The sequence below is a fragment of the Miscanthus floridulus genome, chromosome 17, assembly GCF_019320115.1.
Source record: "Miscanthus floridulus cultivar M001 chromosome 17, ASM1932011v1, whole genome shotgun sequence".
Taxonomy (NCBI): Eukaryota; Viridiplantae; Streptophyta; class Magnoliopsida; order Poales; family Poaceae; genus Miscanthus; species Miscanthus floridulus.
The window spans coordinates 32,409,178-32,481,266 of NC_089596.1; the positions used below are offsets into that span (position 1 = coordinate 32,409,178).

Here is a 72,089-nt window from a genome sequence, read left to right on the forward strand (position 1 = left end):
GCTAGCAGACACCATGACAGAGAGTGCCTAACAACACTCCTAGGAAGACCAGTGCCCCTAGCACTCCCAACAAGTGTTTCCACTGTGGTAAAGAGGGTAACATGTCTTATAATTGCCCTGAGAAGCCAAACCAGCAGACCCCATAGAGGCAGAATAACTATCAGAAGCCAACACCCAACACAGGAAAGGTGAATCATGTGTCTATAGAGATGGCGCTTGTGGAACTAGAAGGCATGCTCGGTACGTTTGATGTCAATTCCACTCCTGCCACTGTTCTTTTTTATTCTGGTGCTTCGCATTCTTTCATATCACAAGCATTTGTTAGAAAGCATAGCATACCCTTATGTGCCATGCAAAATCCCATATTAGTAAACTCACCAGGAGGTAGTATGCAAGCTTCTTATCGTTGTCTTCCGACTAGTCTATCTTTAAGGGGGGTAGAGTTCAAAATGAGCCCTATTGTGTTGAGAACATCTGGCATTGATGTGATTCTGTGTATGGACTGGATGAAGCAAAACTAGGTAGTCATTCAGTGTTAAGAGAAGGTTGTTGTTGTGACCGCACCGAATGGGGAAAGAATCAGTGTCGATGTTGTAGTACAAGCACAGCCGATAGCCATAGTGAACCAGCTTGATGATCGCATCGACAAGGAGGACCTAGTAGTGGATAAGTTTCCAGATGTGTTCTTCGATGACTTGCTAGGTATGCCACTTGACCGTGACATTGAGTTTATTATTGAATTATTACCTGAAACTGCACCTATAGCTAAGCATCCATATAGAATGGGGGTTAATGAACTAGAAGAACTTAAGAAACAAATAAAGGAGTTGCAGGAGAAAGGTTTCATTTGTCCTAGTTCGTCACCTTGAGAAGCACCGGTTATATTTGTTGACAAGAAGGATGGTATCCAGAGGATGTGTGTTGATTATCGGTCACTAAATGAGGTTACTATGAAGAACAAGTACCCGCTACCTAGAATTGATGACTTGTTTGATTAGTTGAGAGGTGCTTGTGTTTTCTCTAAGATTGATCTTCATTCTGGTTATCATCAGTTGAAGATTCGTGCAACTAACATACCTAAGACAACCTTTACTACGAGGTATGGGTTATACGAGTATACCGTTATGTCTTTTGGTTTGACCAATGCACCTGCATACTTTATGTACTTGATGAATAAGGTGTTCATGGAGTTTTTGGATAAATTTGTGATGGTATTTATCGATGATATATTGGTATTCTCCAAAACAGAAGAAGAGCACGCTGAATATTTAAGGTTGGTCTTGCAAAAGCTCAGAGAACACAAGTTGTATATTAAGCGAAGCAAGTGTGAGTTTTGGTTGAAGAAAGTTTCTTTCCTAGGCCATATTGTCTCTAATGGTGGAATAGCAGTAGATCCAAGCAAGGTGAAAGATGTGTTGAATTGGAAACCACCAACCGATGTGGGAGAAATTCGTAGTTTCTTAGGATTGGCTGGATACTACAGGAGGTTCATAGAGGGGTTTTATAAACTTGCTAAGCCTAAGACAGCTCTGTTGGAGAAAAATGCTAAGTTTGTGTGGTCCGAGAAGTGCCAAGTTAACTTTGAGGAATTGAAGAAGAGGTTAACTACAACCCTAGTATTGGTTTTGCCAGATTTGAGCAAGAATTTTTCTATCTATTGTGATGCATCTCATCAAGGTCTCGGATGTGTTCTTATATAAGAAGGAAGAGTAGTGGCCTATGCATCTCGATAGTTGAGAAAGCATAAGCTAAACTATCCTACTCATGATTTGGAGTTAGCAGCATTGGTTCATGCTCTAAAAATATGGAGGCACTATCTTATCGGACATAAGAGTGACATCTATACTGATCACAAGAGTCTAAAGTACATTTTCACTCAGACAGATCTAAATATGAGACAACGTCGATGGTTGGAGTTGATTAAGGATTATGATCTGGAAGTACACTATCATCTTGGAAAGACGAACGTTGTTGCCGATGCTCTTAGCAGGAAGAGTTATGCCAATGAGGTGCAAGTGACACCTATGTCAAGTGAGTTGTGTGCTGAATTTGAGCAACTAAACATGGGTTTCATCACTAATGCAGTAGAGTTGGTGATAGAGCCTACATTAGAGCAAGAAATACATAAGGGCCAGTTACAGGATGCGAAGTTGAAAGAGATAGCGGAGAACATAGTGATTGGCAAGGCACCAGGATTCCATATGGATGATAATAGAACTCTATGGTTTGGGAAAAGACTATGTGTGCCTGAGAATAAGGCTGTACGGGATGCAATTCTTCGTTAGGCACATGAGTCTGCTTACTCTATTCACCCTAGGAGTACCAAGATGTATTTGGATCTGAAAGAGAAGTATTGGTGGTACGGACTAAAGAGAGATGTTGCTGAGTGTGTTGCTATATGTGATACTTGTCAAAGAGACAAAGCAGAACATTAAAAACCTACAGGATTATTACAACCAATGAAGATACCTGAGTGGAAGTGGGAAGAAGTTGGTATGGATTTTATTGTTGGGTTACCACGCACTCAGGGAGGTTATGATTCAATATGGGTGATAGTGGATCGATTAACTAAAGTTGCTCACTTATACCGGTCAAGACTACTTATAATGGACCGAGGTTAGCCCAATTATATATGGAAAAGATAGTGTGTCTACATGGAGTTCCCAAGAAAATTATGTCTGATCGGGGTACTCAATTTACGTCTCATTTTTTGCAGCAAGTACATAGTTCGTTGGGAACAAAGTTGAATTTTAGTACAACATATCATCCTCAGACAGATGGACAAACTGAGAGGATTAATCAGATATTAGAGGACATGTTGAGAGCCTATGCATTGCAGTATGGTACAAGTTGGGACAAGAGTTTACCTTATGCAGAGTTCTCGTATAACAACAGTTATCAGAAGAGTCTCAAGATGGCACCTTTCGAAGCTTTGTATGGATGAAGGTGTAGAACCCCATTGTTTTGGAATCAAATGGGAAAAACTCAAGTGTTTGGACTGGATGTTTTAAGAGACGCAGAAGAGCAAGTAAGGATGATTAGAGATAACTTGAGAGTGGCACAATCTAGACAGAAGAGTTATGCTGACACTCGAAGAAGAGAATTGGTTTTCAAAATAGGAGATTATGTTTACCTAAAAGTGTCACCAATGAGAAGTGTGAGAAGGTTTAACATGAAAGGAAAGTTAGCACCAAAGTATATTGGGCCTTTTAAGATTTTAGAGAGACGTGGAGAAGTAGCTTATCAGTTGGAATTGCCTAAGAGTTTGTCAGGTGTATATGATGTGTTCCATGTGTCTCCATTAAAGAAGTGTTTGCGTGTACCAGAGAAGTAGATACCGTTAGAAGAGCTTACAGTTAAGGAAGATCTCACTTATGAGGAATTTCTGGTAAAGATTTTGGAGACGGCATAAAGGGTTACAAGGAGCCGTGTTATAAAGATGTGTAAGGTTCAGTGGAATCGGTATACAGAAGATGAGGCTACTTGGGAAAGAGAAGAGGATCTAAGGAAATTATATCCACAGTTTTTTGAGTAAGCATCGTCCGAATCTCGAGGACGAGATTCATTTTAAGGGGGTACAATTGTAACACCCTAAAATTTGCATAGTTTTAAAATAGGAGAAAATGATTTCATTATGTATTTTGTGAGCATTGAAATTTAGAAAAATAATAACTTTGTTAAAATTAAAATCAAATATAGGTCTACATACATGTCTATGCATTCATGCTGTTGCATAATATTTTTGAATTATCTGGTTTGAATTCAAACTTCAAATTGATTCAAATTTGTATTTCAAAATTGGTTTGGAAAATTAGAAAAGAAAAAAGAGAAATGATTTTTCTCCCTCCCTTGCTTTCGGCCTGTTGGCCTAGCTCCCTCTCTCCCGTGGCCCAGCAGCAAGTCAGCGCAGCCCCGCTTTCCTTTCCACCACAGCCTAGCAAGACCGTAGGCCCACTCCCTCTCGGCCCAGCGTCGCCCGCCGCTCCCGTCTCCTCTCTCTCTGCCAGGCTAGGCCCACGCGTCAGCACCTTCTTCCTGAGCCGGCTTCATCTAGCTCCATGCGTATCCACGCCGGAGTCCACTGCGAGACTCTGCTCCGTCCCCGTCTCGGTCCTTGCCGTGTTCCTCAATCCACCCGCCCCCTTAAATACCGAGCAGCGCCATACCCCGCCGCCTCCATCCTAAGCCTTGGAGCTATTCATCGCCTTCACCCAAGCCACTGCAGCCCTAGCTGCATCTCGCTGTCGACGCCGTTCGTACCGTCGCATCCCGCACCACCTCCGTCCTCTTCACGTCGCCGAAAAGTGCCTAGGTGATATTACCATCATCTCCACACTCGTCTAGTGTTTTTGCTTCGTGCTATCGTGAACCGTAGGTCATTTTCCAAGAACACCGATGAGCTCGGTCGCCGCCGGCCATGTCGACCGCCGTCTCCTCTTCCTGTTCCTGTGCGGCTATGCTTTCTCTCTCACCGATTTGTTTCTGGCCGTCCAAATCCAGATCAACGGCTCGGATTAGAAGATATCCCTTCGCATGTCGTTTTGCAAAAAGGCCCTTATAATTATTTGGATCTCCACCCACCGTCCCTGCAATTTTGTTAAAGAGCCCCTGTATTTCTTTGTTTTCATGGCCGCAGTCCCTGGCTCAGTTTAAAATCTTATTTTATTTATTTAAATTTGAAAATTAAGTTTCATCTATTTACAGAACTACTACTACCTTCTGTAGGCCATAAAATCTTCGTTTTAACTCCGATTTGATCCGTTCAACTTGCGTTAGGTTCGTAATTCCATAATCTACATGTTCATACTACTATTAGGTATGATTTCAACTTTTAAAATTCGAGGTTAGATTTAATCTATGATTTTCTTAAAGGAAATCTTGTTTAATTCGTAACTTCTTCGTTTTAGCTCCGATTTTTATGATCTTCGCGTCTGTGTGTTCGTAGCGAGATGTAGATTCATTTTACAAACTTTTCATCTTGATTTTATGCTATTGGTGTACTATTCTAATCTATAGCTTTTGTTTGCTATACATAATTGCTTCTGGATGCTTGTATGTTGCTATGATTATCGAGTATAGACAATGAGCAATTCGTGGGTGATCAAGAGTACTACTTTGACGAGCAGGATTAGCAGGAGCACTTTGTTCAAGGCAAGTATAGTATGGGATTATCCTTATTTCCTATCAACTTTAATACATTTAATTCATGATTGCATGTGTCACCTTCTTAGGGATTTCATATAAATTGAACTTATACCTTGTCTCCTACGGGATATGCAATGAGTAGCTTTGCTAGTGCTCACTTAAACCATGATCTTATAACTTGACTAATGGTATATACAACAGACATTAAAATATGACTTTTTAGCAACTTGAAAACAAGGGGCTAAAGTGTTTAGCTACTTTCTAAATGCTTCAGATTACTCTTCCTAAGGACTTATCTGTAAATGATCACACAGGACTTACAGTACAGCTGTGAGAGCTACATGGATCTAGCTTTAGCTCAGTATGAGGATCTTTTCTAGCTTGTTAGTGGTTACCTTTATTGGCGTAAGAATGGCTTGCCGAATCGGGTATAGTGTGGCCTCTGTCCCCATATGTATAGGCTACGCGTTAATGTGCCATCGAGAAGGGGTGCTCTACATCTGCTTGCCTAGTGAATCTAATGACCCTAACTTGTTAGACAAATCTTTGAAAGACTTCATAGTGAACCCTGCCTGCTTATTTTGGAAGTGTTTTGGGAGTAATTAACCCGGGCATATGGGTATCCCGACTCACAGTGAAAGTTTATAATCTCTGCAGAGTATAAAACTAGTATATCAGCCGTGCTCATGGTCACAAGCGGCCTTAGAACCCTTATGTAATAGATGATCACTAAGAATTATCCATTTATGCTATTCATTATTCATGTTTACATTGATCATGTGTTTTACTTTGGGATTGAAACAACTTGTTGCTACTCTTATGCTAAAATGGTGACAACTAAAAGCTGAACGATGTTAACCCTGTGTCAAGCCCTTTGAGCCTCATGGATCCCTTGTTACACTTGTTGATTACAACACGCACTTACGCTTGTTTATTTTTATTATTTGGATAAAAATCCCGAATGAGTAACAGATGGCTATGGTAATGACTTTCCTGAGGATTACTAGACTTATGGTCAACCAGTTGACGTCCCTGTGATATGGAGCTTCCGCGAGAGATTTTTCTTTATACTTCCGCTACATCTATGTGAAGACTATGTCTCAATATCCGTGATGTAATAAACACTTGTGATGATACTATTTATAGTTTGTCGGCTTATGTGTATGACTGATCTTTGGGCGCACATAAGATTATGCATCCCATTTTATCTTTAAAATCGGGTGTGACAGATTGCTCTGGGCGCACATAAGATTATGCATCCCATTTTATCCTTAAAATCGGGTGTGACACTTGTGGAATATTTTACGTGAGCATAATAAATACCAACAACTCCCAATCAAGATTTTTTGGCAAAATTAAAAAAAAACTGCTCTTCAGCAACTCCCTATCTCGACTCCTAATCTTCCCACACTTGGGAAAACAATCTAATCGTGCGGGTAAACACGCACACGTATCCATCCGTCAAACTGAAGGTGAAAGGATGCAGTGAAGAATAAAATGTAGGATAAGGTTCGTGATGCAAATATATAAGAGAGAAAGAAAATATAAAATTGGTTACGATGATTTAGAAATAGTCTAAGATTCCTGATGTAAAATTACCTTCTATATTTTAAGACCGAGATTTTAGAAACTATTGGAGAAATCCAATAAATATGTTCATAACTTTTTTTTAGCCACTTGCAAGACTCATTGATTTACCACGTGCCTTTTTGATACTATTGGAGATACTTGTCGATAGATATACCGCATCATCCCTAGCGTTTCCCACTTATTTTCATCGTTATGCTAAATAGCTGATGCTGGCCAGAATCCTACTCTCGTCGCTACGTTGGCCTTGCAAGTGAGATCGATGGCATCCTTGAATAGTAACGCACCTGCTAGAGAGGCTTAAAACGGACTTCTTTCATTCGCTAATTGATTTCTGTCATTATTGACATGATATTGCTAAAAGATGCTACCGAACCTTGTTCCATGTAGCCGTCGGTCACCGCCGGGGAGTGCTGTCATTGATGTTCGACCAAAGGACATCAAGATGCTCGAAATGAATTCTCTAGGTTCATGATTGAAAGTGCATCTAGCCCTTTAGTGAGTTTTGGATGATTGAATGACAACACGATTAAAGGACTAACATGTTTGCTAAGTGTTAGTCAGGGAATTGATTATCTCATAGATACTTGATGAAATTGTATAAAGCCAAAATGATGTATTGTTGTATAAACAATCTAGTTCAAGCACAAGACAACAATGCAAATGGAATTCATGCAAAGGCTTATTTATTGTGGGATTTCAATGATCTATGTGAAAGCAAGCTAGTAAGAATTAATTAATGAGACATGAGGGATTGCATATGGAATGGTCTCATATTTGAAGCTTGCTAAATTGAAATGAAAAAGACAACAATACAAATGAATGGATGATTCAACACAAGATGTGACTTGATGGCTTGAGATGGTGAAGATAGCAAGGAAAGGCTTCGAGGTACTAAGCAAGGGTGAAGGGCAAGCGACGGCTTGGCGGCCGAAGAACCTAGCTAGGGTGAAGAAGGAAGTACTTGCATTTAGTTGAGGTACTAATCAAGCTACGACGGTCATATTGTTGTGGAGGATCAAACCTATATTGGACAAAGCATTGGAAGTGACTTGATGCATTTAGAGTTATTCATATTTGATGAATGGAATCAAGTCACGTGCTCAAGATGGCTATGCTCAAGTGAAAAGATCAATATCAACATGATTGGCACCCTCACTTGATGAAGATTGGAAAACACGGCTTCGGTTCAAAGAGATCAACTCAAAAGGTTTAATTTCCTTATACTTTAAATTTGAGTTAATAGGAATGCCGTACTATTAAGAGGGATGCAAGTTTAGGTGGTCTGAGGAAGATAGAGTGCTCAAGCATATTAATTAAATCAAAAGAGAGACACTCTAGCACTTCACGAGCACATAGAATAATTTTCTGTGACTGTCGGTGTCGGAAGTCCCGACGTAAGCCGGAACTCCCGACAGTCGGAAGTCATGACTCTTGCCGGAAGTGCTGACTCTCAGTCATAGCCTGCGCGGTGACTGTGGATGTCGGAAGTCCCAACGTGTGTCGGAACTCCCGATAGTCGGAAGTCCCGACGTGTGTCGGAAGTCCCGACAGTCAGAAGTCCCGACCCATGCCAGCAGTCCCAGCATCGATGGTTCTTCTGACTGCTCGCTGTCTGTGCACGTCGGAAGTCCCGACGTTCGCCGGGAGTTCCGACACTGACCTGACCCAAGCCGGGAGTCCCGGCCTCAGCGGTGTTGGCTGTTTGATTAACTGTGCCCGTCGGAAGTCCCGACGTACGTCGGAAGTGATGACCGTCGGAAGTCCCGACGTTTGTCAGAAGTTCCGACACTGACTTGCACTCACGGACTTCTGACCTATTGTGAACAGTGTTTTCTTCATACGTCGGAAGTCCCGGGATCTGCGTCGGAACTTCCGACGTAGATCTGAACGGTTCGATTTTCACTTGGGGTATAAATACCCCTCTCCTCACTTCTAACCGTTGCCCACTCATTTCATTGCGACAAACACTCGGCCAAACAGCCCCCAAGCATACTAGGCTCCCCTCTCTTCACTCCCTTACTTCTAACTTCGATTCCCAAAGAGTTTGAGTGATTGGAGAGTGGATTGAGTGAGAAAAACACTTGGAGCAAGCTTGAGCACTTGATTTCTTCGTCAAGCCGGTTTGATTTGCATTTGTTACTCTTGGGGATTTTCCCCTAGCCGACTAGGCGTCGCCCAAGAGCTTCCATCTTGTGGAAGAGCCTTGGGAAGTTTGTATTACCCTTGTTTTCTAGTGAAGAAACTCAAGTGACCTTTGTGGTATCCTTGAGTGAGGCAAGGAGGTGGAAGAGACTCCGACCTAAGTGGTCACCTCAACAACGAGGACGTAGGAGCTCCTTTGTGGGGCTACCGAACCTCGGGATAAATTCTTGTCTCCCGCGTGCTTGTTGTTGTTGTGATTTGCTCGAAATTACTTGTATTTGGTTGTCTCCCTCTCTCTAGCTATTTCTTAGGGTTTGGGACTCGATCTACGGAGTGGTGGCTTATCAACGTCAAGAGAGTGACCCAACACCTTACCTTACCACTAGGAATTGGGTTTGTAAGTTATCGGCATCACAAAGTTCATTTTAGCACTTGTAGTTCATTTCCCGTAGGGGTCGCAAGTGCTGACTGTTTGCGTCGGAAGTTCTGACCCAAACGTCGGGACTTCTGACACGTCGGAACTTCCGACACAAACGTCGGGACTTCCGACATTAACTGACGAGTGCATTTTGATTCAACTCTTTGGTTGCAGCTGTTTGGCTCCCTAGGTTTATCTAGTATATTTTATATACTTTGTGGCTAACTTGTGAGGGGTGGTATTACTTTGATTTGGAGTTTCCATTTTGGAAACTCCTATTACTAATCGTTTCCGCTTTTAAAGGTGTTGATTTTTCAGAAACGCCTATTCACCCCCCTCTAGGCGACATCCTAGATCCTTTCAATTGGTATCAAAGCGAGGTTCTCACCTAAAGCTTCACCGCCGTGAGAAAAGGATGTCGACGCCTATCGAGTTGGAGCCAGTGCTTCTCCAAAATGATGGTTCAAACTTTCTACCTTGGTCAATTCATGTACTCAATGCTTTTAGAGATATTAGTCCTCTTGTTGAGCATATTGTGTTTGCAAGCATACCTCTTCCTATAGTTGATTGGAGCAACTATAAGAATTTATCAAAAGAGGAAGAGATATGCGTGCAACTAAATGCTCAAGCTATTAATATCATTTTGAGTACATTGAGTGCAGAGGTTCAAGATGAGGCAATATTCAATGGACAACCACCTCCGGAGAGTGCTCATCTCATTTGGACCAAACTCATTGAGTTATATGGAAAATCCAAATGCGATGATGCACTTGAGGTCGAGTCAATGGAAAATATGTCCATTATGTCTTCATGCAGCGAAGAAGCCTCACAAGATCTCAAGAGCGCTGAGCCGGAGCAAGAGGTGCAAGCCGAGGTGACTGCGCTGTCTATAAGCGCATGCCGGACGTGTCCGGTATCCCTACCAGACGCGTTCGGTATGGCCGAGGTAGTCGAACAGCAGACAGTCCGTGTTGATGAGGCTCAAGCCCAGTGGCGGTCAAGTGATGAGTCAACCTCAGTATCTCATGATACTCATCACTTGTGTCTCATGGCCAAGAAAAGCAGGAAGAAGGCTAGCAAGAAAGATCAAGCCAAGGAGATAGCACGAGTAGATGATCAAGAAGAGAGTGATGTTGAAATTGAAGATAGCTACACTCTTGATCATCTAAGCAACAAAGACAAGCTCATTCTCATGAAGCTAGTTGAGAAGAATGATGAGCTAGAGGAAGAGAATGAGAAACAAGAGCAATCACTTCAAAATCAAGAAAAGTTTCTCATCTCCAAATTACAAGAGCTAAAGGCCATAAATGAGAGGTATGAAAAATTATCAATTGAGCATGCTTTAGTTACTAACTCCTCTTCTAGTGTTTCACAACTAGAGAAGGAAAACTTTGAGCTCAAGGCAAAATTAGATGAACTCTCAAGCAAATATAATGTGCTACAAGCAAACTATGTTCATCTCAAGTGCTCTCATGAAGAATTAGTAGAATCAAGCATCATGCTTGAGGTGGCTCATGAGGTTGTGATTACAACGGTAAAATCATCTCAACCTCTCACTCACACACTCACTTGTACACAATCTCAATTGAATATTTCTTGTGCTAATGAGTGTGCTTCTCAAGCAAGCCAATCTTCGATTGAGCAAAAATTTATAGAAAATGTAGAGCTTAAGGAAGAAGTGGAAAGGCTAAGAAATGATGTGATTCGATTGAAGGGTAAGGAGAGAGCACAACCTTCTCAAGATAACCGTGTTAACATGGTGAAGAAGCTTGAGAAGGGTTCAAACCTTGCTTCCTCCAAATCCCAACAAAAGAATCACATTTCAAGCAAGGCCAACACAACCAAGAGCAAGAAACATGGAAAAAGACTATGCTATGGTTGTGGAGTGAATGGACATGAGATTACCATGTGTCCACACAAGAGTTGGGCCGACAAGTGTGAAGTGGCCGATCAAACGGCCTCAAACAAGTTGGCCAACCAAAGGAAAAGTGATGGACAAAGCACTTATCTCATGTGCAAGAAGTTGGGACATCCAACCAAGAAATGCCCAATGTACAAGGAGGCAAGAAAGAAAGCCCAAGTTGCACCAACAAGATGCTATGGATGCAATGAGATGGGCCACAAGGTTGATGGATGTCCATACAAGCAAAACAAGCATAGAGCAAACAAAGGTCGCATATGCTATGCTTGTGGAAGAAAGGGGCATCTAAGCTATGATTGCCCAAATGGTAACATCCCTAAGCCAAACACATTTGTTTATGATAATATGCTTAGGAAGACCACAAATGGAGTTAGCACTAGCAAGGTGATGTGTTCACCACAAACTAGTACTAAGGCCATTTGGGTGCCTAAGTACTTGTTGACTAACCCAAAAGGACCCAACAAGAGTTGGGTACCAAAATGTGCTTAGGTTGATAATGTAGGTACTTGGTGGTGAGATGAAAGCTTCGGGGTGGTTGAGCAAGCAAATTGAAAATATTCACTCAATCTATCAATCAATTCTTATCATAATCTCATATATGGTTGACCCGAAGATAAATCAATGACCATATCATTTACTTCATCTCTACCATTGGTAACAAGTACCTAAAAACCTTATAGGATAGCCACTTTGTGTTTAGTGCTCAATGGCTCACAAATAAGCATATTTGTGAAATAATTGGAAGTGGCTAATTAGTTTCATTTAAATAATTATTATGTTTGCCATGTGATGCTTTTAATGGCTCTCTAGTAGAGCAATGCATTTGTTCAGATGCAGGCATACAAGAAGTACTAGAGCTAAAACGAAGAATCACAAGCATCACTTCAATTGTTTCTGTCCTGCACCTACCGGGCGTGTCCGGTATGCCTACCGGACGTGTCCAGTATGGCCAAGGCAGAAAGGAAAAGTGTTTATGTTCTTCACATGCCGGACGTGTCCGGTATGTCTATCGGACGTGTCCGGTATGGTAGGAACCAGAGCACTAATTGGGATGCAATTGAGGTTTGATCCATTTGATTTCATATATCCTTAATTTGCTCAGAAGCTTGTGATCTATCAAACCTAAGTGGGTTGTGAGTATGTCTCAACGAAATTTAAATATGGCAAATTACTTTGTGTTGGTCAAAATAGAAAATTGACTCCCAAATTCTTAAAAGAATAAAGTGCTTGTTGAAAGTCATTCAAATTACTTGTGGTACTTATTTAGGGGGAGCTCAGTTTCTATTTTGCACCATTGTGGACTAACAAATTTATCTAGCATTATTTGTAGTCCTTTGGATGAAAATTGATTTCATATATGGTATGATTATTTGACAAGTGAGGTCAACATGATGTTGTCATGCCATGTATTATCTCAGTGGTGATATTGTGGGCTCAAGGCAAAGGTATGTATTTACATACATGCATTGCAAGTGCATCTAAGGCCCTTTATATGCTAGTGTGTGCATTAGTGTGATATAGGACAGATGTTTTTCAAAATCCCTAACTAGCATGTGTAGGTGGTGTGGTTTTTGAAAATCATGTGATTTTTGGGTCTTTGTGACCTAGTCATGTCATATTGTGATTATTGCTACCCTTGGTTGATTATTTGCCTAATCACATGTGACATGGTTCTCTCAAGTCCATAAAAATCCCTATGTCCGTCTAAAATCTCTCTCAAGTTTTTGAAAATCATAAATTTGCCAAATATTCAAAAAGAGAAAATCAATTCTTGGCTAATTCATGTCCCCTAAGTGAGAATCCTAAGCCTATTTCAATTGATGCAAATATTATGCCTAGGAAGGTTTGTTATTGTACCTTATTGGTTAGTATTGCAAAAAAAATCCGCTATTCATACTAAGGCTATGCCTAAGTATGTTGCATCTAACATGAGAGGACCCAAACTAGTTTGGGGTACCATCGAAAAGTGGATGATCGTTTGTAGGTACCATGGCATTGGAGACTTGATTTAATGGAATTATTATTGTTCATCTTATGTTGAGTCAAATATTGAAGCCTAGTGCAATTCTATCCCAATGCCAAGTCAAAATTGAGTAAAGTCCATATGCTATCAACATACAAGTGTCATATTCAAGTTGTGGGAATTTATTGATATATTTGAAGGCATGCAAATAAGTGGAGTTGAAGCTTGCAAAGATGATCATAAGCTATCAAGGTATATCTCTTGTTGATCAAAGTTTATTTGGGTACATATGAGTTAATTGAATTGGATATATATGCATATGTTGCTTGCTATGAGATGTTTGAATGGATTAAATGCTTAAGTAATCAAGTTTGAAGTTGGTTTGATTGGATATGTTCATAAGATTTCTTCTAGTAAGTGGTTTGAATGGACATATGTCTTGTGAGAGTATTCAAACAAGTTGATTTCAAGTTTGGTTCAATTTAAAGAAAAATAGCTCAATTATTGAAATCTGTCAAATATTGAAAATCTGAGCTAGCAGTGATCATAGACATGTTTGAGTAATCAAATCTATTTGTATTGGCTTGAAATTTGGACTGCATGCTCTACACTTATGGTATTAGTTGCTGTGCAAATTTCATGAGATTTGGATAAGTGATACTTCGGATTTGGAGTAGATCTTGTCAGCTATAGTGCAACAGTTTTCAGCATGTAGCGGTGTGGAAAGATGTAAAATCTGATAGCAATATATAAGTCAAAAGAAGCTCAAATTTTTACAGCTACTATAAGACTTAGTGTGTCACATCTTCACCAAATTTCATGGTTTTTGGATATGTACTTTGGGAGATATGATTTATTCTTTGAAGAGTACAGAATCTGCCAGGAAAGTGATAATTATTGGATTGATCAAAAGTCACTTAGATTCAAAGGTCCTCAAATTAGAATCATATCTATAAGTGATTGAGGTACCTATGTTTTGGTTTTGGTTTGAAAAAGAAGCATGACAAATGATGAGTATAAGACAATTTGTTTAAAGAGTGTATCTGGTACACATTTGGTACTCAAGCTAGATATTAAGACCAAGATCAAGATGAAGATGGAGTTTAAGTTCTAGTGATAATTGGAGATCTTTTGATAGAAAGAAAAGGACTTAAACAAGTAGAAAGAAAAGGACTTAAACAAGTAGAAAGAAAAGGACTTAAATAAGGATTCAAAGTTATTCATCAAATTAAGTCCAACAATATGGATCAATCAAACAAAATCTTTCAAGTGGATCAAGTGATTTTCTTTTTAAGTTTTTTTTAAATGAGTATCAAGGATGGTTCTTTGGAGAGAGGTCACTTCGCTCTAGGCTTGGATGGCTAAAATCGAAGTGGTAATCTAAAGGGACAATTGAGGTACTTGGTTGAAGAAAATCAAGAGATTGGTCTAGAAAGCAAGCAACACCCAAAAGAGAACAAGTCATGAAATTTCAAGCGGTATCATGAAATTTCAAGTGGTATTACAAGTGGTGCATCTTTTAGTTCTCTCAAGCAAGCAATGATCAAAGAAGAAGCAAGCCAACCACAACAAGAAGAGTGCACTTGATCATTAGTGATTCTCAATTCACATGGGTGAAGAATAGGAATTCAAAGAATTGGTATCTATTGGTCTTCACCAAGCTTATAATTGGACTTCATGGTGCTATTGGAGAAATGAATTGAAATCTATATGACTATCTTCCTCTCCAACATAGCAAAGGTATCATTGTATTGTGCATGATCATTTTTCATCCCTTACTAGTATGCGGTTAATGCATATAGTACATGCTTATAGGATCATGCATTACAAATGAAAATTTTTAGATTCATAGACTACCACTATTGCTTGAATGATTATATGATCTAGTGGTTAGTGTATGAGTTTGTTCATGAGCTAGTGAACCCATGTACTTGATCTATTTTGAATTGCAAACAAGTGACAAGTACAACCTCTTTAAGATGACAAAGGGGGAGTGACAAGTAATATGACCCACGCCATGACAAAGGGGGAGAGTTTAATACTAAGGGGGAGAGATTAGTACAAAGTTTGAACCTTAAGCACCCTTTGTGCTTTGTGTGACTCTTTTTGGCGATAGATGACAAAGGGGGAGAGATATGATTAAAGCTTAAGGAGGAAAGAGATGAAAGCTTAAGGGGGAGAGAATGTTTAAAGCTTTAGGAGTGCAACCTTGTGTCTAGCTATGAAAGGGGGAGAGTAGCTATGACAAGGGGAGAGATATGACTTGAGAAATCTTTGTGATGAGTGCTATGTGTGTGATATATATGATGTATTTACTTTCATAAGGACCATGCATGTTTTAGAGTGACTTTGTATGGTGTGATGCTTTATATTTATTCTTGTGTGATATATCCCGTCATATGCATCACAATTCTACTTTGTCACATACACATGCACCCCACGGATGCAATGATTTAGGGGGAGTCTCCTATATGTTTTAGTATGTGCAATTGATAAATTGAGGTCCTTTTGTGAATTCCAATCACAAGCACATATTAAGGGGGAGCCTCTCATAAATCATTGAACCCAAAAGCTTAAATGTTTATATTCTGTTGTAAGCTTTAATCGGGTTGTCATCAATCACCAAAAAGGGGGAGATTGAAAGTGCATCTAGCCCTTTAGTGAGTTTTGGATGATTGAATGACAACACGATTAAAGGACTAACATGTTTGCTAAGTGTTAGTCAGGGAATTGATTATCTCATAGATACTTGATGAAATTGTATAAAGCCAAAATGATGTATTGTTGTATAAACAATCTAGTTCAAGCACAAGACAACAATGCAAATGGAATTCATGCAAAGGCTTATTTATTGTGGGATTTCAATGATCTATGTGAAAGCAAGCTAGTAAGAATTAATTAATGAGACATGAGGGATTGCATATGGAATGGTCTCATATTTGAAGCTTGCTAAATTGAAATGAAAAAGACAACAATACAAATGAATGGATGATTCAACACAAGATGTGACTTGATGGCTTGAGATGGTGAAGATAGCAAGGAAAGGCTTCGAGGTACTAAGCAAGGGTGAAGGGCAAGCGACGGCTTGGCGGCCGAAGAACCTAGCTAGGGTGAAGAAGGAAGTACTTGCATTTAGTTGAGGTACTAATCAAGCTACGACGGTCATATTGTTGTGGAGGATCAAACCTATATTGGACAAAGCATTGGAAGTGACTTGATGCATTTAGAGTTATTCATATTTGATGAATGGAATCAAGTCACGTGCTCAAGATGTCTATGCTCAAGTGAAAAGATCAATATCAACATGATTGGCACCCTCACTTGATGAAGATTGGAAAACACGGCTTCGGTTCAAAGAGATCAACTCAAAAGGTTTAATTTCCTTATACTTTAAATTTGAGTTAATAGGAATGCCGTACTATTAAGAGGGATGCAAGTTTAGGTGGTCTGAGGAAGATAGAGTGCTCAAGCATATTAATTAAATCAAAAGAGAGACACTCTAGCACTTCACGAGCACATAGAATAATTTTCTGTGACTGTCGGTGTCGGAAGTCCCGACGTAAGCCGGAACTCCCGATAGTCGGAAGTCATGACTCTTGCCGGAAGTGCTGACTCTCAGTCATAGCCTGCGCGGTGACTGTGGACGTCGGAAGTCCCAACGTGTGTCGGAACTCCCGACAGTCGGAAGTCCCGATGTGTGTCGGAAGTCCCGACAGTCAGAAGTCCCGACCCATGCTAGCAGTCCCAGCATCGATGGTTCTTCTGACTGCTCGCTGTCTGTGCACGTCGGAAGTCCCGACGTTCGCCGGGAGTTCCGACACTGACCTGACCCAAGCCGGGAGTCCCGGCCTCAGCGGTGTTGGCTGTTTGATTAACTGTGCCCGTCGGAAGTCCCGACGTACGTCGGAAGTGATGACCGTCGGAAGTCCCGACGTTTGTCAGAAGTTCCGACACTGACTTGCACTCACGGACTTCTGACCTATTGTGAACAGTGTTTTCTTCATACGTCGGAAGTCTCGGGATCTGTGTCGGAACTTCCGACGTAGATCTGAACGGTTCGATTTTCACTTGGGGTATAAATACCCCTCTCCTCACTTCTAACCGTTGCCCACTCATTTCATTGCGACAAACACTCGGCCAAACAGCCCCCAAGCATACTAGGCTCCCCTCTCTTCACTCCCTTACTTCTAACTTCGATTCCCAAAGAGTTTGAGTGATTGGAGAGTGGATTGAGTGAGAAAAACACTTGGAGCAAGCTTGAGCACTTGATTTCTTCGTCAAGCCGGTTTGATTTGCATTTGTTACTCTTGGGGATTTTCCCCTAGCCGGCTAGGCGTCGCCCAAGAGCTTCCATCTTGTGGAAGAGCCTTGGAAAGTTTGTATTACCCTTGTTTTCTAGTGAAGAAACTCAAGTGACCTTTGTGGTATCCTTGAGTGAGGCAAGGAGGTGGAAGAGACTCCGACCTAAGTGGTCACCTCAACAACGAGGATGTAGGAGCTCCTTTGTGGGGCTACCGAACCTCGGGATAAATTCTTGTCTCCCGCGTGCTTGTTGTTGTTGTGATTTGCTCGAAATTACTTGTATTTGGTTGTCTCCCTCTCTCTAGCTATTTCTTAGGGTTTGGGACTCGATCTACGGAGTGGTGGCTTATCAACGTCAAGAGAGTGACCCAACACCTTACCTTACCACTAGGAAGTGGGTTTGTAAGTTATCGGCATCACAAAGTTCATTTTAGCACTTGTAGTTCATTTCCCGTAGGGGTCGCAAGTGCTGACTGTTTGCGTCGGAAGTTCTGACCCAAACGTCGGGACTTCTGACACGTCGGAACTTCCGACACAAACGTCGGGACTTCCGACATTAACTGACGAGTGCATTTTGATTCAACTCTTTGGTTGCAGCTGTTTGGCTCCCTAGGTTTATCTAGTATATTTTATATACTTTGTGGCTAACTTGTGAGGGGTGGTATTACTTTGATTTGGAGTTTCCATTTTGGAAACTCCTATTACTAATCGTTTCCGCTTTTAAAGGTATTGATTTTTCAGAAACGCCTATTCACCCCCCTCTAGGCGACATCCTAGATCCTTTCAATGATATTCCATTATCCTGGCTGATTTCACCATAAGCTGTGGCATTGGCTGATTTCAAAGCTGATATTATTCGCATATAACTGGTGAAAGGGTTCATTAAACTTTTTATATAAATATTAATCTAGACCTAGAGCTAGAGCTAAAAAATCTAAAAACTTGTACAGTCATAGAAAAATTTAGTTTAATATTTTTTTAGAGAACAGAAGGGATCAGAGGGCTGATCCCTACTGGTGCATATATGAAGTAACAAGAAACGAAAGGAGAAATTTAGTTTAATATTGACAAAGTATAACTATACAAAATAACTAGAGTTGATGTGAGCCAAGTAAGTTGGGCAAAAAAATTAGTCTAAATTGCTAACAAAAATGAAAAATTATGAAACAACATGCCTCTCTAGATATAGATCTATATGACAAAAAAATTTATGAGGGAAATGTAAGGTAAACTTTGAAAAGATTTTAGGGATGGCATAAACTCACTTCTCAAACTCAACTCCTTTATTTAAAGGTTCAAAGGGCAAATCCCCCTCCCCTCTTTTTTTTCTGCAATTTCTCGTGTCCAGGTGAACTCAACCCGAATAGCTACAGTCACGCATGACCAACTACAGTCGTGAGGAGGAAGAAGAGTGTTTGTAGGGAGTTTTCCTAGGGCTGATTGACTAAGAGGACCGCCCTAGTTAATCATTTCTAGGAATGGTTCTCTTAATATAACCGTCCCTGTTAATTTGGTTTATTTATAGATGATTCGCCAAAGACGCCTGTCCTGGAAATGCTATTTTTAGGGGGTGGTTCTATTATGGAAACCGACCCTGAAATGGATCTGTCTCTAGGTGTAGTTTCCTTAACAGAATCGCCCTAATAATTGATTTCCACAATCGGTTCTTGAGCTACATTGCTCCCCGCCATAGTTACAGGCGGTTTTTTTTTATGTCATCCATTTCTTTAAAAATGCGTTCTTCTTTCTATACTCATGCGTCTAATTGCCGTGAGATCATGATTGTCGGGTTGCCATTTGCAAAAGCATTCGTCGTCTTTCGCACATGTCTATACAATCTTGATCCACTAGCAACAGTTATATTTCTTGTAGTACTAGTTGGATTAGATTTACAGTTCATTTGTTACCATATAGATGTACTACATCGGTTACTTTTTATCTGTTGTTATGGTACTTTTGCTGGTCAAACTTTTTTTAAGTTTGACTAGGTTTGTAAAAAATATTAGCAACATTTGTCTCTTCGAATAAGTTTATTATTAAAATAGAGTCAACAATCTATATAATGATATCAACTATGTACAATAAATACTATATTTTCGATATATATTTGGTCAAAATTAAGTATGTTTGACTTCTCGAGAAGCGAGAACGACATAAAAAAAGAGATGGAGGAGTATATGTGGACCAACTGGCCAAGTTTATCTAATTGTCAATTCATACGTACTCTTTGATTTGTTCTACATAGTTAGACAATTATAAAATCCAATTGGGCATATTCTTTTCTTTCTGATTAATCTCATAATTTCTAGCCCTCTCAACGAATATGGAGTTCCTTTTAGCATTTTTTATAGATATATATATATATATATGGCCTAGTTGGATATTTGCTTTAGCATACATTCAGTGCAATGCAATTTGCCTATATTTGGTTGCCCGTTAGTGGAAGCTAGAGGCCGATGGTATTTATGTTCACTCTAGTGATTTTGGTGAATATTGTAAAGTAATTTAAAAATAAAAAAATTAAATTATTTGTACTGATGGTAGCTTAAGAAAACAGTAAGTCTAAAAACATCTCTAATGACAAATTTCTTAAGCATACAAAGAAACTCGCGAAATAATACTCATCATGTCCTCGTGCAAAATTATTTTGGATAGGTTTACGATACTTTGCAAATATTTCGTACATCAAACATCAGTTCAGGAAGTAAAGATGCCTTTTTGTTGTTCGCACAGATGGTATTTGGATTGATTTCTCGTACCAGAAGTGCCGGTTTTAACCGATGGTTCGTTTCGGTTTTTCAAAATTTCGGTTTTCAGAAAATGATCCCTGATTGGTTTGCTAAAATTTAAAAAACCGATCAATTTCGGTTCGGTTTTTTAGTTCGGTTTTTCGGTTAAAACCGAATAAACCGATGCGAGAAAACAACAGACATGATTTAGAACTGACAGCACAGCACAGTATATTATTTGAAGACTCAAGACTGTTACAAACTTAACAAGTCAATGCTCAAATCAAATATTACAAATTTACAGTTCATTCTTAATAATAAACCACAGTACTCCATCAGTTTTGATAAACAATAGGGAAAAAAACAGGTTCCAGCCAGCAGGACTAGGGACTATTCGATTCCTCGGTACTTCGGTTCGGTATGGCACGGAAACTGAACCGAAAACCGAACACCGAACTTTACCGAACTGAAAATCAAAACCGAACCGAAAAACCGAACTACCGACTATTCGCGGTTCGGTTTCGGTTCGGTTAGGTCCTGTGTTTGGTTTTCGGTTGGGTCCGGTGTTGTTTTCGGTGAAAAAACGGCAGGTGATTCGTGCATACATCCGAGAAAAGCATCGATCTCATGCTGAGAAAAGTATCCGTCTCACCCTGGATATTTTTTAGGTGCAGAGATATTTTTTAGGTGCAGGAGAAGAGAAGAGACAAATGGAGAGAGCAGCCGTGGTCCGCGCCGCGGGGAGCTCCGCCGTGGAACGCCGTAGGCCCGTAGCTGCTGTTGCCAACGAGTCCGCCAAAACGCACCCTGGAGTCCATACATAACCCCTCCCCTCGTCGCCCCCAACAACAGCAGCCTCGCCATCTCCGCCTTCAGACGCACGCACACGCCCATCATAACATGGCCGCGCACGCCACCATATCCGCGCGCGCGGGGCCCGCGCCCGGCGCCGGAGCGTCGGCCCGGGCCGAGCGCCTCGGCTTCCGCCGCCTCAGCTCGGTCGCCGGCCGCGGCCTGCGCTCCCCGCTCCCGTCTCCCGCTCCCGCCGCCAGCGCGTCGTGCGCGCATCCGCCGCCGCCGAGACGCTCGAGGGGAACAAGGCCGCCACCGGCGAGCTGCTGGAGAAGTCGGTCAACACGATCCGGTTCCTGGCCATCGACGCCGCCGAGAAGGCCAACTTCGGGCACCCGGGGCTCCCCATGGGCCACGTCCTCTACGACGAGGTCATGCGCTACAACCCCAAGAACCCTTACTGGTTCAACCGCGACCGCTTCGTCCTCTCTGCTGGCCACGGGTGCATGCTCCAGTACGCCCTGCTCCACTTAGCTGGGTACGACAGCGTCAAGGTAAGGCAGCTGATTCACTGCTCGTGCTCGCTCCCTTTTCAGTGTTTGCATCTGTATCTTGCGTGTGGAAAGTTGGAGTGGCGAACTCGGGAGGAGGTATAGGTTCGTGTGTTAAGTTTGGGTCTTGTTTGTTTGGTAAAATAGTGGAAGGTTGGAAGGATCTTGGCAGCTACTTTTGGTGTCGGCTTCGTTTTCCTTCCCACTAGAACTTTTGGTGTCGGCTTCGTTTTCCTTTCCACTAGAAAGGGCTGTGCCTGCTGGGCTGCTTTTATCCAGTTGTCAAAAATCTAATAAGCTAAGTGAAAATTTGAGTTTCGAAGATTAGTTGGAAACCCAGAGGTTACACAGTGGACCCCTCAGCACTCATGTTTAGTTGAGCAGAACTTTAGTGTGATTCACCTTAGCTGAGCTGCTTGCTGTTTCATATGGATCATTTACATCACCTCTTGTGCCATTGAATTTCTTTTAACGGCTGGTAACTGGTATGCTGCTGGCTGCTGCTGCAGGAGGACTTGAAGCAGTTCAGGCAATGGGGAAGCAGCACACCGGGCCACCCTGAGAACTTTGAGACTCCAGGAGTTGAAGTTACCACTGGTCTGTTTTCTTCTGTTGGGCTTTATCTGTGCATAAGTGTGTAAAGGCCCATGGCCTATGTACCATGTGTGTGTGTGTGTGTGTAAGAGTTCCAGAAATTTCCCCAAATATCAACATGGTGTCGGAGCCGATGGTGGTGGCGATGGAGGCTACCTCCTGCTTCACCTGGTCGGCGTGACAGCAGCCGGCGGCCGGCGGCGAGGTGTTGGGAAGAGCAGCAGGGCAGGAGCGGCAGGTGAAGCAGAGGGCAGCAGCAACCTTGCTGGGCAGAGACGTCAGGCGAGGCTACGGGGGCGGAGCACGAGAGGCAGGGCGCGGCCGAGCGTTCGTAAGAAGAAGAGCGCTGCTTCCCCTGGCTGAAGGTTGGTGACGGCGGCTGCAACGCAGAGAGGGAGCTCATGGCTGTGTGCCAGCGGAGAGAAATCGAAGGGATTTGAGGTGCAGAGCAGTGAGCTGCTCTGGTGAAGGACGCGGTGGCCGCGAAGAGGACGGGCGACCTAGGTGCTGTGACGGCGGTGAGGGCCAAGGGCCTTCAGGTGGCGCGGAAGGCGAAGGCTGCCGACGACGAGTCGCTGCTGCCAGCACAGGTCTGTGTGGCTCGAGACTTCCGACGAAGAGGAGAGCTCGTGGAGCAGGTTCGTGTGCACATGAGCAGGCAGCTGTGTGCCTGTGTGCTCTGTTTTGTTGCTGATTGAGATTGGGAGTAGAAAGGAGGATTGGACCTGGGGACTGAAGGTGGTGTCAATTTCGCCGCCGGTGGAGAGGTGCGTGCTACTGCAGTGCAGTAGAGGCAATCACTCAATTAGTTGCTAGCTTTAGCTTGCTTGGGGGCAAGTACGGGTGAGTGGTGAGCTGATTGGTAGAAGCTCCGAAGGAGCTGTTGTGAGGGGGAGCTTACAGGTTTATGTGAAGGAAGAAAGTAGAAGATGAGGGAGAATCAAGAAATCATGGAAGTTCTTGGGAGATTATCTAAACTAGAAAAAATGGTGAACTTACTCATTGTAAAAATCAGTGAATATCATCCTCAAGTAAGGAAACTATGGAGAAAATGGAAATGATACAGAAGATGGTGTTGATGCCCACGGGTACCAACTTGGAAGGTATTCATGCTAAAGTTCTCTCATTCATGAAGAGAGCTCAGCATGGATGGATATTAGACTCTGGTGCTTCCAAACATGTTACTGGTGCCCCTGATGAGTTTATATCGTACACACCATATCCATCTACATATAAGGAGACCATTCAAGCTGTTGATGGGACATGTCAACCTATCAAAGGTACTGGTACTATCAAGTGTACCCCATCAATTACTCGGTCATCAGTTTTGCATGTCCCTTCTTTTCCTGTTAATCTAGTATCATTAAGTGCATTAGTTGATCAAATGGACTGCCGAGTCTCTTTTGATCAAGAGCAGTGTCTGATTCAAGATAGGAGGACAGGAAAGGAAATTGGAATTGGCACTAGGCATGGTGGATTATGGTACCTAGACAGGAAGGAAGATGGTAAGTTTTCTGGTGCTGCTTTGGCAGCAAGCATGAATGAAGATGAAGCTAAGGTGATGCTTCAGCATTGTCGACTAGGACATTTGTCATTTGATACTATGGCCAAAGCATTTCCAGAAAATAATGAGCAAGACAGATAAGAGGAAACTAATATATGATGCATGTGAGTATGGGAAGCATACCAGAGCAACGTATGTAAGCAGAGGACTTAGGAGTATAAATCCATTTATGCTAGTCCATTCTTATGTGTGGATGAGCCCAATCACCTCAGTTAGTGGAATGAAGTATTTTGTCACTTTTATTGACTGCTATTCACGTGTGACTTGGATGTATCTCATGAAACACAAGAGTGAAGTACTTAAATGCTTTTAGGATTTTTACTCACTTATTGGAAATCAATATGATGCTCGAGTTAAAGTGTTGAGGACAGATAATGGAACGGAGTATGTGAACAATGAATTCAGCAGTTTTTTGATCAGCTCAAGGGATCTTACACCAAACTACATGTCCTGATACACCTCCACAAAATGGAGTTGCTGAGAGGAAAAACCGTCATATCTTGGAGGTTGCACGCTCACTTATGTATGCTATGAATGTGCCAAAGTTTCTATGGAGTGAGCCAGTGATGACATCGGTATATTTGATTAATCGTACGCCCTCGAGATTGCTTGGTTGGAAAACTCCTTACGAGATGTTACGAGGAGTGAATGAGTTTATTGTTCCGCCTAAGGTATTTGGGTGCACTTGCTTTGTTAGGGATCACAGGCCTTCTGTGGGAAAGCTGGACCCCGAGCGGTTAAGTGCATATTTGTGGGTTATTCCTCAAGTCAGAAAGGGTACAAGTGTTGGTGCCCTATTGAACGATGTCTCTTTGTTAGTATGGATGTGACATTTCGGGAATCTGAACCTTACTATGGGGAGAAGACGGATTTGAGCTCCTTGTTTGAGCTTGGTGAACCAAGCATGAGCATGTATGAACAAGAGGGGCTGGATGGCATAGATGTAGCACAAGATAATGAAGGTCATCAATCAAGGGCAACGAAAGTTATCACAGGACTGATTCCATTGCGTGTAGGTGATTCTAATGTCAATGAGAGACAGGAAAACGGAAATGTTAATAACATGAACACAAAGCAAGGAAATAGAAATATTGTGCAGGTTTATACTAGAAGAAATAAAATGTTGGAGTGCAGCCAATGGAGCAACAAGTTGAGTAGCCACAACTGGTGGAGCAATATGTTGAGCATTCGCAACTATTGGAGCAACACCAATCTTCAGTTGGTGGTATTGACATTGGTGATAGTGAGGTTGAGCAGTCCACAGAGACAGGGGGAGAAGTTGACTCTTCCGTTGATTTGCCTATTGCTCTAAGAAAGGAGGCAAGGAATACAGCTGGGAAACCTCCAGTTAAGTATGGCTTTGAGCATGACATAGGTAATTATGTCTCGTACGAATCATTATCTCCTGCATATAAAGCATTTATTGCTTCATTACAATCTGCACAAATTCCTAAAGATTGGAAAGAAGCAATGCATGATCCCAAGTGGCGTGAGGCCATGTTGGAGGAGTTGAGAGCTCTTGAGAAGAATAGAACTTGGGATCTCGTAAAACTACCTGCAGAAAAGAAAGCTGTAAGCTGCAAATGGGTGTTCACTGTGAAGCAAACTCATGAAGGAAAGGTTGAAAGATACAAAGATCGACTTGTTGCGAGGGGTTATAGCCAAACATATGGCATTGACTATGATGAGACATTTGCACCTGCGGCAAAGATGAGTACTGTGAGAATTTTGATATATTGTGCAGCGAATTTCGGGTGGCCTTTGTACTAGTTAGATGTAAAAAATGCTTTCTTGCATGGTGATCTCCAAGAGGAGGTGTACATAGAGGTTCCACCTTGTTATTCTAATCCAGAGATGGTAGGAGAGGTATGCAGACTAAAGAAATCTTTATATGGACTTAAGCAATCTCCCCGGGCATGGTTTGATACGTTCAGACATGCATTATGTGCTATGGGATACAAACAGTGCAATGGAGATCATACTGTATTCTATAAACATTCAAGGCACAAGATCATTGTGTTGGCTGTATATGTGGACGATATCATTATTACTGGTGATGATGAAATGTAGATCAAATGTCTCAAGGGGAATCTAAGTAGAGAGTTTGAGGTCAAGGACATTGGTCAGCTCAAATACTTTCTAGGTATTGAGATTGCACGAAATCCAAAATGTATTGTTCTATCACAAAGAAAATATGTTCTCGACCTGCTTAGTGAGACTGGTATGCTTGGATGTCGAACTGTATCAACACCAATTGATTTGAATCACAAGTTATGTGCTGAATCAGGTCATCCAGTCAATAAGGAAAGATATCAGAGGCTTGTTGGACGCCTTATCTATCTATGTCATACGAGACCTGATATATCCTATGCAGTAAGTGTTGTGAGTCGATACATGCATGACCCATGGAGTGGACATTTGGATGTTGTATACCGGATCTTGAGATACTTAAAGAGTAGCCCAGGAAAGGGCTTGATATTTAAGAGTAATGGCCACTTGAAAGTGGAAGGCTATTGTGATGCTGATTGGGCTAGTTGTCTTGATGACAGGAGATCAACTTCAGGCTATTGCGTCTTTGTTGGGGGAAACTTAGTGTCATGGAGGAGCAAGAAGCAGTCTGTTGTATCCCGTTCAACAGCCAAAGCAGAATATAGAGCAATGTCTCTTGGACTTTGTGAAATGTTATGGGTAAGGAATCTTTTATCTGAATTAAATGTGTTAAGAAAAGACCCTTTGAGGATCTGGTGCGATAACAAGTCAGCTATCAGTATTGCAAATAATCCTGTTCAGCATGATAGAACCAAGCATGAGGAGATAGACCGCTTCTTCATTAAAGAGAAATTAGATGAGGGCATTCTGGAGCTAAGTCATGTAAACTCAGGTGGTCAAATAGCTGATTGTTTAACAAAAGGTTTAGGAGTAAAAGAATGTAATTTAGCATGTAGCAAGATGGGAATGATAGATATCTATCACCCATCTTGAGAGGGAGTGTTGGGCTTTATCTGTGCATAAGTGTGTAAAGGCCCATGGCCTATGTACCATGTATATATGTAACCCTAAGCAAAGACTAGAATCAAGAATTCCAGAAATTTCCCCAAATATCAACATCTTCTCTATAGAGTTGACACTAGTAAGTTTCCCTGCTGTACTGTAAAATTGAAAGTTTCGGTTTCCGATACGGTTGTTCTGCAGGACCTCTTGGTCAGGGTGTCGCCAATGCCGATGGTTGGCACTTGCTGAGAAGCACCTAGCTGCCCGCTTCAACAAGCCTGACAGTGAGATTGTCGACCACTACACGTAATAATTCTAATGTGAATGTGCCATGTTTCGCTTTTAGTTTGTGTTGTGCAGTTTTGGTAAGATGTTTCATGAATTTTGTACAGGTACGTTATTTTGGGAGATGGTTGCCAAATGGAGGGTGTTGCTAATGAAGCTTGTTCCTTGGCTGGGCACTGGGGTCTTGGCAAGCTGATTGCTTTCTACGATGACAACAACATCTCCATTGATGGAGATACAGAGATTGCATTCACAGAGGATGTGAGCACCCGCTTTGAGGCTCTTGGGTGGCACATAATCTGGGTTAAGAGTGGGAACACTGGCTATGATGAAATCCGTGCAGCTATTAAGGAAGCAAAGGCGGTTACTGACAAGCCCACCTTAATCAAGGTTTGTTTCTTTGGCATTTGCAATCTTTTTATGTTTTGTTTGCTGTAGATTTTATGATATTGGTCTAATTTGTATCCTTTTTAGGTGACAACCACAATCGGTTTTGGATCACCCAACAAGGCCAACTCATGCAGTGTGCATGGAAGTGCATTGGGTGCCAAAGAGGTCGAAGCAACCAGGCAGAACCTTGGATGGCCCTATGAGCCATTCTTTGTACTAGAGGATGTCAAGAGGTAGGTCTTGTTGTTTGCTCTAATAATCTAGTTGTCCGAATGAGATGGTGAAATGCATAGCACAAATACAGTTTCTTGGAATGTATCATTGCAGCCACTGGAGCCGCCACACGCCACAAGGTGCTGCACTTGAGGCTGATTGGAATGCCAAATTTGCAGAGTATGAGAAGTATGCAGACAATGCAGCAACTTTGAATAGTCTCATCACAGGGGAGTTCCTCACTGGCTGGGCTGATGCTCTTTCGGTAAGAATAACATACTTGTGCACAATACTACAGCTGGTGCTGATGTGTGGAGGATTATACTCTAATGGTTGATTCTTGTTTTTCCACCCTAGAAATACACTCCAGAGGGCCCAGCGGATGCCACCAGGAACCTCTCCCAGCAGTGCTTGAATGCAATTGCTAATGTTGTGCCTGGTCTTATTGGAGGTAGTTGTCACACCCGATTTTAAGGATAAAATGGGATACAAAATCTTATGTGCGCCTAGAGATCAGTCACACACATAAGCTGATAAATTATAAATAATATCATCATAAGTGTTTATTACATTACGAATAATAAGACAGAGTCTTCACTTTAATGTATTAAAGTGAATAGGAAACAAGGATGATCCCATGCTATACTTGTCTTGAACCAAGTACTCCTGCTGTTTCTGCTCGTCAAAGTAGTACTCTTGGTCTCTCACGAATTACTCACCGTCTATACTCGATAATCACAGCAACATACAAGCATCCAGAAGCAATCATGCATAGCAAACAAAAGTTATAGATTAAAACAGTACACCAACCAACATAAAATCAAGATCAAAATGTTTGCAAAACGAATGTACGTCTCACTACGAATACACAGACACGAAAATCACAAAAATCGGAGCTAAAACGAAGAAATTATGGATTAAACAAGATTTTCTTTAATAAAATAATAGATTAAATCTAACTTTGAATTTTAAAAGTTAAAACCTACTGAACAGTAGTATGAACATGTAGATTATGGAATTACGAACCTAACACAACTTGAACCGACCAAATCGGAGTTAAAACGGAGATTTTATAGCTAAAACAAGATTAGTGCAAAAAATGTGAATAGGTGAAAACGTATTTTAGATCTAACCGAACAAAGTACGCTTTCAAAAGAAGAAAACGAAATCTGGAAAGACGCTATGGACTGCGGGTTACAAATTAAATACTTATAAGGGCTCTTTTGCAAATCTACAAGGTGAAAGGGCATCCTTGATCTTGGGCAGCTGGATTAGATTCAGGCTGAGATCAGATCAGAAAGGAGAGAGGGAGGGCTGGCCGGCTGGCGGGGTCGACGGTGAGGTTCCAGAGCGGCGCCATGGACGGTGCGGGCGGCGCTCGGCGAACTCGGTCCACGGACCACCATTCGACGAAGCAAGAGCACAAGAAGTTAGAGGAGACGACGGCGAACACGACTAGATGGTTTACCTCGGCGTGAAGCGACGAAGTGCAGCGCGGCGCTCGGCGAAGCAGACGGCAATGGCGACTGCTAGGGCTAGGTGGCGACTTGACGTCTCGACGAGGCAGAAAACTTGCTATAAGGCGGGATAGGGAGGCGGCGCAGGCTCGGCTGCTATTTAAGGACGGTCACGGGCACGGGAACAGCCCGAGCTGGCTGTGGCGGCCCGAAGTCAAAGGAGGGAGAGAGTAATACTTTTCCATTTTCTAACCTAATTTCCAAGCAACTTTTAAATGCGAATTCAAATCAATTTGAAATCTAGTTTCAACCCACGCAATACAAAAATAATATGCAACAGCATGAATGCACATACATGATTGTAAACCTATATTTGATTTTAATTTCAGCAAAATTATTATTTTTTCTAAATTTAAATGCTCATAAAAATACATAATTAAATCACTTCCTTCTATTTTAAAATTATGTAAATTTTAGGGTGTTACAGTAGTGCTGATCTTGCGTCCTCCTACATGACCCTGCTTAAGATGTTTGGTGACTTCCAGAAGGATACGCCTGGAGAGCGCAATGTCCGCTTTGGAGTAAGAGAGCACGGAATGGGCGCCATTGCTAATGGCATTGCTCTGCACAGCCCAGGGTTTGTTCCATACTGTGCTACTTTCTTTGTCTTCACTGATTACATGAGAGGTGCCATGAGAATCTCAGCTTTATCTCAAGCCGGAGTTATCTATGTTATGACCCACGACTCTATTGGTCTCGGAGAGGATGGCCCGACCCATCAGCCCATTGAGCACTTGGTGAGTTTCCGCGCAATGCCGAACATACTGATGCTTCGCCCTGCTGATGGCAATGAGACTGCCGGAGCATACAAAGTTGCAGTTCTCAACAGGAAGAGGCCATCTATTCTTGCTTTCTCAAGGCAAAAGCTTCCTCATCTGCCTGGCACCTCAATTGAGGGTGTTGAGAAGGGTGGATATACCATCTCTGACAATTCAACCGGCAACAAGCCTGATCTCATCGTGTTGAGTACCGGCTCTGAACTAGAGATTGCTGCCAAGGCTGCTGATGAGTTGAGGAAGGAGGGGAAGACTGTCCGTGTTGTATCATTTGTTTCCTGGGAACTTTTCGAGGAACAGTCAGTTGAATACAAGGAGAGTGTTCTCCCTGAGGCCGTTACTGCAAGAATCAGCATTGAGGCTGGTTCTACTCTCGGATGGCAAAAGTACATTGGAGCCCAGGGCAAGGCCATTGGCATCGACAAATTCGGTGCAAGTGCTCCTGCTGGAAAGATCTACAAGGAGTATGGCATCACTGTGGAGGGCGTTATTGCGGCAGCCAAAAGCTTCTAAGACTCATAACTGAGTTTTTGTTGTCATCGATGCCAAAGGAACGCCATACCTGGAGGTCCTGTGCCCAAAACTTGCAATAATTGAGGGAGCATAAAGATGCCTGCGCTTGGAGGGTGAGTGGTATTTTAGGACTGTAATAACCAATAAACAATGTATTTGCCATTTACATTGGTTTTTATTCGCGGTGACCCCTTAGACGATTCATGAAGTTGAGTTTGATTAAATTCGGTCCTGGTTTTTTTTTGGTAACACTGGCAATCAACTGATAGTCTTGCTCTTGCAACAATGTTTCATTCTTTTCTTCACAAGATCCTGGGTTTAAATCACGCTGCGCCTTAGTTACGTACAAGTGGCACTCATGGTGCCAGACCCCTGGTCCTAGGACCAAAAAAGAACTCGCCTCCCTGCACTAGTTGGCTTCCCCAACAATGGCCACAACCCTGTGCCTCTGCACTATGTGTTCTTTGGTCAAGAGGCTACCTGCTGCGCCGTCCTATACTTATGTTCAAATATCCTCCTATTCCTCTCCTTTCACAGATTCCACCAAATATAAATACATACTCCATTGAAGCGCCTGCGGTTTTGCTTTGGTATGTTACTTCCCGTTTGCTCTCACCATTCTGCAATCGAGAGTTTCTTGCTGTGGGAGTTGCACAGCGAAATTTTTCCAAGATAGAACTTGATCCCAAACAGCTGTAGCGTAGGCATAGCAAAGAAAGATGTAGCCCTGTCTCCATCGGACCGTTACACAAGACGCGTAGTTGGATTTTTTTTTAACTTCTATACAGTTTGTAGTGCTTTTATGATTGCAATATAAGCAGAGCATCTATTCAACTTCATGTGGTCTATCTTTTTTGTTTTTTTCTTGAATTCAAACCAAACATGGTTAGAAGTAGAACAGTGGCAACCTTTATCCACTTCAAATGCCTTGATGTGCTGAACTTTCTGTTGCTGCTGTAACTTGCAATAGCATATGAATCTGAATGTACCATTGCCAAGAAACAAGTGAACAAAATACCAATGCTGTTGCTTCAGGAAGGCTAGCTGTCTCTGATAACTATTATCAGGACCGTGCAGTTGAAGCTCCGATCCGAACTAGAAAGACAAGCTTGTTGGATGCACCATGCCATGGATAATGGATTTCTTTTTTGGCCAACGGATATTTGGGGTGCTGATGTTTATTTGGGACCATAGTATATACAATAATTCTGTGGTCGATTGGAAATTGTGAAGTTGCTGAAATCTCATGAAAATTCTTATACCTTAATATATTGAACAAATTATGGGCACAGTCCTTCTTATATACCTTCTTAGTATATACAATAATATATTGAACAAAATTCTCAGTATATACAATAATATCTTGAACAATACTCCCTCTGTTTCAAATTATGAGTCGCTTTGATTTTTTTGGTTCATCTATTTTGATATGTATCTAGACATATTATTATATCTATATGCATAGTAAAATGGATGTAACAAAAAAAAATTAAAGCGACTTACAATTTAGAACGGAGGGAGTACCTTCTTATATACCTTAAAAATATTGAACAATAACACCTAGTGGCTTTAGGTAAACACAAATTATGGGCAGATACTTATTGTAAAAAGTTAAGTAACTCTTAGATAGGATCTTATTCTTTTTATAAGAGTTCTTTCAACTTCTAAATCTTATATGGTTAAACAACCTAACTTAAATACTTAAATACTGCATATAAAATGATTTAAATAGTTTATTTATGAAGAGTAACATGGACCATATATTGCTAACTGCTATGTATTCACGCAAGGTTTAGATTTTTGGAAGATAAAATTGAGATGTAAAACGTTATATGTTCTGATGTCCGGGACTGTTGTTAAACTAATTTTTTAACTGCTGGTCACATAATAAAACTGATTTCAGACTTGAATGAATCAACTTTATTTTCCTAGAGGAAAAGGAAAAAAATACTACCCTGGACAATATTGTCTAATCTCGCTACAGTAAACAATCAGATATAGCTAATAATGCTCCGTTCTGTTATTTTTTGTGGTGGAGATTGTTGATGAGAAAGGCACAAGACATTACGTGATTGAAATATGCACTTGCATCTTCCAGAAGATGCTCGATGGAATTTGTTGTCCATTTGCCAGACAACAAATTGATGTAAGGATATGCTCGATGTGTTTGGTCAAACCTGTTGAATATTAGTGTTTATGTCAATATCTTTCTTGTGGAATTAAATAGCAAGTGTAAAACCTCAATGGCTATTTGAAAACTGATAGTTCTGATATCACACGGGCTAAGACATCAATGGGATCATATGTTCCGTCTACTATTTTTCTATAAATTACATGAAATTTTTGGATAGCATTCAGATCTTCAGAAAATTTTGAGAAACAAATGATGAAACGGAAGACATAAGTATGTTCAACGTTCAAACATGTAACAACTAGCGAGCTTATCCTGTCCGCACTTACTAACCAACGACTCCTGTACAGGATCCTTCGTTCTCCTCTGCACAACTGGGCGCTGGCACTCGGCAGTTGGCGCAGGATGATTACGGCCGTGGCAGTAGGCCCAACTGCCTGTTATTAGTCAAGTTGTAAGGGTCTCTTATTTGTTTATAAGAAATTTTTTTATTAATTCTACCTATGTCTTACTTTCTCTTTTCTAATTCTCCTCACGTTCACTTAATTTTGAGCCCACAACTACATATGCTTAGGGTGCGATTGGTTCCGCTCCAGGCTCAGCCTGGCTCACATCCATCGGCCAGGCTCGTCGGCACCAGGCTCAGTGCATGCGAGTCACGTACGTTTGCTTGCTTGCTTCGCTGCAGCCAGGTCCACAAGGGAAGTTGTTTAGTTGTCGCTCGTCCCGCATCGCTACTCTCTGCGTCCATGCCATGCGAGCGCGCTCTCTGCACCGCGCCGGCCAGGCCGGGAAAGAAACGGAATCCATCTGCTTTTCAAACATGCGGTGAACTCCTGCACGCGGCCAGCCAGGTCGGGCTGGCTTCTCCGAACCAATCACGCCCTTATCGGCATTTGCTTGGCTATAAAAAAATTGTTGTACTTAGTCAAGGCGCACAGTATCCCCGGGATAGTGAACTACGATGCCGGTGGCCTTGGCCTTGGCATGCGCCTCGCGAGCTGCCACCGAGAAAGTTAAATTTGGGGGGGCGGGGGGGGGGGGGGGGGGGGGGGGGGGCGGGGAGGGAGGGGATTCATGAGACTTAACAATCTAGGCGAGCGGCGTGAAGACAAGGAGCTTGTAGTTGTAGCACAGTGAACACGGGCTGCCACGGTGCTGCGGGATATCGGCACGAGGCTGGTTCGTGCGTGCTTGGTTGAGTGCCGAGGCGAGGAGGACGGATTGGTGAAGACAGGTAGGGAAGGGTGGCAACAACCATCGATTCGGGGACCGGAGGTCTGGAGCCCGGCTCTTGAATAGCCAGTGGTCTGCGGCGAGTACTCTGGCCGCCGTCGCAAGCGAATGCTGCTGGTGACCCGCGGTTGCTGCGCCCGAGTCGCCTATTCGCGACGCCGCGCCAGCACCGGTGCCTGCTCCCTTCGGATTTTTTCAACCCGGAGCGAACACGACAAGCCCAACTCGAGCTATTGGTTTGAGTGAGAGCTCGAACTCACATGGCCGAACAGGGGAGAAAATTGGGATTTTGCCCTTACGGTAGGCAGGCTTCGCTGGATTGCCATCGAATCTGTGAATTTCACAATGTATTTATAAAAGGTGTGCTTCACTCTATTTTGTTATTCCTTGTTTTTTTAGTTCTTAAAATTTTCAGCCCATCTTTTTAACCTGTTGCGACCGTTTTGCCTCTGCCTTTGTCTACCTTGTCCTCTTGTTCCCTCTTCTCGGTGTCACACCATTTTCTCCTGTTCTCTCTCCGTCACGGACAACTGGTGTCTGGGCGGTAGCCGGCCACCGCCGCCGCCAAAGGGCTGCGCCTCCCCAGGCGCGCCGCCACTCCATGTGCGTGCAGCGGCTTGTCATGGAGGAGGTCCGGATCCTCAAGTGCGGCGAGGAGCCGCCCGCTCCCACGCCAGCCCCGACGCCGGTGCTAGCAGCGCCTCCCGTGGCGCAAGCCTCGGCGGCGGCGGTAGTTGACCAGCGCGCCCTATGCTCCAGTGGCCGGATCGGGCCACAGGCGCCCGCTGTGGTGCTGACGAAGAATATAGTGGCCGCCCTCGCCATAGCCAACGCGGCCGTCTACGTGGACCCGATGTTTTAAAGGGCTATATATTTTTTTACAATACTCCCAATATTTAAAGGGATCATTTCGTTCAGCAAGTCAAAGCACTCGATAGGTTTCATCGGGACTGACCTTGACCGCTTTGGTTGTGAAAGCTTTTCGCTTCAAATAAACACATCCCGTTCTAATTTTGAGGGGTTTAAATACATGAGACTTTTACCTATAAGCCATTATAAAAGTTTTTAATTCTTTCTCTGTCACAGAAATTTTGGCTGTCCCTCCTCAGTCCCTCGCGCAAACTTTTCTGATCCCGTGTGCCACTTCCGTCAGTTTAGAGCGTGATGGCCGGTAACAGAGGGATAGAACGACCCTTTTTGCCCATGTGTCCAGGCCAGTGCATGCTTACATGGTAGGCCTGAGTAGTAGTTGTCCACATGGTCTTCAATTTTCTCTCTACTTATGCTAGTGATGTAGGCCAGTGCATGCTTACATGGTAGGCCTGAAACCTGCCAAGCCCTACAAGTACAAGTCCTTTGGTCCACATTCACAACAAATATGAAGCTTGATCCTCCTCTTGCACACACCTCTGCAATGCCATCGCTGCTAGTTATGGCATCAATATCTAGGTTCCTGCTTTGCTCCTTCAGCTTGTCCATAATGTGTGGAAGTATCTTGCCCTGCATCTGCCTTGCAATCTTCCTTGTGTGGTTCCATTTGATTAATAACTTCTGTCTGATTGTATCAAGCAAGTCATCCAAATGCCTGCCTTTTTCACCTTTGATCCAGTTGTTGAAGCTCTCAGCTAAATTATTTGTGACATAGTCTATCTTAGATGTGACTCCAAATTGACTTATAGTCCATAGCTTCTTATGGTTCTGCTGTAGATAAACCATAGCTGCTGGCTTAGCTGCTGCCATTGCTGACTAGTGTTTCTCAAAAAGGTATGAGTTCCAACTATAAGATGATGCCCACAAATGATCATCAAACACCTTTCTATGGTACCTTTTCTTAAAAATTTGAACAAGATGCCACATACACTCTCTGTGCTCTGCATTAGGAAATACCTCACTCACACCGGCCATCACTGCTTGACCACAATCAGTACAGAAGGTCATACCTAGTGGACTCCCTATAGCATCTCTTAGTCTCTCCATGAACCATATCCAATTCATTTGTTTCTGAATCTATGACTCCAACTGCAACTGGATACATCCAGTTGTGCCCATCTACTGCACAGACTACACATATTTGAACAAGATGCCACATACACTCTCTGTGCTCTGCATTAGGAAATACCTCACTCACACCTCTAAACTTGCATAGAGGAGTTAGGATGGTAAGCAAAGGTCAACAAGCATGTCTTGGCACTAGCATTTTTGGAAAACATAGCAACTAAATAATGGTCACTACTGACTTTGATGTTGGACTTGGTTTCACCACAGTAGTAGAACATGTCAACAATGTCACCATAACCACAAGGGTACTTATCCACAATGTCTTCGACCAAATCCTTGAAATTTGTTGTGTCAGTATCTACAACTGTGCTTATGCTAAACCAACGGCATCGAGAATTTGTCGTAACGATCCTTATTTCTAATCTGTAGCTCATTTTGGGGTCCATCCTACATACGAACACCCATCGATTAAGGTAGATCTACGGCAACAAACTAAGCACCTACAATTAGGCTAAGTGCATGATAATGGAGGACAACAAGAGAAGAAGACAATAGCCTACCCGTCTGAAAGCCACGCCGAGCGCACCTCCGGCTCCACCATGGTGATTCCCTGGTGAAAGCTCTAGTTTGGTTTTGGTGAATTAATAAAACCCTAAGTGCTAACCTAGTTTATCAAAGTGATTATGAGATAGGTAGCACATTCCAAGTGGTGAAGCAAATGAAGATCATGACATGATGATGGTGATGCCATGGTGATGATCAAGTGCTTGAACTTGGAAAAGGAGAAAGAAAAACAAAAGGCTCAAGGCAAAGGTATAAATGGTAGGAGCCTTTTCGTTTCGATGATCAAGATATTTAGCGAGTGTGATCACATTTAGGTTTGATAGCCGTACTATTAAGAGGGGTGAAACTCGTATCGAAATGCGGTTATCAAAGTGGCACTAGATGCTCTAACTCATTGTATATGCATTTAGGATCTAGTGGAGTGCTAACACCCTTAAAAATATTTGTGAAAATATGCTAACACATGTGCACGGTGATACACTTGGTGGTTGGCACATTTGAGTAAGGGTAAAAAACTTCACCGCGTGAAGTGTCCGCCCGTAGAGTGCGGACAGTCCGACGGTGCCACCGGTGCCGTGTACAGAAAAGATAGGATTTCACAGAGTGCACCGGACGCTGGCCTCAACTGGACCGGTGCGTCTGGTCAGTGGAAGCAGTGAAGACGCTGGAGTCGGTCTTCGACTAGACACTGGGTCACTTCGTGATCGGACGCTGGCGGGGTGCGTTCGGTCCTGCTGACATGGCAGCGCACAGAGGAGATAGTGAGTGATCGAATGCTGGGTGAGTCCGGTCGGGCATGACCGGACGTGTCCGGTCGCGAGTGGAGGCTTATTGGAAATGACCGGACGCTGGGGTCCTGCGTCCGGTCGTGGCACTATGCTGCGTCCGGTCATCACTTGACCGTTAGGATCGGGCGCTCAGTATTTGAAGAGAGAGATGATGTGGCAGCCATCCATTGACCGTACGCTGGCAGGGTGCGTCCGGTCACCCCGTGTTGTGTCTAGTGAAGGGTACAACGGCTCTATTTCGTGGGGGCTTCTATTTAAGCCCCATGGTCGACTCAAGCTCATTCTCTTGGTCATTTGCATTGTCATAGCAACCTTATGAGCTTAGCCAAAGCTCTCCCACTCATCTCCATCATAGATTCAATATCTTTGTGAGATTGAGAGTGAATCTAAGTGTATTGCTTGAGTGTTTGCATTTAGAGGCACTTGGTGTTCGTGTTTCGCTGTGGGATTCGCTTGTTACTCTTAGTGGTTGCCGCCATCTAGACGGCTTGGAGCAGCGAGGATCGTCGAGCGAATGTTGGTGATTGTCTTCGGCTTCGATCGTGGTGATTGTGAGGGGTTCTTGACATTTTTCCGATGGAGAAACAAAAGATACTCTAGTGAATTGCTTGTGGCTTTTATGATCACCATCTTGTGTTGGTTGTGAGGCACTCTATTGAGGGTTTGGCGTGTGATGCCAATTAGCGCGTGAACCTCCAAGTGAGTGAATCGCCACAACGAGGACTAGCTCGCCAGCAAGCAAGTGAATCTCGGTAAAAATCATTGTGTTATCATTTGATTCTGAGATGATTGGTCTTCATTGGTATTCATCCTTGTGATTGATTGGTTCACTCCTCGACACAGCGGTATAACTATTTTGCTCTCTCTCTTTATAATACCGCAAACTAGTTGTCAAGCTCTTTAGTGTAGCTAGTCGTGAGAATTTGTTAGTTTGGTTAGTGTGGCTCTTTAGTTAGCTTTTGAGAGCGCACTAACTTAGTGTAGTAACATAGCCATTATGTGGTTAGAAACTATAGAAACTAGAATTGTGGTAGGTGGCTTGTATTTTTAGTAGGCTAGCGCAACACTTGCTTGGCCTCATAATTGTCTAACCGGTTTGTTAAGTGTTGTTGTAGAAATTTTTAATAGGCTATTCATTCCCCTCTAACCATTAAGACCTTTCACCTGCATCTCGCGGTCACCCTCAACCAAGGCCCCTGCTGCACGCGATCTTGAATCCAGTGGGTCAACCTCTTGATCCCTACCCCATGAGACCTCCTCTCACGTGTGTAGATCTGCTTGGTCACCGCCGCCTCTTCTCTCCGCCACCTTGTTCCTTTGGCTAGGGTTTTGAGAGAGAGAGGAGCTCGAGAGAGACGAGAAATAAGGAGTTGGAGACTGAGGATGTCTTTCGTGCGACTCAACATAAGTCACAACTTTATAAGGACACAGTGGTCTCATCTCCATCGTGTTTTGCTTCATAGTTTGGTCAACCTATTCTTCAACGTCATGGAGCTGACACACAGGATTAGAAAAAGTTTACGCGAGAGACTAAGAAGAGGCCGCTAAAATTTATGTGGTAGAGAAGAAATTAAAAACTTTTATAATGACTTCGGTAAAAGTCTCTAGATACATTCGTCAACCAGCAGCAGCCTCGCGTATCCTGCCATCGCCAACCCAAAACCCCCGCGCAATCAGCACACCAGAGCAGAGCTCCCCAAAACCAGGCGGGCCGATGGCTGCCGCCGTCACGGAGCTGGAGCTGGAGCGGCGGGTGATGGCGGCGGTGAAGGCCTCCGCAGAGCGCGGGGACCCGCCGCTTCTCCAGGCCGCCGAGGCCGCGCGCTGCATCCGCGAGGCCCCCGCCTCCGCTCCGGGCGGCCTCGCGCTCTCGCAGGCGCTGGTGACCAACCTGTGCTTCGCGCACAACACAGCCGCCATGTGGAAGCTGCTGGATCAGGCCATGTTGTCCCGCCTGGTGGACCCTCTCCACACCCTCGCCCTCCTTACCCCGAGGTGCTTGAGCGATTCGACCTTTCCCTTCTCCTTAATTTACGCGTCGTCTCCTTTTATCAAGTGGGCTTTCAGATGCTAAGTTGCCGGTTGTTGTGCTGGTTTGTATAATACTGTTGCTATGCAGGGTGGTGCCGAACCGGCGGGAGCAGCCGGAGGCGTACAGGCTCTACCTCGAGCTTCTCGGCCGGTACGCTGTGGCCCCTGTTTACCCGGAGCGCATGGAGAAGAAGGATATGTAAGACCTTACTCCAGCCCACTGTGCCCCGTTTGGCACAGCTTAGATTCACTAGTAAAACTGTTTTTTTTTTTGAAAAATGGCTTCATGAACAACTTTGGAGCTGAGCTGTTTTGAAAGAACTGTTTGGCAAAACAGCTTCATGCATAGATGAGAGAGAGAAATGAGGGAGAGAGCTGGGATAAGCTAATGTTTCTGTGAGAGGAGGAGAAAAACAGTTTTACTCATGAAGCTCTCTTGGAAACGAGTGTTTGGCAAATAAAACAGCTCTGTGCCAAACACATCAGAATACCCTAAACATTTTTGGTTTGGTGTACTCTGGATTCACGATACAACTTGCACACGTCAGAATTGGCAAAATTGCTTGTTGGATATCCCGGTTTAAATCTGTGTTGTATTTGCTGATGCTTTTCGGGTACGTGGGCCCAGCTTGACCCGGCTGCTAGGGGGTTGCCTGGTCATTTCCGTTAGATGTATCTGGAGGTGGAAACTAGGTAGGATGCAAACGATTGCAAAATTCTTGGTCTCAGTCTTGGTCTTCAAAGGAAAAGGTGCACCATTTCTAACCTTGTGTTGTCGTGAAGTCGTGTTCTAGAAAAAAAAACTTATGCTGTGGTTCAAAGGCTTCACAAGTGTCATTAAGTTCTTTTCACATTGCGGTGGCTTTTCAAAAGCACTCCCCCTACTTTTTGGGTATATAAGCTACTGAGTAAATATTTAGGGTGTGTTTGGTTGAGTTGTGGCTGTGGGAAAAAGCTGCTGTGGGCTGTTAGCTGTGGGAAAGCTGCTGTGGGCTGTGAGCTGTAGAAAAACTGAAAGCTGTTTGGTTAAACAAGTATAAAATATACCTTCTATCTTTATCTCTCTTGAAACAACTATGGAAGAGCTTTTTATTCCACCAATTTCGAAAAGCAGAAAGCCAAAAGCCAAAAGCAGGGTCAAACCAGCTTTCAAAAATGTACTACGGAAAAGCAGCTGCTTCTGAAAAAGCAGCCTCCAAAAGCAGCCCCTTTGGTTGGGCTTTTGGCTTTTGGGGCCAAAAGCCAAAGCCAAAAGCCCAACCAAACGCACCCTTAAAACCTACAGTGTGATTGAACTAACTATCTTCAACTATAAATTGTTCCATCAATCTGCGGCTTTCTGATAATGGACTTCCAATCTTTAAAGTTCTGATACTGTGGTCAATCACCTGTAGGCATGCAAAATTTACTCTTAGTTATTTGTTAAAATCATATTTTCTATTTGATTCATAGCCAAAAACCTTACTGCATAAGTGCATATCATATCATAGCACAGCACAGTTTGTCAGCAAACTGCAAACTATTCCTATGTGTACCAACATGGTCAAAGTGTCTGATTGAAATGTGTGCAAACACCAAGGGCTTGTGATGCCACATACCACTGAGGTGCCTATTTGTCAACTTGTCAAGTGCACGATATTCTTTGTCATGTCAATGTATGCTGCCCGTCAATGTTGTGAGCTACTCCTAGTTAATATTTGGTAAATATGCTTTAGACTGTAGGTTCTTCCAACTTAGGTGGATTCACCGCATAGCACCTGTAAGCTTGCCATAAAAGTCATGCTCAGATGTGTGCAATTGAAGCTTTTCAGGCCTTTATCCAGCTAATCTCTATCAGGTTTTTGAGAAAATATTTTCCAATATTTTAGCATTAACTTTAGATATGGCTTTATTTTTTACTGATTGTTATATTCATCTGCAATGTACTTTGTATCGGTTGCCTGGGCTGATTAGCATGTGATCAGGCAAGTCCTGATCTAGCAGCAGAACTATTCTAGGGAATAGAAGATGTTCTGAAATATTTTATTCGGTGAACAAATTTTCTGATACCAACATATAATCCTCTCAAATGTGCTAACTTTATATTTGCATTTACTATGCAGGTTAGCCAAATCTATTGACAGTGCTATGCAGCTTTCACATAGATTTGGTTTTCAACATTTGGATTTTGGACATACTGTTATTTTGTTTGTGTTGAGTCTTGTCAACATGCTGATTGATTGCATCTTAGATGATTGTGGATTGCCCATCACCTCCGCTGATGAACATGGCAACAGAAATGATATGAATTTTAATGGCAAGGGGAGATCACTTGACAGGGGAGATGAGCACCGTGAACATCTAAGAAGAAAGAATATACTTATGTCTATTGAAGTTGTTGAGAAGGTCACTGCAAACAAAATTGTCCAAGTCTTTCTGCGGCTTGTCAATCGTAACACGTATGCTGTGTTATCTTTGTAACTTTACTCTTTTCTGCCATGCAAATCTTGATCATTACAAGTTTGTAGATCCTCAGCTACGTACTCCCTGAAAAACTAGGTTTCATCCAAATCGGTTAAGTTTGCTTGTTTTTAGAAACATTTTTCACTTGACAAGCTTGGGGTTGGGGATGAAAATAAAAATTGATATATTATCATGTTATCAGATGGTAATAGTACTACCTTTGAGTTTTTGGCGGTATGTGCAATAGTGCCGGATGCTATCTGTGTTTTGCCCTAGATGTGACATGCTAGCATGGGTGGGATTGAGAGCACTATTTTGACCAATAAAAAAAGAGAAGAACTTTGACCGTACTAATTTTATTAGGGAGAACATATGGGAAGTTGGTTCAAGCCACACATCATCTTAGGCACTTCCAAATGAGTCAATTTCTAGCTTGTCGTGTCATGTTTGGCTCTTTCCCAGATACGAAACTTCATAAAACTTATGGCTTTGTTGTGATTCTAAACTTCAAGCTTATGATTTCATTTTAGAATGTGAGTATGCATGCATAGTTTGGGAGAACTTTGGTACAGGTATATTTGTTGACATTGAGCAAGCGTAACAAATATTTGCTAGAAAGCTTTTGGATTGTGATCCCCCTCTCCAGACCACTCAATCACTGTCCAAATGTTCTAGTGTATTGTGTATGTTAAACTGATAATACTTCCATTCCTTTTTGGATGTGGTAGGATAGACCTGAAAATTTCAGTTGTCTACTTCGGAAACTTCATCTTATTGGTGCTGTTAAAAAGAACACTTTGTCTCCGTACAATCTGCTAGATAGCTTGATTATGAATATACAGAATGTCATAAGCACGGACTACCAATTAGACAGGAAAAGGCTTCTGGGAGTTCCTGTTAGCATACAGCCTTGCAGTTCAGCTGTTTACAGTATATTCAGAGCTGGAAAGGGATCTTGTTGGATTCCTTTTGACATGTTTATGGAGAATGCAATGGATGGGAGACATCTTCATGCTATATCATCAGTTGAATATCTGACAGGTGCATAAATGCATAAAGCTGTTAATTCTTGCCTTTCCCATAGCTTTAAAACATTTTCTAACATGAAACCATTGGCTGACAGAACTATCCAAAACACTTCAAGTGTTGAATCGGGCAACCTGGCAAGAGACCTTTCAAGCTTTGTGGATTTCGGCTTTGCGGCTAGTACAGCGAGTGAGATGACTTCAACCACAGTCTATATGTATTATTTTTAAATAAAGAATAATAAAAAAGAAAAAAAAGTATTTACTTATGTTGTCATTTGACATATGCTCCAAACACATACATTGATACTTACTCCTTGCTAACAAAATGTGCTTAATAGGGCCCAGATGCTTCGGAAGGACCATTTCCTCGTCTTGATTCACGGTTGTGCATGTTGTTGGCTATTATCCCCTTGTCCATTGCAACTATTGTGAAGGAAGAGGTGGGCAATCTGGAAGGGGACACAACCTCTGTTATAAGAGGACAATTAGTGTCTTCACTTCAGATTCTGAGGCAATTTTTTGGTCTTCTTTCACCACCTCCAGCAGCTGTACATTTGGCAAATACTGCAGCTAGAAAAGCAGCAGTTGTTCTGTCTAACCTGAAAAATGGGAGTGAGAACATGTACAGTTCTTTCAAAGACAGTCCCTCTACAAAAGCAGGTTACCTATGAACTGATAGATATTTTTGACATTTAGTATCCTTTGGTTATATTGTTCTTTTCGCAATTATGAATTATCTAAATCATAGTTACGCTTCAAAATTGTAGTTGGAAATATGCTACATCTTATCGTGGAAGCCTGTATCACAAGGAACTTAATTGATACATCTGCTTATTTCTGGCCTGGCTACGTGGTTCCACTTAAAGAATCCTCTCCAGTTCAGGAGTCTCCATGGCCATCTTTAGTAGAAGGGTCTCCACTTATAGAACTTAAGGACGCCCTTATGGTTACACCTGCTTCGAGGTGATAAATCATAGGAGTATACTAATTTTAGAGCTTTTTTGGTTTTATGTCTGTTGTCTAGCTTGATTCATGATCTCATTCCTATTTTGTTTTCTTAGTGTACCAGAGTTGGAGAAATTGTACTCTTTTGCAGTAAGTGGGTCACCGGAGGAAAAGTTGGCAGCTTCGAAGATTTTGTGTGGAGCATCACTTCTTCGTGGTTGGAACATTCAGGTATTATTCAATTTAAAAGAATCATATTGTAGTAATGTTCTACAGAAGAATGTAACATGTTTGCGTGCAATTTGTTTTTCTGCTTAGGAACATGTTGTTCAAATGGTGCTTAAGTTGTTATCGACATTCCTCCCTCTGGATTCTGGACCAGAAGGGCGATATGTACAGGACATGCCTATGCTACACGCTCTTGTATCAGGAATTTCTTCTATCGACACTGTTCATATTCTCTCAATGTATGGCCTGGTAAGAAACATCGCTAGCTTAATAGTTCAGCTCTATTCGTTTTGACTTAGTCATGGAGAACATGGGGTTCTGATGAAGTTTGAGATGAAATCAAGAATAACCTAGAATTATATGTGTTCCTTGAAGCAGAATGAAACTATTTTTTGAACTAATCTTGTGTTAAACATATTTCTCAGGCATGGATAAGTAGACAAAACTTTGTCAGTCCATGTGCATCTTTCATATTTTCATATGTTAATGACTTGTGTTTACTTGTGGTTTTGAATTACGGATAGTATCTCTTTAAGTTATTGCTGCAACTGCAATCATGATGCCTTTCAAACCTACTGGAATTTTTTTAGTACATTCCTTGGATGCGGTTTAATGCTCATTGGATGTCAGCACCACTTGTTACATTGATAAGAAAAAAAACTCGCCAGTGGGGAAAGACCACCCCTATGGTTTTTACTTTGAGAAGGAACCTCAGTCAAACGGACGGAGAAAACCCCTGAACCCCGGCTTCACCCTACAGGCCCGCACCGTGACCTGGGCCGACCATAAGCCACTGGGCTGGTGACCACTTGCAACTACATTGTAAAAGAAAATTTACTTGCACGGAGTAGTAATTGGTTTACATGCTTTGGTGGTATATGTGCTGTATGAACCTGTTGTGGGCTTATGGCACCATTTCCCTTGTGACATGATATTTTGCAGGTGCCAGAAGTAGCATCTATCTTAATGCCTCTCTGTGAGTTTTTTGGATCTTTACCTCCATCTGATCATAGGAGTTGTAAATTTGAAGAGGCTTCTGTGTATTCAGTATTCTCATGTGCTTTCCTGTCCCTGCTTCGCTTTTGGAAATTTCATAGACCACCTATTGAGAATGCTTTATCAAGGCGTGGAGTCTCTGTTTGGTCAGAGCTCCATTTGGATTTTCTCTTGTTATTACGTAATAGTCATTCTTCTTTGAAAAATCTATCTAATGTTACTCAATCAAGCATATTTAAATTAGATATACCATTTCAAAAGCCAGTGTATATTGACTCATTTCCAAAGCTAAGGGCATGGTACTTCCAGAATCAAGCTTGCATAGCCTCTACACTTTCTAGTGCTTGCAGCAGGACAACTGTGCTCCATGTGGCAAACATGATACTGAAAATTATATGCCATAATAAAGTGCCAAAAGGTGGTGTCCTGTCTGTAAATCCTCAGTCAACAGAAAATTCCAGTACGAGTAGTTCATCTTCAGGTGTACAGGAAGATACGTGCCAGTGGCCAACACTTCCAGCATGGGAAATTCTTGAAGCTGTTCCTTTTGTGCTTGAGGCTGTGCTAACTTCATGCGCTCATGGCAGACTTTCATCCCGTGATTTGGTTACAGGTTATACCTCTGACTACAACTTCCGTCTGTTTTGGTATTGCTCTACAAACTAATAGGGTGTTTGGTTTGAGGAATGAAGTAGTCCATCATCTTTTCACTCTTACTTTTTTTGTTTGGTTTACGGAATGGAACTGAGTTGATCCATCACCACCTCATTTAAAAACAAACGGGCATAATGGTTTGGGGGGAACACTACACACCCATTGTAGGCATTTCATATATATAGCCATATCCGAGAGTTGTACAAGAATTGGTAATAATGGTAGTACAACAGTGTCTTAGCTAAACATAATTCCTAATACCCGTCTGCAGTCGTAGCGGTAGGATCACGGGTCCACAGACTGGAGCTGTACAGGTAGAGCCCTTAGTCATGATGTCTGCAAATTGATGCAGTTGAGGGAACATGGAGGACACAGACATGGCCCAAGGCGACCCTCTCTCGGATGAAGTGGATGTTGATCTAGATGTGCTTGGTGCACCGGTGATGGATGAGTTTGACCACTGTTGGGTGCAATGTTTTCAGATCGGACGACTAATCGCGACTAATCGTGATTAGTCGTCCTTATCGTAACCAGGTGCTCGATAAGGGCTCTCGATTAGTTTAGACCGATTAGAAAACTTATCGTCCGATAAGTTGCGACTAATCACGATTAGTCGTCCGATCAGACTAGCCGGACGACTAGTTCGGGGGAGGGAGAATTTGGCCCAGCTAAAGAATTCGGCCCACCTTTAGCTGGCCCATTAGGGTAAGAAGAAGAGTGAGTGAGTGACTGAGTGACGACACATTTCCAGCTCCCGCTGCTCTCTGCCTCTCTCTCGCAGCCGCCGGCGGCCTGCCTCTGGATCTCCCTCGCCGGCGTCCGCAGCTCCGGCCGCGCCCCTCGCTGGTGTCCGCAGCTCCGCCCGCACGTCCGTCCGCAGCAGCTCGCCCGTCCGTCCGTCCGTCCGCAGCTCCGTCCGAGCAGCAGCTCCGTCCATCCGTCCGCAGCAGCTCCGCCCGCAGCAGCTCCGCCCTTCCGTCCGTCCGAGCAGCTCCGCCCGCCGTCCGTCCGTCCGTCCGCAGCAGCTCCGCCCACAGCTGCTCCGCCCGCAGCAGCTCCGTCCGAGCAGCAGCTCCGTCCGTCCGTCCGCAGCAGCTCCGCCCGTCCGTCCGTCCGAGCAGCTCCGCCAGCAGCAGCTCCGTCCGTCCGTCCGCAGCAGCTCCGCCTGCGCCTCCACCTTCGCTCGCTCCTGTCTCCTCCCCTGCCGGGACCCAGTAGCTCCGCCCGCCTCTGAGGCTCCTTCCTCGACGCCTGGAGGACGGACACGGGAGGCCTCAAGCATCAAGATGAGCCACCAGTCCCACCACTCTGCCTCCTCTGAAGGTTATTGTCTCTGTCTGCTATTCCGCTGCTGTGTATTGCATGTTGCCACCAATTTGTGACACATTTGTGTGGCTGTGCCGCTCTGCAGAGGATGCTCGACGGCGTGCAGTTGTTGAGGTAATTCTACCTGAGAATGAAGCTGTCTCAGGAGGGGCTGCCTCAGCGTCGTCAGCTGCTCCAACTGAAGCATCTCTGATAGCTCAAGCGTTAGCTAAATTGCCGCCAGATCTTGCTGCCATGGCTGAAGATAAGAAGAGGAAGGCAAAATCATCAGATCCTGGATGGAAATATGGGTTTTGGCCAGACATAGGGAAGAAAGAGTTCATCCAATGTATTTTCTGCAAAAAGGTTGTCCCTTCAGGCATTAAAAGGTTCAAGCAACACCTTGCTGGGGGCTATTCTGATGCAGTGAAATGTGGTGAAGCACCTGAACTAGTTAGGCGTGAGATGAATGGTTACTTGGTCACAAGGTCAAGGACTCAGGTGCAGGTACCTGCGGACACTGGGGTGGAGACAGAAACAGAAGAAGATGGAGGTGGTGCTTCTGCTGCTGCTGAAAATGAACCAAATGCTGGGACAAAGTCAAACCAAGTTCCAAGTTCTGGGACAAAATCAATGCAAGCAAAAAAGATAGCTCAAGCATCAACCACGAACTTTGTGGTTTCTGCTCCACCAAAACCTCAAACACAGAAGCATTCCAAGTCAGTGAGTTCTTTGCTTTGCAAGAGTCCAGAAGAAGTGGTTGCAGAAAGGCACAAGTCCAAGATGTCACAGCCCACTCTTGAGTACTCCACAAAGAGCAAGGAAGCAAAGCAAATTGTAGATGACCATGTGGCTGATTTTTTTTATGAGAATGGAATACCATTGAATGCTATTAACTCAAGAAGCTGGGAGATTATGCTTGAGTCCATTGGGCAATATGGTCTTGGGTATCGCTCACCTTCATACCATGAGATTAGGAATCCACTACTTGATAGGGCAGTGAACAAGACAGAGGAGTTGAGAAAGAAGCATGAGGACGCTTGGAAGGAATATGGCTGCACAATCATGTCAGATGGATGGACTGACACTAGCCACCGTCATCTCATCAACTTTCTTGCGAATAGCCCAGCTGGAACATTCTTCTTAGGTTCAGTTGACGCTTCAAGTGAGATAGCCAATGCTTCTATGTTAGCAGACTTGTTAGAGAAACAAATTGACAAGGTTGGGAAGGAGTATGTGGTGCAAATTGTCACAGATAATGGATCAAACTACAAGGCTGCTGGAAGAATTCTTATGGAGAGGATCCCAACTTTGTTTTGGACACCATGTGCTGCCCACTGTTTGGATTTGATGATGGAGGACATTGGGAAGATACCTGAGTTTAGCTCTTGCATTAATTCGGCTAAGAAGGTGTGTAGGTTTCTCTACAAGCATGGGAGAATTCTGGATCTTATGCGAGAAAAGATTGGTGGTGATCTTGTGAGGCCTGCTGTTACTCGCTTTGCTACTTCCTATCTCACATTAGCAAGCATGCATAAGAACAAACAGGGGCTGAGGAGTTTGTTTGTGAGTGAGGAATGGCATTCCAACAGCTTGTCAAAAAGTGCTGAAGGGCGGCAGGCTGAGAACACAATCCTTTCCATACCATTTTGGATAAAAGTGGAGTACTGTATAAAAGCAACACAACCCCTTCTCATCGCTATGAGGATAGCAGATGGTGATGAAACACCAGCAGCTCCTGAGATAATGGCAGCAATGGATGTTGCAAAGAAGACCATCAAGGAAACTTTGCGAGACAAATCATCATTACTGAATGATGTAATGGAATGCTATGACAAGAGATGGGAGAACCAGATGGAGCAAAAACTATATGGAGCAGCCCTCTTCTTGAATCCTGGAAAGTACTTTGCCATAAAGGAAAAGGATAGGAGACAAGCTACAAAGCTAAGATGCATGTTTAATGACATTATATGGAAGATGGTGCCTGATGAGAGTGAAGCGAGGAAAATAAGCAAGCAAGCTGATGATTATGACAGGGCTGAGGGTGAATGTTTCTCAAAGAGATTAGCAATAGTAGAGAGAAATAGCAAAAATCCTAGTAAGTAATGAGCAGTTCAGCAGTCAGCACTTTCTTTTAATTAAGCTATAATTCTCTATGTGATGAGCTACTGATTATATTATTGTTTTGCTTGTAATCTACAACTACAGTTCTATGGTGGGATGCTTTTGGTGGCCTTGCATTCGAGCTACAGAGTTTAGCAAAACGAATTGTAAGCCTCTGCTGTTCGGCGTCTGGTTGTGAGCGCAATTGGAGCGCTTTTGCTCATGTAAGTGCAATTTCTATGGCTGCAGGTGCATGCTAATGCATTCTTATATGCTGCAGCCATCTAATGAATTTGCTCCTATTTTCTATGGCTGCAGGTGCATACTAAAAAGAGGAACCGTTTGGAGCACATTAGGTTGAATAAGTTGGTATTTGTTAGCTACAACCGTAAGATGGCATTCAGGTTTCAGAAAATTCGTGAGCTCGGTTCTAAAGGCAAGAAATCCAACCCATTGCTGCTAGAAGAGTTTCAATGGGAAAATGAGTGGGTAGACATCAACTGTGACCCAGTTCATGCATCTAATGGCAGTGATATGCTTTGGACACATGTTGATGAAGCTGTTGGTGCAACCGACCAGCTTAGAGGCCGCAATTTGCCTAGGGCTGCTGCTGCTCGTGCGAGGAATACTGTCACCCGCACATATGGGAGGAATAACAAAAGGAAGTGTCCAAGTCCAAGGTCAGATACACCAGCAACTGAAAGCAGTGATCATGAAGAAGAGGAAAACAGAGTTGCACCAGAACAACCACAAGGTGCAAGTGCAACAGATGAAGAAATGGAGGACCAGGGAGGGGAGGAAGACTCAGGCGGACCTGCAACAAATGATGGAAATGAAGACTTCCATGTGGACGCAGATTTACTTCTCTAGATGGCTGAATTGCTGGTTCTATGGATCAGTGGACTGGATGTTGTGTACTGCTAGTTTACTTATGGCTGAATTGCTAGTTTACTTATGTTGTGTACTGCTGTGCACAGTGTGCACTGTGCTAAACTGCTGTTAGTTCCTATTTGTTACATTTGTGTACTTGGTTAAGTTGTTTTCCCATGCTCTACTGTCTACTACTCTTGTACATTTTCTTTAGTCTTTACAGTTTTATTTTTCTGCTATTTTGCCTATTTAACTGATTATCTTCTTTCTTTGTAATTTCAGATTCAGAGTTTCAGAGTTCAGACATCAGCAAGCGGCAGCAAGCAGCTAGTTTTTCTTTGGTCAGAGCAGTTTTAGAGTTCAGACATCAGATTCAGCAAGCAGCAGCTAGTTTTTCTTTGGTCAGCAGTCAGCACTCACCATGACACCATCAGGCATCAGCAAGTAGCAGTTACAGGTAAGTGGCCAAATCACCATGATAATGATTCATTGCAAACATGATTACATGCCAAACTGTGCTTGGTTGCTTGCCTCTAACATTTACTTATTTATTATGGCCATGTTTACATATCTTTACATCATATATATAGTATATACATGGTCGATCAGGTCATCTAGGCACAAGGACGACTAAATGTCCGACTAGCCGATTAGACCGATTAGGACCGACTAATCGACCCTTATCGACGACTAATCACGATTAGTCGTCTGATCGGTGGTCATACGACTAGCCTCGATAATACGATCTGAAAACATTGGTTGGGTGGAACAATCACTCAAGCATCATTGAGTAGAATTAACTCAATTGGATAAAATTTTCATGTCCGGTACAGTACATGTCGGAGGGTATTTATAGGGGCGAGAACCTTCGACTATTCTATTACAATTGCGCTTTTGCTCCTGGATTAGCTATTACACTCGAACCATTGCTTTTTCTATTCAACGTTTCTACTTTGTCCATCTAGCTTCGCTGAGATGAGTCTTCGGGATGAGGCTTCGCGGCCTCAACCTGTGTTGGCTTCTTTCTGTTCGCCTTTGACTTCGCTTCATCGCGAAGTGTGTCCATCGGCTTCGGTCCACTGCCTTGGACTTCGTCCCATTGTCTTCGTCTTTTCCCTTTTTGGCTTCGCCGAATACCTCCGAAGGTTTTGAACAGCGTGAAGTCATTTCTGTGCAACAAACATGATTGCTATGAAGACGACAACAACAACAACAACAACAACAAAGCCTTTAAGTCCCAACCAAGTTGAGGATTGCTATGAAGACAACACATTGGTTAAAGTTTGTTAGTCAAATTCGGGGATTGTGTTGTCCGAGGTTGAATCCCCAACAACCACCATGTAGAAAGGGCTCACGTTGTCACATTAGACAATCATCGCCGAAGGAATCGAGATGTGGAGCTCTTGAAGGAGTTCCCGTAGCCAGCAGCACCCTGCAACGGCGTGGGTGACAATGCGATACTCCACCTCCGCGCTCCAGTGATGGAAGACCAGGACACTAGGCTGTCTCCAAGGAAGATGAGCCAATTTCGGAGTATGCATTTAGGGAGGTGGCTGGACTAACGCCAATGGGAAGGCATGCGGAGAGTGAGCCCTTCACAAAGCGGAGGATATGCTTGAACTGTGTGAGATAAGGCTCGCTAGGATGAGATGCATGAACAGGCAAAACTGCATACTTTCGGTTGCGTTAGGGAGAGGTACTGGAGTGCACTAGCAAGACTCCAGTACTCTGAGGCATCGGCGATGAGGGCTCAGTCTATGATCGAGAACTTGGTCCAGGTGTCCACCGGTGTCGCTGTCGGCCAACATGCTAGAGGAGCTCGACAGCGTACCGGTAGTGTGACAGGAATGGGCGTCGCTGGAGTGCATGATAGATGTCGAGGAAGTGGTGCAGGTCCCTGAGGTCCGTCATGGCAAACTCCAAGTGGTTCCAAGCACGGTGAGCCTGCTTTAGACCGTACGACATAGTCAGGGGCAACAGGGTCGACGAAGCCTGACGACCGTTGACAGTACACGGTTTCCTCCAGATGTCTGTGAAGAAAAGGCGTTCTTCACGTCCAATTGGTGAATCGGTGTAACGTCGTAGAGTCCAAATGGCTCAGATCCACTCTACACGTTGAGTGAAACACATCTACCACCATTCCACTTACGCTTTCGTCCTCGCTTCGCGTTAAAGGATTAACCCGGGGATGGTGGGATGAACTCTAGAAGCTTTATATGTTGGTCTAACACACTCTAAACAACCAAGGTGGGACTAACCCCCCCCCTCCCCCCACAATATCTCATTAACATGCACATGGGCCAATATGGGCCAAATTCCAAACTAGGCCGGATGTCACATACACCCCCCTCAAAGGGTCCGACGTCCTCGTTGGCCCAACACACCCACATCTGGGCAAATGATGACCAGGAACGTTCCCTCTTAGCACACACGACCGTGCGTCCAGTGCCGGCACATGTGCCACGCTGTGCACCCTGCAGGGCCTATGCGCGCAATGAACCCCATGTCTGCGCCCTTGACCCGCATGCGTCTGTGGCTGTGAAGGTCGGCTCCGATACCATATGTGACGCCCTAAAGTCCGAACGGCTCAGATTCACTCTACATGTTGAGTGAAACACACCTACCACCATCCCATGTACGCTTTCGTCCTCGCTTCGCGTAAAATGATTAACCCGAGGATGGTGGGATATACTCTAGAAGTCTTATATGTTGGTCTAACACACTCTAAACAACCAAGGTGGGACTAAACCCCCACAATATCTCAATAACATGCACATGGGCCAATATGGGCCAAATTCCAAACTGGGCCGGAGGTCACGATCGGCCAGGAGCACAAGGCGGCGATGCTGAGGATGGCCTCCGGCTTGACAACCGGACTGAAGGTCTCATCGTAGTAGATGTTGGCCTGCTGCTGAACTACCCAACGGGCCTCAGGCCTCGTGGCACGCAGGTCACAGGAGAGTCGTCTGAATGGAACTTGTGCTCCACTTGTATGTCACGACGGTAGCAAGGGGGGAGGCACCATGCGCCTAGTGCCGTTGTCGATGAGGGCCTTGTACTTGTCTGCAATTGCACTATGCAGTGTTCAAAAGAACTTTGTTAAATGCTCGCTTAGGCATGGTTAAGAACTAGGTGGAGACCTAGTACGTCGCCTAGGCCATAGGCGTCCAATTAAACATAGCATGAACTGTCAGAGCCCATGGATAGTGAAGAAAGGAATAGAAGAGTGGAGATTAGGATGGCAAAATGGTTTGTGATTCTGTCTATGCCTACCTCATGGTGTCCAGGTCGCTTGATTTTGCTTACCCTCTTCTCGATTTAGCACCAGGGGGCAGCATAGACGCATCGGAGACCTACGCCGGCACAAAGACGGTGTGCACCTGTGGGTATGGCCTGACAACACTATGGGCCAGTGAAGCCCAAACTTGCCCCACAAGGAGAGGAAGAAGGGAGACCATCGGTTGAAGTAAGCATGTTTCAACTCAAGGGTCCTCGGACCATGGGACTTGATGGCGATCATCGCAAAGGGGGTGAAGAAGATTGGTGGTGTCGTCTCTGAGTCATGCGGCAGGGAGCCTGAGGTGTTGGAGCCGAGCATGCCGCTGGACGTGGAGGTGTTCGTCCACATGGCGAGGGAGGTGAGGTAGTGGCAGCGTGGCAGGAAGTTGGCGCTGCCAGCTAGGGTTTGGGAGGGGGGACGATGCGGCTATGTTTGGGAGTTAGCGGAAGGGAGTAAGTGGTCGACGCCCAGCAGGACGCGACAACAATCGAGGATCATCGAGGATCGACCGCAGGGGAGGTAGTAGCGATCGACGTGCCTGATCTGGGGGGCGGGGCAGCGGTGCTAGGGTTTGGTTGGTGGGCGAGAAGACCTAGGCCTGAACTCGTGATACCATGTAGAACAAGTGGGGATAATGGTTTGGTGAACACCACACACATATTAGGGTGCCTTTCATATATATAGTCATATATATACGAGAGTTGTACAAGAAGTACAATATAACAATGTATTAGCTATACATAATTCCTAATGCTCATTTTTCACACATTTGTACTTGTTTGCTGTCAATCAGTTGAAAGACCTTTTCTTGTGTGTCCTCGGTAGGTCTAGAAAGAGAAAAGAAAAAGATTTTTTTTTCTTTGATTTGCGCATCTTTCGCTCATCTTGTTTTCCCGAAAGGAGGAGTGTGATTCCAATGAGTTTTTTTTAATGCTTTGAAACAGTAAGAGATGTCATGTTTCTAATAATTAGTACTAGCATGAGAAATTCAGTAATTTTACCAAATTTGAGGAATGAGCTCATGATGCACCATCTCATCTAGAATGAGGTGGTTCCTCAAACCAAACACCCCTAAGTGTTTCATATGAATCTGGACATTTTTAATTTCTCCAGTTTGGAGAATTGATTTTCATTCCATGTCAATCTCAACTATTTGCCACTGAATCATTGGACAAAAATGCCTATCAAAAGCAAAAAAGGGGAGCATTTCTGTCCATTTTGTCCAAGGATTTCATCGAACATTTGCAACTTTTAAGTCTAGTACATGCACAGTTTCCATTTGGACTAAGTTTTCTAAGTTCTGCCAACCTTATGTAGCACATGCACAATATATTGAGCACTATGCAAGGCGCAGAAGGTCATGGGGAACTTCGTTGCTCCTATGACAGTTCTCGTTCTTCCTGTAATTGTCCAATGATCTGGCCAGCTTGCCTAATCACTGCCTATGTGGGCAACATACCTAAAAAAGTTTGGCAGCTGAGTGACAGACAGCACCAAGGTTCAGTCTCAGTCACCTGCTCTTAGAACACTGCTTGAGTTTCAGAGTTCCTTACTGTATTTATCTTGACCATTATATATTTATAGGTAGAGCTGTAGAGGCTTACTTTATTGTACTGCAGTAAACAACCAGTCTTTTTTTTCTCAGTTTTGCTCTCCAACTGTCCTTGCATACTTATTAGCATATTACCATTGTACTTGATTTCAGGTCTAAGAGATCTTGCAGATTTCTTGCCTGCTTCACTTGCTGCTATTGTCAGCTACTTTTCTGCAGAAGTCACTTGTGGCATATGGAAGCCAGTTATGTTGAATGGAGTGGACTGGCCAAGTCCAGCTGCAACTCTTCCAGTAGTTGAATCGGTTCTTGCATTTGCTGGTGTTCATATCAATATCTGTCCACGACCACGTATGTTAATGCCTGTTTGTGTAATTTGTTCATTTTTGTTCTTTAGATTTACATTATCACAATCTATAATTTTCAATATTTAAGATAGTACTAACTTTTCTCAGGCCAATATCTCATATCACACTCTTAACTGGGCACTTAATCCTTCTACAGGTTCTGTGATGCCAATGCTTCCGTTGCCAATAGCAGCGCTAATGAGTTTGTCAATAACAGTCAAGATAGAGGAATTCAGTCACCTACACGGCATCATTGGCCAAGGAATTGAAATTTGTACAACATCTAGTTCATGGCCCGCTGCACAAATTATAGGTGCATTGTGGTCCCAAAAAGTACGGCGGTGGCATGATTTCATCATCCTGACTTGTTCGCAGTCCCCCTTCACTCGAGATAACACCGCGGTGGCACAACTGATCAGGAGTTGCTTCTCTTCTTTCCTTGGGCCTTTGGTTGATGGACGCTCCTGCTTCGTAGCAAACAGAGGAGTTGCTAATCTGCTGGGGCAGACTTTTGATGAAAAAGCCCACAGGCTTGCTGTAGCACCAGGATTTCTTTACATGAGATCTTGCTGGTTATTTCCAAACAACAGCTTTGTTTGTGAAGAGATTTTGGAGGTGGTCATTGAGAGAGCCCATGCGATAGCAAATGCTTGTAGTTCTGATAGACCTGCTCGTTTGAGGTCAGACTCTTTGCCGCTATCAGCTGCATCATCCTTGGTAGAGCAGATAGCATCACTTGCAGCAACGATGCTTTGTCATGCTGGTGGGGTGAATTTGATTCGTCTCCTCTACGAGCAGATTATCCCCACTCTGCTGCTTTCAGGTGGAGAAGCTAAGCTTGGTTCTGCTGGTCAGGTATGTAGCATAATCGAAGGATACACATTAGCCTATGTTCTCCTCTTTTCGGGTGCAAGAATCTGGGGAGTCGGAGAAACGTCGCCAGCTTACACTTCAATATACACATCCAAAAGGCAACGGGTTGTTGATAGACACTTGGAGTTCATGGCCAGGGTAATGGAGGGTAACATTGTGCTGGGCTGTGGCGATGCCACATGGAGGTCCTATGTTCTCTGTTTTGTCAACTTGCTGGTCAACTTTGTGCCCACATGGATTCCTGAAGTGAAGCTAAAGACGCTACAGAAATTGGCATCTGGGCTTCAGAGATGGCACGAGGGTGATCTTGCCCTCTCTTTGCTTGAGCGAGGGGGAACCAAAACCGTGACTTCAGTAGTTGAATCCCTTTTGCAATAAGCTGGTGCTCAACTGGCAGTATAGTTTTCTACGACAGCTTAGTCCATACTACACATATAACATGTTATTGATCTGAAAGTTCAGTCATCAGAAAAATAACAGTACAGTTCTACCGATGATTGTTCATATTGTCGGTCAGCTGAAGAGATGGCCAGCAGCTTTTATACTAGTTACATGTCAGTGTGTAATTAATGAACTTGTCATTTACTGGCAGTCGTCCATTTGGGGTGTATAAAATTCATGGAATAATTGGAAAAAATCAGTATTAGAAAACAGTATTGCTGGGAGCCAGGCGTCCATTCCATCGGACGACCCGTGCAGATGTGCCGTTAGCCTCTTTTTTTTTTTTTTTTTGAAAGTGAGTATAATCTCATTACTCAACGACTAACAAATCGTTAGCAACAATTACATGAACACTTTCAGGGATGGAACTCATGACTTGTTCCTTCCTAGGATTACACAAATGACCCAACACGGTTAGTTCATGAGCAACTTTGTTATAATCCCTACTCTTAAAAGAGCACTCGAAACTAATAAACAAAACAAGAAGACGGCATCTCCGCAATTAAAACACCCACTGCAGTCTTGTCATAATCATTTGTGTTTAGCGCCTGAACCACCATCTTTGCGTCTGTCTCTACGATTAACCGGCCAATACCCAGATCAACTGCAGCTTGTATTCCTTGGAGGCAGGCAATGAGTTCAGCTTGAAATGCATTTAAGCGACACTATGAGTTCAGCTTGAAATGCATTTAAGAGACTCTATCTTCCCTCCTAACAGTATCACATCCCCATCGCAGTCTCGGATCAAATAGCCTCAGCTCTCTTCCAGTAAATTTGGCAAAAAAGATCCATCATAATTTAGCTTTAAAAAGCCCTGTGGGGGTTTCCTCCAATACCCTTTTCTTCGGTGCACACTGTTGCCCATCAAACTGTTGTCGGTCACAATTGCAGTGTTCTCTTCTGCATATGATCGGATACATTGAGCAAGGAAATCTGCTCCTCGTCTCTAACCTTCTTCTCTAATTATATTTCTCTCCTACCAAATATACCACATGGTGATAATCATCAGTAGCTTATTTTCTTCCTTAGCCTTCAGAATTAGTGCTACTGCATCCTTGACCAAAACAGTAGTCGCCAACTCCAGCCTGAAACTCTCCAGGTTCAGATTCCTCCAAACCTCTTTGGCAAGCCAGCACTTAAAAAATAAATATCAACCATCTTCACCTGTTGAATCACAAACTGTGCATCTTGTTTCAATTATCACCCCACGCTGCACTATATTTCTTGTTGACAACCAAAATTGTTCATTTTATGAAGTTGTCAAAATGTGAAACGGACTACATCATTGTGCTCCTCTCGTCAAGATGGTCAAAAAACATATATGAAACGTCCAATCTGGAGTCCGGATAAAGGAGTTATGCCCCCGTGAAGATTGCTCCGTTGCTGGCAGTTCCGACTGTCGGAAGTTCTGACAGGTGTTAGAACTTCTAGGAAGCCTGAAAAACCTGCTCGGGTGCCTGGGGTTATCCCCACATCGGAAGTTCCGACAAAGGTTGAAAGTTCCGACTCCTGGAAGTTCCGGCGTAGGTCAGAACTTCCGGCACACCTAATTAAAAACCCTGTTCGGATCTGGCCTTTTGGATTCCGATCCGAACTATTCCAAACTCATGGGAAACTTGGAAAATAAGTCTTAGAGAGGTTTCCAACTGGGATAAGACCACCCCCTCGATATATATGAGAGGATCATGGCCCATTAAGTTTCCATCTATCTAATCGTCAAACAAATCAATCTACTACTTCTACTCCAACCCTTTTACCCTCTTCTCCAACCCCCATTCTATTCATCCCTTGATCCGACGACCAAGGATGGCGCCCTAGGATTGCTGGCTGACCTAGGGAAACCGGCGACGTCCTTGCCCTAACGGGGTCCCTCCCGGGCGAGAGCTTGGACGGTTTCTTTGCTAGTTTGCCTGAAAACTAGCCGGTTCTTCGTCACACAAGCACGTTGGTTATCCTTTGGTGGTTTGCTTGTAAACCTCTCTGTTCTTCACCATGAAAGAGTGACATCCTCGCTGTGTTCTTCGGTCCATAGCAGCCTGGGCGTCCAAGGTCCTGTTGGTGTGTGATTCGGATCACTTCCGACGTCAACACACTTTTTGACGACTCCGCTGGGGAAGATTGGTTCGGCTATCTCTTATAGCCGATCTCTCTGACCTAGCTTTACTCCTCGCTAATCTATCTTCTCATGCTCGCCATTACCATTGCATCTAGCCCAAAAGACCGATCGCATCTGGTTTTGGCCCCTTGTGATCTCGTTTGCAATTTTGCAACATGTTGCACTTGCTATTGGAAAATTCAGCAAGACCGTCAAGTTCTAAATCATGGAGTACCAAGGTGATGCATCACAAAACTACTACAATCACCCCGAGGTACAACTTGTAAATGAATCTTATGATCCTACTGGTTATTTTGCAAGTCATAAATTCTCATGTTGATGTTGCTAGTCATAATGATACTAGATATGTTACATCGGCTAATAATTTTATTAATGCTTCTCATCATACACATCATAATTATGAATATTATGGTCAAGAGTCGATGTCTACTATGAATTCTTTGAATTTTGATGCTACTAGCAACATACAACATGTAAATCTTAATTCATCAGCTATAAGTTCATAATATGTGGTTTCACCACAAGACATGCCGATGAATAAGAGAGTTGCCTATGACAATGCCAATTACTTAGCCAATTACTCTCAAAATTTAGCACCATATGAAAATATTGATGCTCATAATTCGGCTTCATATGTTACTCCTAACTCGAGCCAAATTAATAAAAAATCAGCAGGGTATGTAAGTGCTAATACTCATGATTCGGCTTCACGTGTTACTAGTAACCATAGCCAAATCAATGAAAATTCAGCACCTTATGCAAGAATCAATGTCCACAATTCGGCTTCGTATTTTTCTCATGACCATAGTTGAACTAGTAAAATTTCAGCAAGGCATTCGAATGCTAAAACTCATGATTCGGTTCCACATATTGCTAATAATTATAGCCGAATCAATGAAAATTCAGCAATGTGTGCACATGCAAACAATCATGATTCAGCTTCATATGTTGCTCTCAAATCAAGCCGAATCGATGAAGATTTAGCCCATACTAGAAATCCATATGGATCCTCTAATTGGAAGGTGCCTGCTTATCATAGACCGTACCCATTATGCTATGATTACTTGAAAACTGCTGATGGTTGGTGGGTACCTAATTTTTATGAATTTAGTGATGAAGATAGTAAGACCGTCGTGGAACACATAAGTTTATATCTTTCATAGCTAGGTTTTGCCAGTAAAGAAGACTATATGAGAGTGTGAAATTTTCCTTTATCTCTTACTGGTATTGCCTTTGCATGGTTTACATCTTTGCCCCGATGTATCGTTGGTTCATGGTCTCAATTAGAGGAGCAATTTTATAAATACTTTGGAAAGACCAATGAGAAAAGGCCGATTGCAATTGAGTCATTGGCTAAAAGAGGATTGCTAGTGGGCATGAAAGAAAGAATTGATTTGGATGTAAGTAAAGGTTCGGCTACAAAAGCCGAACAACAAAAAACCCTTTTCGAATCGATCACATCTCAAAAAACAAGTCTTGCTATAGAAAAGCATGAGAAGAGCAAGAAAATAGCTAGACTTGATTTTTTAGGAGCTAAATGGGATGCACATTTATCTAGTGATTACTACATCATTGATGGAGATCATGCCCCTACAAGTAACAAAGGAGGGTTGTCTACCTGCTCAGAATCGGCTAGGCCGACTTCAAAATCGGCTGAGCCGATTGCTACCTACCCTGAGTCGGCTAGGCCGACTTCCCAGTCGGCTAAGTTGACTTCCTAGTCGCCCAGGCCGACTACCTTTGTCGCTTGCCCTGAGTCGGCTAGGCCGACTACCCCTGCTAGTGCCCAAGTTTGCCTAGCCGACTTCTAGTCAGTTAAGCCGACTTTCTCGGTACCGGCAACCGCCGATGCATCTTCAGATGATTCGTCACCTATTGTTGATCATTCTCTAGAGATGAAGAACAACATTATTCAAATCAAGGACGTGCACTTCTCCAACATGATCAACAAGGTACAAAATACATATATTTTGCTTAAATTCCAATCCGGTCATACTATTTCAATCTCTGCATCTATTGGTGATATCCTGGGAAGTAGTTGTAAAAGACCGATTGAGAATGACATTTTATTTGTTGATGATAAAATAAATTTAGATTCTATCGGCAAGCACATTGTGCCATATGGCAGGCCGATGGTGGTAGTTTGCCAAAGCTAAAGCTTCCCAAAAGCAACTGCAAAGGTGTGGTCGAATGGATTGATGCCAAATCTGATCCATTCGTTTACCTAGCTTTAAGGCCGTCTCCACAAAAGAATCGGCTAAAGAAATTAAAGTACACCTTTAACTTTACTTTTTATGATCATGTCTTTGATATCTTGCTCAAGAATAATTTTATTAGAATCATTGATCATAATACTTTGCCATCTATTCAAAATTTAGAAGAGCTTACATATTGTAAATGGCATAATTTTTTTTTGATCATAATACCTCTAGTTGCAATATGTTTCATCGGGTTATCCAATCGGCCATTGATAAAGGACGATTGAGATTTTGTGAAACTCAACAAATGAACCAATTGAATTCAATTGGTCTTGATGGCAAACAGGTTTTTAATCAGTTTGCATTAGCTGATTCACTCAAAGCTCAAGGCTTTAACGCCCAAGAGAGAGATGTGGAGCCCTCAAGTGAAGACAAGGTTGTTGTCTATGAATTAAAAATAGGAGCCATTCCAGAGGACAGCAAAGTTATCACAATTCCAGAAGACACTGGGGGCAGATGAAATCTCTCCAACTGAAGCAATGGTCGATTAATCCCGTTGAGCAAGGAGAATCGGCTAAGGATCCTCCCTTCGAGTATGTCTATCAAGATGGAGAAAAGAAGGAGGATGCCCATAAAGCTGATAGAGGTAAAGGCTATGACAAACAAAGAAGTAGAAGGTCGAAGCTTAGCTTTGAGAAACTTCTAGCTAAATATGAGAAGAAAGCAGAAGCAAATGTCACCAATCGGCCAAAGAAAGTCCAATCATCAAAATTGCCTCGAAAGCGCAAGTCTCAAGAGTGGAATTGGCAAGGAGATAGATCTCACGCAGTAGCAACATATTTTCCTTTTGAGCAGCCAACTCCCATGTCATATAGACCACAACCCACATATTTTCATCCTTATTCATCTTGGGGCAGGTTTGATCAAGAGGCACATGTTCCATCATATTTGAGGCCACAATATGTAGAGTATGCAACTCCTAGACATTTAGAGAGATCATCATCATCTTGTAAAGACCGTTTTGATCAAAATCGGTCTTGAGCTTAACTAAAGAAGAAAGTGGTAAAACAACTTTATCATGTAAAGTATGATGGCCAAGAGGAGAAAAGTTCAGATCTGAATTCAATTATTGAAAAGCCAATTACATTGTTGAAAAATCTAGCTATCAATGGCAAAGGCATGGTGGAATCATATGTCGATATTCTAGATGCTAAATCTGAACAAAAGAAGGTCAGAGTGCCTAAAATCAAGAAAGATTTGCCGCTATCTAAAACAGAAATAATACCGATACGCTCAATCGGTTTACCAAAGTGGCAAGAAAAGAAATTACAGAAGCTTTTTTATAGTTCAACGCGGGGAAAGGGGGGGGGGGGGGGGGGGGGTTCCCACCTGATTTATTTGTATTTGGCTCTGAAACGGCCTGTCATAGTTGTTTTACATATTCTCTGACTTCTAAGTTTGGTTCAGAGGATTTTGGTAAAAATAGATTCAGATCGTATCTAGATAGCTCAGGAGATGTGAGCCATTGACATTTGAAATAGCATGCACCATTGATCTACCACCGTTCTTTGCTTCCGTGGCATTCTAACTCTCCATTGTTCTGGATCACTCGTGCATGATCCCAAAAGTTGATTGAGTGAGGGCCTTTCATCTCAGAAAACCACCGCATTCCGTCTCTTCTACAACTGCCAGCAGGCAAGCGCCATCAGTGTCTGAAAGCCTTGTTTAGGTATACCTTGAGGGCAGGGAACTCTGTGTAAGTCCTCAATGCTCTGTCCAGGCGTCATCATGATGCCAATTGCAGCCCAAAAATTCCGTGCAGTGGTGCAGCCAAATATGATGTGTTCTGGGGGTCTCATCGGCTTCACTGCAGATTTCACACAATGTATTGCTAACAATTTGTTTCTACAGGAGGTTGGTGTGGCACTAAATTCGTTTGTGGCATAGAAGCCACATAAAGAATTGCACTCATGGGGGCTTTGTTGTTCCAAATGTAGGCCGCTTGGTCATTATAAGCCTGGCCACATGCCTTGAGAAGCCTGTAAATAGAGCCGGTGTTAAGCTTTCCGTTAGGATCAATGAATGGCGAGATTCTGCTATCCGGCTGATCAGTGAGAGTGGCATTTGATAGCAGTTCTTGTAGTGACTGAAGTTGTGCCGATGCAACATTTGATAGCCTACTCACAAATACACCCGTTAGTCCATTGTTAACTATCTGCTATACAGAGGCTTCTTTCTTCGTGCAGTGACTAAAAAGGGCAGGGACACGGTCGGCCAGAGCATCATCGCCTAGCCAGACATCCATCCAGAAAGATGTGTGCTGCCCATTGTCGATGGACACAGTTTGTAATGGCTTGGTATAGATTAGTGCAGAGAAGCTGAAAGAAAAAGGCTTGGCGTGGGTTTCCAAAGGATGCATTCAAGCCTAGAAGGATGATGCTCAAGCAAGTGGTGTAATGAAGGCAAAAAAAGAAAAGGAGAATCAAGAAACAATTGCCAAATTGGAGGTTTACACCAAATCATCAAAGTTATTAGTCATGACATCATCCATACTATCTGCCTATGCCTATGTGGAATTCATCCCCTGGTATGCATGGTTATCCCTCAGTTCCTTATTTTGACCCTTGGTATGAATCTTTATGTTATGGAGGGTTATCAAATTATTTTGCTTACCGATGATCAAGAGCTGAAATATTTATTTCGGTTATGCATACTTTTGTGGATAAATTCATATGGCCGATATTTTGATATCACCCTTAGTGTAAACATATAGTCAATGAATGCTTGCAACCATCGTGCTATTAGAAAGGCCCCCATGAAATTTACTTTGATGGCTTTCAGGCCCGGGGGCAGGATATATGCGTTTTGATTTACTTCATGGATGTGACAATATGGGTAACCGGCTTGCAAATAAAGCTAAGGTATTGGCATAATCATTATTTCTCACAATGGTGCTATTTGATACATCGAGCCGATTAAAATTATATTTGCACCAACACTTAAGCCGAATGTGAAGTTTTCTTATTCGGCTTGCCCATATTGCAATCCATGGGGTATGACATGTTGAAGCCTTTGGTGATTCTTTGCTGGTGGTACAACAAGTAGTTGGTGAGTTTCAATGCCTAGAAGCATCATTTAATGCTCATCTTGATATGTGCCTTGATATTATTGATTCTTTGCCAAATTCCGAATTCGGCATATTCCGAGGCATGAAAATCAAAAGGCCAACATGTTAGGTCAACAAGCATCTGGCTATGACATCGGTGGGTGTAATTTTCATATTCAAGAACAGCCGATGCATGCAAATTTTAATTTTTCTTGTGCAGGTATTGACCAGTCGGCTAAGTCAACTGACCAAGTCGGCTCAGTCGACTCCCCTTGGCCAGCCCGGTCACTTCGTCCGAGAAGCTCCCAAATTGGCCTGATGTAACTTCCAGTAATGTTGGGTCTGATTTAGAAGATTTGAGGACTCCCTTGCTAAAATATTTACGTGACCCAAGTGCTAAAATTGATAAAGGTGTTCGGCGGAGCGCTTTCAAGTATGTATTGCATAATGATGAGCTCTATCGGAGAACTGCCGAAGATCTATTGCTTAAGTGCTTGGGATCTAATCAAGCAAGAGTGGCTATGGGAGAAGTCTATGAAGGAATTTGTGGTACGTAGCAATCAGCCCCGAAGATGAAGTGGTTATTGCATAGAGTTGGTTTCTATTGGCGTACTATGATGGTCGATTGCTTTTGTTACTACAAAGGATGCGAAGAGTGCCAGAAGTTTGGAAATATTCTACTTGTGCCTACTGCTATGCTTCATCCTACCACCAAACCATGGCCTTTTTGTGGTTGGAGGCTAGACTTCATTGGCCAAATACATCTCCCATCTTCAAAGGGACACCGTTTTGTGTTGGTTGCTACGGATTACTTTATTAAGTGGACCGAAGCGGTTCCTTTGAAGAATATGACACACAAGGAGGTAATTGAGTTCATCATTGAGCATATTATTCATAGATTCGGCATTCCTCAAACATTAACTACAGATCAAAGGACATCATTTGTGTCCAAGGAAGTGAGGGAATTTGCCAAATTATATAAGATTAAGTCACTCAATTCATCTCCATACTATGCTCAAGCTAATGGTCAGGCTGAGTCTAGTAATAAGACTTTGATCAAGCTTATTAAGAAGAAATTTGTGGAAAACCCATAATGGTGGCATGAAGTTTTGTCTGAAGCTCTGTGGGCATGTCGCATTTCAAGGCATGGTGCCACAAATGTTTCTCCTTTTGAGTTGGTATATGGTTAAGAGGTCGTGTTACCCGTCGAGGTGAATTTGAATGCATATAGGCTTGCTAAACAAAATGATTTATTTGCTGCTATGTATCATGATTTGATGATGGATAATATCGATGAGGTGACTAATACAAGATTAAAAGCTCTCAAGGAGATAGAGAAAGACAAGTCTTGAGTTGCCAAGGCATATAACAAGAAAGCCAAGAGAAAGTCATTCCAAGTGGGAGAATTGGTGTGGAAAACTATACTTATAATTGGATTGAAGAGCAATTAGGTTGGCAAGTGGTCACCAAATTGGGAGGGTCCTTACAAAGTGATTAAAGTGATATTCGGTAATTTCTATCTGCTAGAGACATTGCAAGGTGAACATCTCATAAGAGCAATCAACAGGAGGTATTTGAAAAAGTACTTTCCAAGTGTTTGGCAAGAAGCCTAAGCGCTCTCCAAGCAATAGCCGATACATGTATTGCCCTTAGAACAAAAATGGCCGATGTATACATTTCCCTTAGTCGCTGAGCAGCCGATGAGATGGGTATCGTCGCTGTTTGGTTTTGTTTGATTAAGTGTTTTCAGATTCATGCATCATTCACTTGAAAATAAGGGGGCATATGTTGACAACCATAATTGTCCATTTTGTGATGTTGTCAAAATGTGAAACAGACTACATCACTGCGCTCTTCTCGTCGAGATGGTCAAAAAACATATATGGAATGTCCAATTTGGAGTCCGAATAAAGGAGTTATGCCCCTAGGAATATTGCTCCGTTGCCGGCAGCTCCGATAGGTGTTAGAACTTCTGGGAAGCCTGAAAAAACCTGCTCGGGTGCCCGGGGTTATCCCCACATCAGGAGTTCCGACAAAGGTCGGAAGTTCCGACTCCCGAAAGTTTCGGCGGAGGTCAGAACTTCTGGCAGACCTAATTAAAAACCATGTTTGGATCTGGCCTTTTGGATTTCGATCCAAACTATTCCAAACTCGTGGGAAACTTGGAAAATAAGTCTTGGAGAGATTTCCTACTGGGATAAGACCACCCCCTCTATATATATGAGAGGATCATGGTCGATTGAGTTTCCATCTATCCAATCATCAAACAAATCAATCTATTGCCTCTACTCCAACCCTTTTACCCTCTTCTCCAACCCCATGTTGTTCATCCCTTGATCCGATGACCAAGGATGGTGCCCTAGGCTTGCTGGCCGACCTAGGGCAACCCAACGATGTCCTTGCCATGTCGGGGTCCCTCCCGAGTGAGAGATTCGACGGTTTCTTTGCTAGTTTGCCTGAAAACTAGTCGGTTCTTCATCACCCAAGCACGTTGGTTATCCTTTGGTGGTTTGCTTGTAAATCTCTCCGTTCTTCACCATGAAAGAGTGACATCCTCACTGTCTTCTTCGGTCCATAGCGGCCCGGGCGTCCAAGGCCCTATTGGTGTGTGATTTGGATCACTTTCGACGTCAACACTCCTCAAAGGGTGACTATTTTGAGCCAAACGCCAGAAAAAATGTTTTTCCTTGCCTAGGATTTTTAGCTTCCAGATTGCTTTCCTAATAAAATCAGATGCATTTCCACTGCTACCTGGCTCCTTTCACACAATAGATCAGCTCTACAAACTTTGTAAGCACTCTTGACACTAAATCACCCATGATTATCATAGTGCCATGCAATTAAATTGTCCCTGCCTTCATGGATAGGAAGAGCCAAAATTACCTTGACGTCTTCTTCCCAAAAAAAATTCCCTTCACCAATTACACATCCCAGTCCCCAGAGCTTGGATTTATCAGCTCCGAAACATAAGTTAAAAGACACGCCCCTCTAGGAGTAATTGGCCTTCTGAATACACCTCTTGACAACCAAGGATCTTGCCAAATATGCAGGTTATTACCATCACCAACACGCCAAATCATGCCCTTCTTTATTACCTCCAACCCCTAGAGAATACTACGCTAAGTGTAAGACATATTCGACTTTGGCATAGCATCTAACACCGAAGAATTTGCAAAGTATTTTTCTTTCAAAACTCGAGCTATAGTTGTCTCATTCCAACTTGCAGGGATCAGACCACCTTTCAACACCTCCATGACCTCCCTAGTCAGCCAAACACCGACCAGATCCCAAAAGGTTTTGTAGAAGACGGCCGGAAGACCATCTAGAATAGGCGCCTTCAAATCCCCGATGGCAAAAAGAGCCTACTTTATTTCCTCCTCGGTAAACTCCGACATGAGTTGGGCATTCATGGCCGGTGTGACACGAGGCTGAACAACACTGATTAGGCGCTGCAATTGCCCCTCGTCCGCCAACACCGAGGTACTAAAAAGCTACAGAAAATAGTTAGAAATAAAATCTTTTTTTCTCCTTCCTCCTCCGCCCAACTCCCATCCTCCCTCAACATTGTCCCCATTCTATTTCTTCTCTTCCTAACAGAGCAAGCGTTGTGGAAATACTTTGTATTTCGATCACCAAAACGAAACCAATTAACATGTGCTCGCTGCTTCCAATATGTATCTATCTGCTCTTCTAACCTATCCACTTTAAAACCCTAAACCGCTTCCCTCCCCACAGCTAGATCACTGATTGGCTATCTTCTCCGTCTCTCCAACTCCTTCTTTGCTTTTCTCAATCTTTTTTCTAGATCTCCAAGAACATTTGTACTCCAATCTTCTAGACTCATCGCAACACCCCTCAATTCTTCCTCCAAACTACTCCCCATATCACCACCATCTCCCCAGGCCCCCTCAACCACCTGTCGACATGTTTCTTCCTGCAGCCACACTGCTTCAAATTTGAAAGCCTTAGCCGCACCACCCTGCACTCTCCTTCCCTGTACCGGCTCAGTAGAAATTATAACCGGCCGGTGGTCAGAATGAAATGGATCACTGCTTCCATAGTTTTGGTAATTCTTGTGCCGCTCGTGTCGCACTGTCAAAATAGATTACTAGCATCTCCAGGAGAGTTGCAATCCAACTTGGTACTGCTTTCTTTAGCCAAAGCGCAAGAAAACTGGTTTCCAGCCGACTAGACAATGCCATCGCCATTCCATTTGACGTGCTATCGTGCGAGTGTCGGTAGCAAAATTTGGCTGGCTGGTGTGCCTCGCTATTTTGACGTATGTGACGCTGATAGCCAGTGCCATGTTTGTGTTGCTCCAAAACTATATTCCTTTCTCCTTTCATAAATTCGAAAGATGATTATATCAAGCTCTAAAATTAATGTCTAATTTTTTTGCCAATAGAATAAATAACATAGAACCCATTTAGTTGGATTTAACTCAAAATCTCTTATAGATTTTAAATTAAAACTCTTCAAAGTTGACTGTTTTTGTAAAATATTTAAACTTAAGAGTGTCGTTTTGATTCTCAAAAAACATGAAAAATATATCAATTCATATTAATTTGAATACTAATAAAATATAGATCAATTAATATGGAGAGTGAGATATATCTAGTCTGTTGGAGTGTGCTGAATTATATAGAGGGAATCTTTATGGAGTGGATAGCTAAGTTGAAGATATAAAGAGTGGAATTTAGAACGTCTCTTGGTGATGCTGTTATATATTGCCGAAGCCTAGTTTTACTAGACCATGTACCAAATAGGATACTTGCACTCGCACACATGAGAGAAACATTATGGTTTCTACCACAGACTTATTATAGACATCGCACTAGTAGAGGGGTAATTGTAACACATCTGGTGTTACAAGCTTGCTTAGTACCAAGATTTAGACCTAAGAGGATTTACCGAAACGATTTTATCGGATTTTAAAATTTAACTTGGATTTAAAAGTGTCAATTTTGGCGAATTATATTGAACAACGGGTTAATTAGTTCCTAGATGTTTTGTTTCCGCGAGTTAGTATGACGTATGGACTAGTGCTTAAAAATGTCTGATGGCAAATAAATAGCGAATGACTTGTTTATTTGATTAAGTATGAAAAACAAATTTTATAAACAAAAATACGATATGACTGGTATATAGTGCTTAAGTAAAATTCGGAGCATGATTTTTGTTGCATTTAAAATATCGAGTAATAAACTCTAGTGCTTTAGCCATGTTTGAAAATATATCTAGTCAGCTTGGAAAATGAATATTTGAGAGCTAAAATGATATATAATGTGGGTAGAAAAATTATATCACCAGCAAGGTACGAACGTCGTGAGTGTGTTAGTATGTTTGTTTCGAGTATTGTTGTGATGTTTGTTAGTTTCAAAATTAGTTTGTTAAGGAACGAAAATAGAAAACCCGTTCGTAGTTTGTGTCGATAAATAATAGTCAACTTGAAAAGTGATTTTATAAAGCAACAATAATATAGAACATGTGTTTGGGGTTTTAATAAAAAATGAAGTACAAGTCTAGTAGATGAAAGTGCAACTTGGGTTTTGGTAAACAAATGCTGTTGCGCGTTCGTAACCGCTCGTTTCACCTACCCTGCCGCGGCCGGCAAAGCCACGCGATGCCCTTGTGTTCAGCCACAGCGTACTCTCTCGTGTCCTTACTGCTGTAGCCGCTGTCCTTGCCTCATTGCCGTCCTAGCCACTTGAATACGTAGTGCGTCCCCTGCTCAGAGTCAGTCATCCAATTTATTTGCGTCGCGCCGCGTTGTTGAGTCATCGTTTGCTCTTTCTTTTCTCGGCTTGCCTGTCCTGCTTTGTCTTTGTGGCCGCGGTTTGTGGAAAAGAGCTTTTGTTAATGCATCCTGAACAAGTCCACCGCGCAGGGGCATCTGAAAGGGAGCATGTGGTTCTGTCCCTGCCACGCCATGTCCTTTCACTTCCCTGTGCGCGCGCAGGTGCACCGCTGCCGGCCACGCCGCACCGTCCTGTCCTGCCCCCGTGTCCGTGCTCTGGCGTAGTACGATGTTTCCCTCCCTCGCGCTGCCTCCTCCTCCCTTTTTTTCTCTGCTGCCAAACGGAGGTGTCCCAACTCCTGCTCGCCCTCCTAGCTTGCTCTCTCGCTCGGCGCCCTCCTCTACTTGCCTCACGCCGACGTCGTCGTGCCGGGCCAATCGTCCGTCCATCGTGAGCCCCACTGCCGCGCTGGGCCTGCTGCTCCACGGCGCCGTCCCTCTCAAGCGCCACTCCACCTCCGTGCTCGGCCACCGCCGCTGCCTTCGCACCAATCCACCGGTGCTGGCCCTCCCCCGTGCGTGAGCCCTAGTCTGGTCTGGACCGCTGCCCCTCCCATGCGCCCGAGCCCACACTGCCATGCACCGCATCCCCGCTCCTCCGTGAGCACTGGCGCCCCTCCTCTTCTTCTCGCGTTGAGTGCCCCCGTCGCTGTTCCGCTGCTCATAGCCACCTCGCACTGAGCCAGCACCTCCACCAGCTCTGCTACTCCCCCCTCGCCAGCCACCATGCCACCGCCTGCTGCCTAGCGCCGGCAAGGCAGCCGCCGCCGTCGCCCCACAGCTGTCTGGGTGTGCGCGTGGTGGGTGCTTCACTGGCACCACCCGGCCGTGTTGTTGCTGTCCTCAGGTGCGGCCGAAGTCGCTGATGCCCCATGCGCCATCCCACGACTGTCCCGTCACCGGCGAGCAGCCCATCGGCCTGTGGAGCACTTCCCCTGCCCCTGCTCTACTCATGAGAAGGTAGAAAAAGGACCTAGATGCGAATAGAATCTCTTATTGTGTTCACATTGCAAAAACGCTAGATTCACAAAAGGGGGCTTAGTTGATTTAGAGAAAACTCAGGGGCCTCATCGCTAAAGTGCCATCGCTGCGTCGCACGTGGGCCGGCTTGCTGGGCCGCCGATCGCGTGTCTCGCTTGGGCTGGCCTGTTGCTCACTGCGCCTGGGCCGCTCGCGCTCGCGCGCTGGGCCGGCCTATTGACGATGTGCTTGGGCCGCTCATGCGCGAGCGCCCTGCCTAGGCCGCCGCGCCCTTTACCCCGCCGCTAGGCTGCTGAAAGCTCTAGTTTGGTTTTGGTGAATTGACGAAACCCTAAGTGCTAACCTAGTTTATCAAAGTGATTATGAGATAGGTGGCACTACTCCAAGTGATGAAGAAATTGTAAAGATCATGATGATGGTGGTGCCATGGTGATGATCAAGCGCTTGTACTTGAAAAGAAGAAAGAGAAAAATAAAAGGCTCAAGGCAAAGGTATAAATGGTATAAGCTATTTTGTTTTGGTGATCGAGACACTTAGTGAGTGTGATCACATTTAGGATCGATAGCCATACTATTAAGAGGGGTGAAACTCGTATCGAAATGTGGTTATCAAAGTGCCACTAGATGCTCTAACTCATTGCATATGCATTTAGGATCTAGTGGAGTGCTAACACCCTTGATAAATGATTTGTGAAAATATGCTAACACATGTACACAAGGTGATACACTTGGTGGTTGGCATATTTGAGCAAGGGTTAGGAACTTCACCGGCGGAGTGTTCGCCCATAGAGTGCGGATAGTCCGATGGTTCCACCGGTGCCCTATATAGAAGAGACAGAGGTCACTGTGAGTGACCAGACACTGGTCTCGAAAGGACCGGCGCATCCGGTCAGTCGAAGCAGCGAAGACGCTGGTGTCGGTCTCTAACCGGATGCTGGGTCACTTAGTGACCGAACGTTGGAGGGTTGCATCCGGTCCTACTGACGAGGCAGTACATAGGGGAGACACCGAGTGACCGGACGCTAGGTGTGTCTGGCTGAGCATGACCGGATACGTCTGGTCGTAATTTCTCATTTCTAGATGATTACTGGAAATGGCCAGACGCTGAGGTCCAGCGTCCGGTCACTTCGTAGCAGCATGTCCGGTCATCACTTGACCGTTGGGATCAAGCACTCAGTATTTGAAGAGAGGGGACACGTGGCATGCATCGCACGATCGGACGCTGGGGTCCTGCGTCCGATCGATATGACCGGAGTGTCTGGTCACCCCGTGTTGTGCCCAGTGAAGGGGTACAACGGCTCTATTTTATGGGGGCTTCTATTTAAGCCCCATGGCTTGCTCAAACTCACTCCCTTGGCCATTTGCATTGACATAGCAGCCTTTTGAGGTTAGCCAAAGCCCTCCCACTCATCTCCATCATTGATTCATCATCTTTATGAGATTGGGAGAGAATCCAAGTGCATTGCTTGAGTGTTTGCATCTAGAGGCACTTGGTGTTTGTGTTTCGCTGCAGGATTCGCTTGTTACTCTTGGTGGTTGCCTCCACCTAGATGGCTTGGAGCAGCGAGAATCGTCGAGCGGAGGTTGGTGATTGTCTCCGGCTCCGATCGTGGTGATTGTGAGGGGTTTTTGACCTTTCCTCGGCGGAGAGCCAAAAGGTACTCTAGTGAATTGCTCATGGCTT

At 43.5% G+C, this 72,089-nt stretch overlaps 1 protein-coding gene and 1 pseudogene across 4 annotated transcripts; both read left to right on the forward strand.

Moving 5' to 3' along the window:
- Positions 1-20,803: 20,803 nt before the first annotated feature.
- LOC136515002 (transketolase, chloroplastic-like) lies at positions 20,804-30,663 on the forward strand (annotated as a pseudogene).
- Positions 30,664-38,721: 8,058 nt separating this feature from the next.
- On the forward strand, positions 38,722-56,412 carry LOC136518896 (mediator of RNA polymerase II transcription subunit 33A-like). 4 transcript variants are annotated; one of them, XM_066512590.1, is made up of 15 exons: positions 38,722-39,108; positions 39,233-39,343; positions 41,247-41,582; positions 42,320-42,627; positions 42,710-42,801; positions 42,953-43,274; positions 43,382-43,577; positions 43,676-43,790; positions 43,878-44,036; positions 44,730-45,396; positions 48,951-49,069; positions 49,164-49,281; positions 49,376-49,843; positions 49,998-50,172; positions 54,701-54,838. In XM_066512590.1, the coding sequence occupies exons 1-14, from the start codon at positions 38,828-38,830 to the stop codon at positions 50,138-50,140; spliced, it is 3,435 nt and encodes a 1,144-aa protein (XP_066368687.1). In that variant the 5' UTR covers positions 38,722-38,827; the 3' UTR covers positions 50,141-50,172; positions 54,701-54,838. The 4 variants fall into 4 exon arrangements, with proteins under 4 accessions (XP_066368687.1, XP_066368686.1, XP_066368688.1 ...); XM_066512589.1 differs by lacking the exons at positions 48,951-49,069; positions 49,164-49,281; positions 49,376-49,843; positions 49,998-50,172 and adding an exon at positions 55,052-56,411 and having other exon boundaries at positions 38,724-39,108; positions 54,701-54,898; XM_066512591.1 differs by lacking the exons at positions 38,722-39,108; positions 39,233-39,343; positions 48,951-49,069; ... (1 more) ...; positions 49,376-49,843; positions 49,998-50,172 and adding an exon at positions 55,052-56,412 and having other exon boundaries at positions 41,445-41,582; positions 42,315-42,627; positions 54,701-54,898.
- Positions 56,413-72,089: the final 15,677 nt, after the last annotated feature.

What these genes read in the sequence shown, in the direction of transcription:
- LOC136518896 (XM_066512589.1), top strand. Translation starts at nt 38,828, where the DNA reads ATGGCTGCCGCCGTCACGGAGCTGGAGCTGGAGCGGCGGGTGATGGCG. An exon ending in CGGCTTGTCAATCGTAACAC is followed by an intron (nt 41,583 to 42,319) that starts GTATGCTGTGTT and finishes GTGGTAGGATAG; the next exon opens with ACCTGAAAATTTCAGTTGTC. An exon ending in ATCAGTTGAATATCTGACAG is followed by an intron (nt 42,628 to 42,709) that starts GTGCATAAATGC and finishes ATTGGCTGACAG; the next exon opens with AACTATCCAAAACACTTCAA.